This window comes from Pongo abelii, chromosome 1 (genome assembly GCF_028885655.2).
Source record: "Pongo abelii isolate AG06213 chromosome 1, NHGRI_mPonAbe1-v2.0_pri, whole genome shotgun sequence".
In the NCBI taxonomy this organism is placed as follows: domain Eukaryota; kingdom Metazoa; phylum Chordata; class Mammalia; order Primates; family Hominidae; genus Pongo; species Pongo abelii.
In genome coordinates, this window is record NC_071985.2 from 165,623,741 (window position 1) to 165,695,829 (window position 72,089).

The 72,089-nt window shown below is 42.7% G+C and overlaps 1 protein-coding gene and 1 long non-coding RNA gene across 8 annotated transcripts in view; one reads left to right on the forward strand and one right to left on the reverse strand.

Moving 5' to 3' along the window:
* Nucleotides 1–7,878: 7,878 nt before the first annotated feature.
* LOC129060346 (uncharacterized) lies at nt 7,879–36,930 on the reverse strand. 4 transcript variants are annotated; one of them, XR_010138944.1, is made up of 4 exons: nt 36,455–36,930; nt 29,233–30,656; nt 10,843–10,959; nt 7,879–8,204 (listed from the first exon to the last, which is right to left on the reverse strand). It is a non-coding gene; the product is annotated as an uncharacterized LOC129060346 (long non-coding RNA). The 4 variants fall into 4 exon arrangements; XR_008526961.1 differs by having other exon boundaries at nt 8,054–8,204; nt 10,764–10,959; nt 36,455–36,869; XR_008526962.1 differs by lacking the exon at nt 7,879–8,204 and having other exon boundaries at nt 10,239–10,959; nt 30,219–30,656; nt 36,455–36,877.
* A 27,583-nt stretch (nt 36,931–64,513) lies between these two features.
* The window catches only part of SERBP1 (SERPINE1 mRNA binding protein 1), a 19,258-nt gene continuing 11,682 nt past the window's right edge, over nt 64,514–72,089 (forward strand). Inside the window, exons 1-5 of one of the 4 annotated variants that reach the window (XM_024245348.3) lie at nt 64,514–64,988; nt 68,684–68,834; nt 69,728–69,868; nt 69,974–70,063; nt 70,671–70,748. In XM_024245348.3, coding sequence (XP_024101116.1) covers nt 64,676–64,988; nt 68,684–68,834; nt 69,728–69,868; nt 69,974–70,063; nt 70,671–70,748 — 773 coding nt within the window. In that variant the 5' untranslated portion in view covers nt 64,514–64,675. Of the gene's footprint in view, nt 64,989–68,683; nt 68,835–69,727; nt 69,869–69,973; nt 70,064–70,625; nt 70,749–72,089 lie in introns of all 4 variants that reach the window. The other 3 variants (XM_024245350.3, XM_024245342.3, XM_024245346.3) reach the window with 3 other exon arrangements.

A 72,089-nucleotide genomic window follows, 5' to 3' on the forward strand; every position in this document is an offset into this window, starting at 1 on the left:
AATTAACATTTGAGAAGAGACTACCACGTGTCAGACAAGCACTGTGCTGGGCATCCTTCTGTATGTTAGCTCTCTAACCCTCACCAAAACAAACACACAAACCAAAGACGATTCAGTAGTTGATATTTTATCAGCTACATCTCCCAGGGCCTCAGAAAGTTTTAAGTCATTACAGAGCTGGCAGGCAGCATTGCTACTATTTGAACCCAGCTTCTACAAAACCCATGGTTGTTTATTGTTGTTGTTGTTTGTTTGTTTGTTTGTTTGAGATGGAGTCTCACTCTTGCTGCCCAGGCTGGAGTACAAAGGTGCAATCTCAGCTCACTGCAACCTCCGCTTCCCGGATTCAAGCAATTCTCCTGCCTCAGCCTCCCCAAATAGCTGGGATTACAGGCATGCGCCACCACACCTGGCTAATTTTGTATTTTTAGTAGAGATGGGGTTTCTCCATGTTGGTCAGGCTGGTCTCGAACTCTTGACCTCAGGTGACCCGCCCACCTCGGCCTCCCAAAGTGCTGGGATTACAGGCGGGAGCCACTGCACCTGGCCAAACCCATGGTTTTTATATTACAGTTTTCCATTATTGAGAAGTTGCTATATGACAGGCACTTGCAAATGATATTCCACAGAATCTTCCCCACTGCCTATGGGAAGTGATTTCATACAACATTTTTTTTTTTTTTTTTTTTTGACACAGTCCGGAGTGCTGTGGTGCAATCTCTGCTCACTGCAAACTCCACCTTCCCAGTTTAAGTGATTCTCTGCCTCAGGCTCCTAAGTAGGTGGGACTACAGGTGCAGGCCACCATACCTTGCTAATTTTTGTATTTTTAGTAGAGATGGAGTTTCACCATGTTGGCCAGGATTGTCTCAAATGCCTGACCTCAGGTGATCTGCCCAACTCGGCCTCCCAAAGTGCTGGGATTACAGACGTGAGCCACTGCACCTGGCCCATACAACCATTTTATAAGTGAGGAAACCAAGGCTCAGAAAGGTTAGTACCTTGTCCAAGTCTATATTTACAAATCTGAAGATTTCACATCGAAATTTTGAAAAAAATTACAAGATAAGAGAAATAGCTCTAACTATGTTAAGCTATAAACAATGACAGACATATTGCATGTTTGTAAAATTGGTGGAAAGGCTGGAGGAGTGGGCTCTAGGCTGGGCCCCTAGGGATGGCACCAGCACAACATCCAGAGCAGCTGGCCAAGCTGGTATCCCAACTGCTGACTCCAGGCTCCTTCCACCTTAACCACAATCCAGGATCAGGCAGCTGCCATTGTCAGTGCTGGTTCTGCATTGGCCAGACCTACACTAGCAACACAGGTGACCTGGGCGACTCCACCTTTATTCCCATTTAACTTAACTCTAACTTTGACTCTTCTGCAAATACATCTGAATGATGGGTTCTAATCATACCCAGAAACAGTAAAGGAGGCTGAGAAAGGTGGATTTTACCGTCCTAGCCTCTGCAGTTCAGGAAGGCACCAGGAAGAAGGAGGGAGAGATGCTAAGCAAGTCATTCTACTGTATCTGTCATAGTCTGCATTCCCACGGGGCATCCATCTGCTAGAGCTGAGAACCCCTCTTCAGAAGAAGCCAAGGGTCAAGTCTTCCAACTCTCATTAGCACTTTGTATGTTGTTAATCTGTTACTTCTGTCTGCCAGACAGTATCCCATGTGTGAATGTACCACTTTTTACCTATCCACTCCGCCAGCGATGGAACACAAACTGCTCTTTGGGCCTCCTGGGAAAAACATATGCTTGGATTCTATGCGATTTTGAGGTTGCATCATCTGACTTCAGTTGCAGCCACTGTAGAATGGAGATAATAACAGTAAAAAGCAACATGTATGAAGCAGTTACCATCAATTTAGGCTCTCTTTTAAATGCTGTCCGTATACTACTTCATGTAACACACTCTTCATGGAATTATCATGAGTACTAAATTAAGTAAAGTAGTTAGATAATGGTGACTGCCTAATCCTGGATTGTGGTTAAGTTCGTAGGAGTCTGGAGTCAGCAGTTGAGATACCATTTTGGCTAGCTGATCTGGGTGTTGTTCTGGTGCCGTTTATAGGGGCCCAGGCTAGAGCCCGCTCCTCCAGCATTTCCATTAATTTTTTATAAATGTGCAATATCCTGTCATCTTTTATAGCTTATATAGCTAGTATGTTTATAATTTTTTGTTTTGTTTTGTTTTTTGTTTTTTTGAGATGGAGTCTTGCTCTGTCACCCAGGCTGGAGTGCAGTGGCATGATCTCGGCTCACTGCAACCTCCACCTCCTGGTTCAAGCAATTCTCGTGCCTCAGCCTCCCAAGTAGCTGGGATTACAGGCATGCACCACCACGCCTGGCTGATTTTTGCATTTTTAGTAGAGACAAGGTTACATTATGTTGGCCAGGCTGGTTTTGAACTTCTAGCCTCAAGCCATCCACCCTCCCATCCACACCTCAGCCTCCCAAAGTGTTGGGATTACAGGCGTGAGCCACCACACCCAACCTAGAGCTGTTTTACTTATCTTGTAATTGTTTTCAAAATTTCAATGTGAAATCTTCTGATTCATAAATAACAGACTTGGGCATAGTGGTGGTCAATAAGTAACAGTTATTATCATCAAGCAGCAGATCAAGAGCTAGACACCAGAGCCTGGTCTTGGTCTGACAGCCTGGAATGTTCCCCGAGGCAAGGTGCCTTGGTTTGCCTCTGTGCACTCACTCTATGGCCTGTGCAATTTTGATTATAGCCCTTAAAACAAAGATAACACTGATTCATTTATCTTTCTAACGTCCCACAAGGTTAGGATGCCTTTGAGGCTGGGATGGGTCTCATTATTTTCTGTATTATAATCCCAGCACCTGGTACAGTGACTGGCACATGTCAATCAAATATTCAATCTATGCCTGTTGGATGAAGATAGAAGTGTTTAAGGGTGTTTATGACTAGGCCTGAACCTTCTAAGAGAAAGACCTTGGCAGATATAAATTCTACTGGAGTTACAAAGAATATAGACACATTGGCCTCTGAAGGTCAAAAAAGGATTTTTTTTCTTTTTTTTGAGACAGAGTCTTGCTCTGTCACCAAGGCTGGAGTGCAATGGCACCATCTTGGCTCACTGCAACCTCTGCCTGCCCGGTTCAAGTGATTCTCCTGTCTCAGCTTCCGGAGTAGCTGAGATTACAAGCATGCACCACCCCACTTTTGTATTTTTAGTAGAAGCAGGGTTTCACCATGTTGGTCAGGCTGGTCTCGAACTCCTGACCTCAGGCGATCCACCCACCTCAGCCTCCCAAAGTGCTGGGATTACAGATGTGAGCCACTACGCCCTGCAAAAGGGATATTTTTTAATATGCCAGGGAATGTCATCCCCCTTAGGGGATGAAACATTGGGAGAAACCAAAACCCAGGGCTGTTTCCTACATGCCTGGCAGAAGCCTTGTTTGGGGGTTGAGGGTGGAACAGAGGGAGGCTAGCACTTTTCACAATGTGGAAGCAGACCTGCTGTTCTCAAAAATGAGCTTTTCTAAAGGGCTTATTCACAGATCAACTGGCTACTTTATTTATTTATTTATTTATTTATTTATTTATTTTAGATGGAGTCTCACTCTATTGCCCAGGCTGGAGTGCAGTGGCACCATCTCGGCTCACTGTAACCTCCTCCTCCTGGGTTCGAGCGATTCTTCTGCCTCGGCCTCCCTAGTAGCTGGGACTATGGGCACGTGCCATCATGCCCAGCTGATTTTTGTATTTTTAGTGGAGATAGGATTTCACCGTGTGCCAGGTTGGTTGGTCTCAAACTCCTGACCTCAAGTGATCTGCCCACCTCAGCCTCTCAAAGTGCTGGGATTACAGGTGTGAGCCACTGCGCCCGGCAGAAACTGGCTACTTTATATGCTTCAGATCAGCATGCCTCAAGATCTTCAGTCACATTGCCAGGGACTGATGGGTTCAAGATTAATCACATGATTCTATCCAACCAGGATTTATCGTGCCCACCTTGCAGAAGAGTCAATCAACCCCTCTTGAGCTTCTGCTGCCTGTGAGGCACTCGTGGACAGTTCCATCTACAGTGCTAAGCTTAATCCTTCTTAGCCACCCTGTGGGTGCATGCTGTTGCTACCCACTTTTTCAGATGAGGCAACCGAGGCTGGAAGAGCCTGAGAAACTAGCTCTAGGCCTCTCCCCTGAGTGGTAGAAAAACCAGGCTTTGAACCTAGGGCTGTCTGACTGCAGGGCAGTGTGCAAGTCACAGCAGGAGCTAGCACCTTGACTTTGTCCTTTAATAACACCTCTCACAATTGTAATTCATCAATTGTATCATCATGAGTTTATTGTCCGCCTTCCTGGCCACACTGTCTGCTCTAGAAGGACCAGAGCCATGCCTGTGTTGTCCACAGCTATGTCCTCAGCACCAGCAAATAATGGGCCTGGCACAAAATAGAAACCTGCTTTTATTCATTAAAAGAATTTTTAAATGAATGAATGAAATTAACAAACAAAAATGACATAGATATCCTGCTCTGTAACATGTGGTGATGGTCACATTCTCAGCTCCTGGCTAACTCTCACCTGGATTGTTAAAATAATTTCCTTATTGTCTCCACATTTCTGCTAATTTTACCCTCCTGCATAAGGGAATAAGCTTGATCTTTCTTTTTTTTAATCATTAAATTACACTGGAAGGCTTGATCTTTCTTAAAAAGCACACTTGAGCGTGCGTGGTGATTCAGCACTTTGGGAGGCCAAAGTGGGAGGATCCCTTGAGCCCAGGAGTTCAAGACCAGTCTGGACAACATAGCAAGACTCCATCTCTACAAACAACAAAAAACAGTTGGACACAGTGGCACACACTTGTGTTCCCAGCTAATCGGGAGGCTGAAGTAAGAGAATAACTTGAGCCCAGGAGGTCAATGCTGCAGTGAGCCATCATCATGCCACTGCGCTCCAGCCTGTGAGTGACAGAGTGAGACCCTGTCTCAACAGAAAAAGGAAAAAAAAGGCATACTCATAGCACATTGCAGGCCTCCTGAAAAGTTGTTACCAGTGCCCCATTCCCTGCAGGACAGAGTCTGAGCTGCTGGGAAGGGCTTCTAAGGCCATATACTTCCCGTCTGCCTCTGGAACCTTAGTTGGCTGCTCTGAGACCCAGGTCTTGCCCCCAGCAACCTCAAGCACTTTCTAACACCAGCCTTTCTGAGCTACCTCACTGTTTCCCAACCTTGCTTTCTTTACCAGAAATCTCCTCCCCACCTCCTATCAAATCGCAACCCCATGTCTTGCTTTGTGTGCCTGATAGACATTAGCTCACTCTTTTTCCCCAGACGTGGTAAAATTCACAAAACATGGGACGGGTGCAGTGGCTCACACCTGTAATCCCAGCTCAGGAGTTTGAGACCAGCCTGGGCAACATGACAAAACCTTGTCTCTACCAAAAATACAAAGAAATATAGCCGGGTGTGGTGGCATGTGCCTGTCATCCCAGCTACTCCAGAGGCTGAGGTGGGAGGATCACTCGAACCCGGGAGGCGGAGGTTGCAGTGAGCTGTGATCGCACCACTGCACTCCAGCCTGGGTGACAGAGTGGGACCTTGTCTCAAATTTAAAAATAGACAAATAAATAAATAAATCGAAAAGACCCAAGGCTTCTTGGAAGAGGTAGGAATCAAACTGGTCATTGAAAGTCAGGTGGGCATCATTCAAAGAGTGGATTTGAGGAGGCACAGAGAGGACCAAGAAAGCACATTAGAGGCCCAGAGAATGAGGCTTGAGCAAACCCTGTGGGAGAAGGGGTGTTGAGCAGATTCTAGAAGGGTGTGGCTGAAGCAGAGGGCGTGTGGGCACAGTTGGAGATAGGCCTGGAAAAGTAGATTGGGACCAAGTGTGTAATGAACCTGTAGTCAATGAGGAACTATGAAATGTGAAAACTGCGGCTGGGCACGGTGGCTCACACCTGTAATTCTTTCACTCTGGGAGGCCAAGGCAAGAGGATTGCTTGAGGCCAGGAGTTTGAGACCAATCTGGGCAACATAATGAGATCTCGTCTCTCCAAAGAATTAAAAACTTAGCTGGGCATGGTGGCACACACCTGTAGTCCTAGCTACTTGGGAGACTGAAATGGGAGGATCGGGTAAGCCCAGGAGTTTGAGGCTGCAGTGAGCTATGATCACACCACTGCACTCTACCCTGGGACAGAGCAAGATCTTGTCTCTACAAATAAATAAATATGATCTGAAAATTGAGTATGAAATACTCAGAATACTAAGATCATGGTTAGGAAGATAACTGCAGGGTCCACAGGAGGATGGGTTTAAATGGGGAGAGACTAAGTACTAGGTTTGCACACTCAGATGCCTACAGAGGGTAGACAAGGAACAAAGTTGCAATAGGTACCTGGCCAACTGAACCACTCATACCTTCTCATCAGTGGGCAGCTGCTGCTCAGTTCCAGCCAATGCTGCCATGTAGATTATGAGTCCAGTGTTATCAGATTTCTGTATTTTTCAGGAAAAGCCAAAAAATACAGATTTTTCTATTTTTCGGGAAAAGCCAAACAATACAGATTTTCATGAGATGCTAACTTGTTTAAAATTTTTATTTTTAATTAATTTAATTTAATTTTAATGTTTTTAATTAATTTATTTTTTCTTGGGAGACAGGGTCTTGCCCTGTCATCCAGGCTGGAGTACAGTGGTGCGATCACAGCTCACTGCAGCCTCAAACTCCCTTGTTCAAAGGATTTTCCCACCTCAGCCTCCCAAGTAGCTGGGACTACAAGCACGTGCCACCACACCTGGCTGATTTTTGTATTTTCAGTAGAGATGGGGTTTCACTATGTTTCGCAGGCTGTTCTCAAACTCCTGGGCTCAAGCCATCTGCCCGCCTCGACCTCCCAAAGTGCCAGAATTACAGGCATGAGCCACTGTGCCTCACCCAGGACTCTAACTTTTAAATATTAACTTGTAAGTTAAAACGACTCTCAGACCACCTGTGTGGAGTCTCTGAGAAAAGAGTAAACTATTGTAATAGTCCAGGGAGAAGTGATCAAGTCCTTATCTAGGGCAGTGGCAATGGGAAGCAAACATGGAAACAGACAGCTCAAACCTGGTGGAAATAGGATCCACTGAATCTGATGACTAACTGGATGTAGAAAATAAAGAAGAAATGTTGAGAAAGACTCTGATGTTTCCAGTCTATATGCCTTAGAGGAAGCTGATGCCCCAGGCAGCTTCATAAAATGGAACAAGAATAGATGTTGAATCAGAGAGAACTAGCTCAAACTCAGCTCTACCACTTACTAGCTATGTGACCTTGCACATGTTACCTAACATCTCTGAGCCTCAGCTTCTTCATCCATTATATGAGGTTAATCTGAATGCATCCCTCTTGAGCCATTTATACAGATTAAATGGGATCACGCACGTAGTGTGGTTAGCACAGAGTGTGGCACGTAGTAAGAGCTCAAATGTTTGTTGTTGAAATTTATTGGCAACATCCCTTTATTCTACGTTCAGCAAGAGCCTCCAGTGTTTTCTTTTTTTTTTTTTTTGAGATGGAGTCTCGCTCTGTCACCCAGGCTGCAGTGCAGTGGTACAATCTTAGCTCACTGCAACCTCTGCCTCCTGGGTTCAAGTGATTCTCGTGCCTCAGCCTCCCGAGTAGCTGGGATTACAGACACAAGCCACTGTGCCGGCCTCTTTTTTTTTCTTTTTTAAGAAAAACTCTCACTCCATCACCCAGGCTGGAGTACAGTGGCATAATCTCGGCTCACTGCAACCTCTGCCTCCAGGTTCAAGTGATCCTCCCACCTCAGCCTCCAGAGTAGCTGGGACTATAGGCACACACTACCACACCCGGCTGTATTTTTTGGTATTTTTGGTAGAGACGGGGTTTCGCCATGTTGCCCAGGCTGGTCTCGAACTCCTAACCTTAAGTGAGCCACCTACCTCAGCCTCCCAAAATGCTGGTATTACAGGCATGAGCCATTGTGCCCAGCTTAGGTCATGTCATTTTGGGGTTGGATTTTCTGACATGTGTCACCAAAAGATTCCTAACTGATTTGATTACAACTGCTATTACCATGACTTTTCCACTTTGATTCCAAATGATGTCATAGGCTTTGTAGAGTTTAAAGCTGGCAGCTCCTGGGAAGGCTATCTCTAGTGGTGGTCCTTTGAAGACGAGGTCCTGTTCTTGGATACCTCTAAGATGAGAGGATGAACAGAACATGTATTTGTGAAAGGTCCAAGGTACTCTGTGAAGGTGAAGTGAACCTGTCAAAGCTCAGCACACCTTACGTCAGTTCAGCGTACTTTCAGCCCCACTTTGCTTGTTAGAGAATGACTGTATCAAGGAACCAGTGGTGTGAACTGGGTTAGTTCACTTATTAAAAACATGGTTTTATGTTTACATTAACTGCCTTCCTTACTAAACTGTCCACTCATGGACTTACTCATCTTTACAGACTTTGCAGACAGAGAGAGCCTTAGAGATCATCTAGGCCAAAGTTATCCAACATGTAGTAAAGGGGTCACTCTCTTCAGAGTTGAGAAGTGGAGCCAGGCACTCTAGCTCACACCTGTAATCCTAGCACTTTGGGAGGCCGAGGCAGAAGGATTGCTTGAGAAGAGGAGTTTGAGACCAGCCTGGGCAACATAGTGAGAACTCATCTCTGTTTTGTTTGTTTATTTGTTTGTTTTTGAGAGACAGTTTCACTCTGTTGCCCAAGCTGGAGTGCAGTGGCGTGATCTTGGCACGCGGCAACCTCTACCTCCCGGTTCCAAGTGATTCTCCTGCCTCAGCCTCCCAAGTAGCTGGGATTACAGGCACCCACCACCATGCCCAGCTAATTTTTGTACTTTTAGTAGAGATGGGGTTTCACTATGTTGGGCAGGCTGGTCTTGAACTCCTGACCTCAGGTAATCTGCCTACCTTGGCCTCCCAAAGTGCTGGGATTACAGGCATGAGCCACCGTGTCCGGCCCCATCACTATTTTTAAAAAAAGAAAATTAAAAAGAACTTGGAAGCAGGAGGAAGGAGTGATGGGGGGGTGGAAATTGCAATGCAGATTCCTGGGCCTTACATTGACCTACTGGATCAGAATCTCAGGGATGGGCCTAGGAATAGTAGTAGCCTCACTGGGTTGGGTAAGTCAGCTGATCTCTTTAAACCTGAGTTACTACATCTATAAAATGGGGGTAATCATTCTTGCTTCTTAAGTTTGTTGGGAAGATCAAAGGCAATGATGTAAGTAAAGTGTCCAACCAAGCCTGGTATGAAAATGGCTTCTGAATTAAAATATATAATTCAGGCTGTACCTTGACTTCAGGGAGAACCCTGCCCAGGGAGTGTACACTCCCACCTTCACTGCCATCTGAGGTATCAGTGGGGTACAGTAGCTTACATGTGATAATGACAGCAACACTTTTGTTGAATGTTTATGTGATAGGTACTTACCTCTAGCACTTAACTAACATTGACTTATTAAATTCTCATAATAATCCTATGAGGTAGATTTTTTTTTTAAAGGCCTGTTTTACAGATAAAAAACTGAGGTACAGAGCAGTTAAGTAACATGCCCAAAGTTATAGCTTCCAAGTGTCAGAGCTAGGACTCTAACCTAAGCAGTCTGGCTCCAGAAAACCTGAAGAATTTGTAACAGTAAGCTTTACCAAGGCCTGCTTGCCCTAAAATAAAAGGGTAGGGTCCCCAAGTGCCAAAGTGTCCTCCTTTCTTTTTGTTTTGAGACTGAGTCTTGCTCTGTCACCCAGGTTGCTGAGCAGTGGCACCATCTCAGCTCACTGCAATCTCTTCCTCCCGGGTTCGAGCAATTCTCCTGCCTCAGCCTCCCAGTAGCAGGGATTACAGGCGTGTGCCACTATGCCTTGCTAATTTTTGTATTTTTAGTAGAGATGGGTTTCACCATGTAGCCTAGGCTGCTCTCAGACTCCTGACCTCAAGTGATCTGCCTACCTCAGCCTCCCAAAGTGCTGGGATAACAGGCACGAGCCACCACGCCCGGCCATGTCCTCCTTTCTTGATGAACATGTGCTAGCCTGCCTCAGAGATACAGCTGAAGGATGAGACCTAGGATGAATTGCAGATCCCAACAAAATGAGTTCTCAAACTCTCACCAGGGGCATGTTGAGATCAAACAAAGGGAAGCACCAGGAAGAACTGGGCCTGGGGCAGGAGGATTCTTTCTGGGGAAAGCAGTCTAGATAGGGACCTGGAGGCTCCCCCAGAGCACGGTTAGTTTATTTCAGTTTGCCTGGGCTGACTTCAGCTTTACACAATTCATTTTCCTCTGCTTGGAATTCTCCCTTGGCTTGTCTATCCTTACAGTCCAATCCTTCAAGTCCGATCCTTAACATCCTCAGAGAGGCCCTCTCTGATTATTCCAAAGTCAACATCCTGTCCCATCCTCCACTCTTGAGTCTTCTCTGTAATAGCCAATCCTTTATTTCCTATCAGCACTTACCATACTTGTAATTATTTACTGTCTCTCTTTCTTTTCAGTCTTCCCTACTACTCCCAGATGGCAGGCAGGAACCGTGTCTATCTTCTTCACTATTGGAAACTCCAGGGCCTGATTGTAACCAGGGTGTGGCATGTAATTGGTTCAGTCAGTGTTTGTTGAGTGCATGGGCAAATAGTTGAAAAACACAAATGGATTATGCTGGCCTTTCCCTCTCCCGCCCTCTGTGACACCTACACCTCCGCACTTCACCCTATACCTTTCCCTTTGAAGGAAACTGCTGACCTAAGGCAAGAGACGTATCACTGTCTTCAGCAGGGAACTTCTCCCACCTCTCAGCCCCAGCTTTGCCAAAAGCACTCACATCTTTTGGGAGGAAGGCTGCCGCAAGCACAAGAGCGGAAGAGTAGATGAGTGCCTCAAAACACCCACTTACGGGTTTTTAAAATGCACTAGCTTTGGAGCTCTGAAGTCTTCATTCCTAGAAAGGAAAATAGAATGGAATAAGGTGATTCATACTATAGGGAGCAATGGCTTTTTTTCAGGCCAGCACCAGCATCAGTAACTACTGTACACAAAGTCTCTTTAACTCAATCCATTGAATAACACCCAAGGTTCAATTTTTTGTTTTTTGTTTTGTTTTGTTTTTTTGTGACAGAGTTTCACAACTCTGTGATCGCAGTGGTGCGATCTCAGCTCACTGCAACCTCCACCTCCCAGGTTCAAGCAGTTCTCCTGTCTCAGCCTCCCAAGTAGCTGGAATTACAGGCACATGCCACCATGCCAGGCTAATTTTTGTATTTTTAGTAGAGACGGGGTTTCACCATGTCGGCCAGGCTGGTCTTGAACTCCTGACCACAAATGATCCACCCACCTCGGCCTCCCAAAGTGCTGGGATTACAGGCTTGAGCCACTGTGCCTGGCTGGTTCAAACAAATTAATCCACAGCTGAGATTGCAGCTGGAAACAAGAAATGACAAAAAGAAGGCACCAGAGCCTCATCCCACCATCCCAGCTGTAAACAATCCATGCTTCTATTGACCTTGCCAAGAAAAATACTGAAACATGGTTGGGGGCAGGGAGCAACTTTGCTCTTGAATGTGTTCTCCTCCAAAACCCTCCACCCCCGTGGAACCCTGGGAGAGTAAAACTGAAAACTCGGGATGACTTCAAAGTGGCAAATGGTACAATTCAATGAGGAAACCAGGCTTACATGATCATTAAAACCGCAGAGTCTCCCAGAAGGCAATCCCTAGAAATAAAATGCCAAGCACAGTCCAAGCCATCAGAAAGCCTCTGGGGTAGGCATTTGCAGGTTGACAGAAATTATCCACTTAATGTTCACAGAGAAAAGTAGAATATAATCCCAACTCCTTGGACTTATGTTCTTTCGGAGACTTGGAATTAATTAGTCAACAGTTGCTCTGAAATTAATTCAACATTTTTTTAGCTCTGGGACCCCGGGCAAGTTACTTGACCTCAATGAGTTCTATATTATTCTACAGAATGAAAATAATTGTCCTGTCTTTTAGGGATGTGTAAAGATTAAGTAAATTATAATAAATGTAAGTGCTTCGTACTGTCTGACACATAGTCAATGCTATGAAACTGTTGAAAACCAATTTCTTTTGCAAATGTTAATATGGTTATAGCAAATATACTCATAATGAGGCTTGAACATACGTCCATCACATTGTATGCTAATACTAGTTTGCTTTTCATTTCCATGCTAGAATAACCTGAGGGCAAGGACTTAGTCTTTTTCCCTGTGTATCCCAGTGTCAGCAAATTATCTGGCCAATAATAAACATTCAATAAGTATTGGTGATCAATAATAAATGTGTATTACTCTGAGGTTGTAAAATGAATAATATACAGTCTTTGCCTTTAAAGAGCACATAGGCCAATAGGAAAGAAAGATATTAAACAAAACTCTATTAGGTGATTAGAGTTATAAAAGAGGTATAAAAAATTAATCTTAGAATTTGCCTAGGTAGAGGGATAATGAGGAGGGAAAGAGGTGATATTCAAGCCAGCTTTAAAGGATGAGAGCTAGGTGGGCTTGAAGAAGGTGATATCTGAACTGAGTTGAAGTATGAGGAAGAGTTAGCCAGACGAAGGTAGAAAGGACTCTGCTGGCAGATGAAGTTGCATGCCTGCCCTCAGGTTCTTGGGTGGGAAGGGTGTGTATATCTGCATGTGTGTGAGAGAGACATTTCCCCCATTAGACTGTAAATTCCTGTAGCACAGGAGTTGGCAAGCTTTTTCTGTAAAGGGCTGAAAAGTAAATATTTTCAGTTTTGTGAGCCCTCTGGTCTCTGTCACAACTACTCAGTCAGCCATACACAATATATAAACAAATGGCATGGCCAGGTGTGGTCAGTGGAAGGCCATATTTGGCCTATAGGTCTTGCTTTGCCAACAGGACAAGGGAGCTGCTCTTCTGGTTTCCCAACGATTTAGTGTACATGGGTGCTCATACTAAGGAGCTCTTGATATAATCACACTTGCTCTTTGCACTGGTTATCAATTGCTGTGTTATAAATTATATCAACACTTCACAGCTTAAATCAACAGTTTCTATCACAGTTTCGTACAGCAGAAGGAACTTGAGTGGGCAGTTCTAGTTGAGGATCTCTTTTGAGGTCGTAGTCAACGGGTCTTCTAAAGGCTCAATTGGAGCTGGAGAATCTAGTCTCAAGGTGGTTTACTTGCTTAGCTGACAAATTGGTGCTTGCTATTGGCAGGAGGCCTCAGTTCCTCCCGACACAGCCCTCTCCACAGAGCTGCTTGAGTAGACGTCTCTCTCAGTATGGTGGCTGGCTACCCCCAGAGTAAATGACCCAAGAGATCAAGGTGGAAGCTGTGTTCTAGCCTAGTCATACACTGTCACTTTTGCCATATTTTACTGGTCATACAGACAAACATGAATTCAACAGGGCCAGACACTATGCAAGACATGATACCAGGAGGCAAAGATTACTGAAGGCCATTTTGAGGCTGGCTATCTCACCCTTTCTTTATAACCATAGTGAGATGGGCCTCACTCTTGTCCCTATTTCTCTTCTATTTCATTCAAATGTGACTACACAACCCCAGAGAATCTGAATGTCCCAAAACTCTTACAGTAATCACAAAAGACAATAAGCTCACCTGGTTAATATGGAAACATCAAAAAATTAAATGAGGTCTTATTACCTTTGCTCTCCTGAAGAGCACAACAGAGACTAGGGTACAAACACAGTAAACTCATCTCTGGAATTCTCTCTCAAGGAAATAGCTTATTGGATAGAGCCATTAGTTGCTCTCCAGTTACTTTACCTTCCATAAATAAACTCCAGAAATTGCCTTAAAAAACAACACAACAGGCCAGGCGTGGTGGCTCACGCCTGTAATCCCAGCACTTTGGGAGGCTGAGGCAGGTGGATCACGAGATCAGGAGATGGAAACCATCCTGGCTAACATAGTGAAACCCAGTCTCTACTAAAAATACAAAAAATTAGCCGGGCATGGTGGCGGGCACCTGTAGTCCCAGCTACTCAAGAGGCTGAGGCAGGAGAATGGTGTGAACCCGGGAGGCAGAGCTTGCAGCAGTGAGCCGAAATCTTGCCACTGCACTCCAGCCTGGGCAACAGAGCAGGACTCTGTCTCAAAAAAAAAAAAAAAAAAGAATAAAACAAAAAACAAAATCAAAACTTTACCTAGAAACACAGTATACTGTTCCCTACCAACCCAATAGAAGCTATTAAAGCCAACATATCCTAAAGCAAGTCCATTCCTATCAAACTGTTACGAACACAGAGTTCTAACATTTTAGAACTGAATAAACTTTACCATTCTTTCCAGCCTCCAGCCTGATGCAGCACCCGTTTCCCAGCATTCCTGACCAATAGTCTTCCTGTACCTGCTCACAAGAATCACAGGTCTTTTGCGGCTGGGCAGGGGCTAGGGAGATGCTGGGCAACATTTTTACAGAGGGTATCTTTGCCTGGCACATCGAGGCTCTGTGTTTTGTGGATGGGAGAAATGAGGTTTTATAAGTTATTTTGGTTGTCCAGGTAACAGGAAACAGTTGAGAGAGAAATCAAGGTGACAGAGGGGGATACTTTGTCATATGACCCAACTCCAAAGTAAGACTGTCTTTGAAATTCTGTAACCAGGGAGATGAGGACCAGTAGTTGAGACAGACATCTTGTTGTTGAAAAATGGTAGGTCAGGTGCAGTGGCTCATGCCTGTAATCCCAGCATTTTGGGAGGTTGAGGCAGACAGATCACTTGAGCTCAGGAGTTTGAGACCAGCCTGGGAAACATGGCAAAACCCTGTCTGTAAAAAAAAATTTAAAAATTAGCTGAGCTTGGTGGCACATGCCTGTAGTCACAGCTACTTCGGTGGCTGAGGTGGAAGGATCACTTGTGCCCAGGAGATTGAGGCTGCAGTAGCCATAATTGTGTCACTGTACTCCAGCCTGGGCAACAGCGTGAGACCCTATCTCAAAAAAAAAAAAAAAAGAAAGAAAAGAAAGATAGATGGTGGGCTCTGGCCAAAAGCATTGTTATCGGTGGGGGGGATCATTCTCCACAGTTCTGCTTGGAACCCAGCAACACATGGGCATCCTGAGTCCCAGGAACCAAGGGCACATTGCGAGGAAATCCCCTTGGCACAGAGGTTGGGGTCCTCACAATGAGTATAGTTGGCAGAGGCAGCAGTGAGGCTGCTTGAACAGTGCTGACAGCAGACACGTCACTAGGAAGGAAGAAGCCACGGTGCAAGAAAGGAACCCGTACTATACACTACGTTACAGGCATTGAAAAGTGCTCCATGAGGAATCCTGGAAATGACTGTGGCATATCCAAATCAGAGCATAAAGCCCTATAATTTGACATGGAGGGGCCTACAATCATATCTTGGTGTATTAATATAAATATGACTTTACTACAATAGTTAAAAGCATGGATTTTGGAGCCAGACTACCTGGGTTTGAGTCACAGTGTGGCCCTGGGCCACTTACTGAACCTCTTTGAGCCTTTTTTTTTTTTTTTTTTTTAAGAGATGGAATCCTGCTATGTTGCCCAGGCTGACCTCAAACTCCTAGACTCAAGATCCTCCCACCTCAGCTTCCCAAGTAGGTGGGATTACAGGCACATGCCAGCAAACCCAACTGGGTCTTATATTTCCTCATCTGTAAACTGGAGATAATAATATATTTGTTTCAGAAGGTTGTTGTTAGTATTCCAGGAATTGGTAGTATATAAAAAGTACTTAGAACAATGCCTGGCACATAATAAGAACCACATAATTGTTGAAAAATATTTTGTACTCTCGAGTTACTAATGCCTGCCACAGGCTTCTTACATGGTCTTCCTGGGATAGAACTCACCTCCTCAACTATGGAGACTGTTGCATGTTAGAAAATTCTAGCTATTAAAATTTCTTCCTGGCCAAGCTCAGTGGCTCACGCCAGCACTTTGAGAAGCTGAGATGGGAGGATCCCTTGAGCCCAGGAGTTCAAGAACAGCCTTGGCAACATGGCAAAACCATCTCTACAAAAAATTAGCCAGGTGTGGTGGTGAGTGCCTGTAGTCCCAACCACTCAGGAGGCTGAGGTGAGAGGATGTCTTGAGCCCAGGAGGCGGAGGTTGCAGTAAGCTGAGATCGAGCCACCTCACTCTAGCCTGGGTGACAGAATGAGACCGTCTTAAAAAAAAAAAAAATTCTGATGTTAAGGCAGCTTTCTTCCTTGCAACTTCTCCATAGTGGTTCCAGTTTTTCACTGAGACATTCCAAAATAAACCTTTCCATGTTAACAGCTCATTGAGACAACTCTCAGGAGCTCCCTGCGTTTTTTTTTTTTTTTTTTCTCCAAGCTAAGCAGCCCCAGATCCTTCACCATTCCCCCAGAGAGCAGGCTCCAAACCCCTCTCTATCCTGGGTGCGTCTCTGAATGCACTTCAGATGATCAATGTTGGGGATGGATGTGGGCCCCAGGAGAGTGGCCTCAGGGCTGTCTCTAAAAGATCTCTGTCCCCCAGCCCCTCAAATGCACACATGCTCCTCGGAGGGAAAATGTCAGATTAACCCAACTGCTTCAAATTAATTTTGTTTGGAAGAGCAAGGGAAAGAAGATTTCCAAACAGGGCCAAGGACTTTGTCAAAGCTGATCCTCTAAGATAGAGATGGACAACCCGCTGGCCTGGACAGAGGCCAGCTGGGAGGTATAACCCCAGCCAGGGACCTGAGCTCAGCACTGGCTCCTCCTCTTGGGAGGTGAGAAGGAAAAGCTGGTTTTCTCAGTAGAGATAAGTACATGGTGTGTGGTCAAGGAAAAAAATAAAACTTCTCCTTATATCTGGCCCAGGCTATAACTCATAGCTCCAGTGGGGACATGGGCCTCCCTCACTCCACTCTCACTGTTGGAGTCCCGGTGGTAGTGGACTGCCCCTCCGCTCCAGGGTGTGAGGCTGCCAGATGGAAGTACGCGGATTTCCAGGTTTTACTTGCTTAGGACTTTCTGAATCATTTTCTTTTATGGGTCTGAGTGGTGGAGGAACAGGAGGTAAGAGGCAGTGTGGAAAACATCATTTTTTTATCTCAATCAGACTTTGTTTTCTGCAAGATGACAGTTGAAACTCTCTTCAGTTGCTTACTGTTTGGCCATATTTAATGAGTATTATACCCAAGGACTGCTTTGGAAATAGGTCTCCTCATTTGTTTCATTAAAAAACAATTTCCTCCATTATAAAATAAGACCTGCTCAACAAACGAAAAAAACATCAACCCTAGTTCACCACCCAAAAGCAACCTTCATTAACACTTTGGTGGGGTTCTTGTCGGAATTTATGTCAGAGCTTTTCATCTCTTTTCCAAATAAGTATAATCGTAGTTGTACAATACATAATTCCAAATCATGCATACACTTTATGAACATTTCTCCCATTAGTATATACTTTACACAAACATACTTGTAAGTTTTATTAAGATATAATTCCCATATCATATAATTCATGCATTTAAAGTATATAATGTAATGGTTTTTAGTATAAACACAGAATTGTGGGACCATCACCATGATCAATTTTAGAACATTTTGGTAACCCTACAAAGAAACCTCATACCCATTAGCAGCCACATTCCACTCCCATCCTGCCCTACCCCCAGTCCCAGGCAACCACTAATCTATCTTCCATCTCATAGATCTGCCTACTCTAGACATTTCATATCCATGGAATTACAGTCGTGCCACATAACGATGTCTTAGTCAACAACAAACCACATATATGACAATAATCCCATAAGATTCTAAAGGAACTGAAAAATTCCAGAGCTGAATGGAGCTGAAAAATTCATCTAGTGCCATTGTAGCAGTCATAATGTCATATTGCAACACATTACTCAGGTGTTTGTGGTGCTATTGGTGCAAACAAACCTATTGTGCTGCCAGTTCTATAAAAGTATAGCACATACAATTTGTACAGTAAGTAATACCTGGTAATAAGCGATTATATTACTGGTTTATGTATTTACTATACTTTTTTTTTTTTGAGACTGTCTTTTTTTTTTTCTCACTCTGTCACCCAGGCTGCAGTGCAATGGCTCAATCTCAGCTTACTGTAACCTCTGCCTCCTGGGCTCCAACCATCCCCCTGCCTTAGCCTCCCAAGTAGCTGGGACTATAGGCATGTGCCACTATGCAGGGCTAATTTCTTTTTTTTTTGAGATGGAGTCTCTCTCTGTTGCCCAGGCTGGAGTGCAGTGGCGCAATCTCGGCTCACTGCAAGCTCCACCTCCTGGGTTCACGCCATTCTTCCACCTCAGCCTCCCTAGTAGCTAGGACTACAGGCGCCCGCCACCACACACGGCTAATTTTTCGTATTTTTAGTAGAGATGGGGTTTCACCATGTTAGCCATAATGGTCTTGATCTCCTGACCTCATGATCCGCCTGCCTCAACCTCCCAAAATGCTGGGATTACAGGCGTGAACCACCGCGCCCGGCACAGGGCTAATTTTTTTTTGTATTTTTTGTAGAGATAAGGTTTCATGATGTTGGCCAGGCTGGTCTTGAACTCCTCTGGCTCAAGTGATTTGCCCTCTCAGCCTCCCAAAGTGCTGGGATTACAGGTGTGAGCCATGGCAACTGGCCTATGCTATACTTTTTATCATTATTTTAGAGTGTACTCTTTCTACTTATAAATGTATATTTTACACATATATGTAAAATCTGGATACAAGTTCCTTATTAGATAAACAATTTGCAAATATTTTCTCCCATTCTGTAGACTGTCTTTTCATTGTTTTGTGGTATCCTTTGAAGCACAGAAACTTTTAACTTTGATGAAACACAGTTTGTGTACTTTTTTTCTCTTGTTGCTTATGCTTTTGGTGTCATACCCAAAAGGCTTTGCCTAACCCAGGGTCACAAACATTTACTCCTATATTTCTTTTTTTTTTTTTTTTTTTTTTTTTTGAGATGGGGGCTCACTCTGTCACCTAAGCTGGAATGCAGTGGCGTGATCTCAGCTCACCGCAACCTCTGCCTCCCAGGCTTAAGCAATCCTCTCATCTCAGCCTCCCAAGTAGCTGGGACTACAGGCACACGCCACTATGCCCAGCTAACTTTTTGCATTATTTCATAAAGACGGGGTTTATGCCATGTTGCCCAGACTGGTCTCAAACTCCTGAGCTCCTGCCTTGGCCTCCCAGAGTGCTGGGATTACAGGCATGAGCCACTGCCCCCAGTGACTCCTATATTTCTTTTGAGAGGTTTATAGTTTTAGTTCTTACGTTTAGGTCTATGATCCATTTCAAGTTAATCTTTGTGTATGGTGTGAGAAAGGGGTTCAATGTCATTCTTTCACATGTGAATATGGATATGTTTTTTAATGACTGAAAAATATGCCATTGATTTGAAGATATTGTAATCTTTCTAAATTGGGGCTGCTATAATAAATTCCATGAAGACTTTACATCTATAATTAATTTTTTTCTGTTTTTTAAGAGACGGCATCTCCCTCTGTCACTCAGGCTGGAGTGGAGTGATGTGATCATAGCTCACTGTAACCTTGAACTCCTGGGCTCAGGCGATCCTCCTGGCTCAGCCTCCCAAGTAGCTATGACTACAAGCACACATCACCACATCTGTCTAATTTTTTATTTTTTTTTTGCAGAGATGGTGTCTCACTATGTTGCCCAGGCTGATCTCAAACTCCTGGCCTCAAGTGATCCTTCTCCCTTGACCTCCTAAAGTGCTGGGATTATAGGCATGAGACAACACACCTGGCCAATTTTTTCAAATAAATCAATAAAACCTAGAAAAACCAATAAATTAGTATATAACAATCTAGAAATGGAACTGTCAAGGAAAGGGAATAAGCACTTTAAAGGTGCTTAATATGTGCCAGCAAATTGCTTTCTCAAAGGGTTTTATTGATTTACAATGCCTGTGGCAATATAGGTAAAAGCTCTTTTTTTCCTTTTTGCCGTAATTGCAAGGGATTTAGTATCGTTTTTAAGTCCTTGCTAACTTGATTAGCAAACACTTCCCTCACTAGTTTGTTTTCCAGTTTCTTACTCTGTGAATTATCTGATTCTGTCCTCCCCCACATCTATGTTTTGCTTGCCCCTTTGTTTGAACTCCTTACCTGACCCATCTCATTTTTGGCTCCCTAGGCTTCATCACCCTGCAGCGTACTAATGGAAAGTTTCTCCACTGTGAAAACCTGCAAAGGCTTAAGTTGGGTTTTTTCCAAAACATGTTTCAGTTTATTTTTTTTTAAACAACTGTTGCCACTGTTCAACTTGCAGTATTTCATTTAGGCTCAGCTCAAATAACACCTCTTCAGACCATTCACACTAAAATAGGAGGCCCTTCTTTCCCCAGTTTATTCTGATTACACGGCTTGGCTTTCCAATCTTCTCACCACTTCTCCCTGTCTAAACTTCTCTTGCTTCTTTATTGGTTGACTTGTGTATTGTCTGTCTCTCCCCCTAGAATTGCAGTTCTATAAGAGTCAGAACACTATCTTTCATGCCCACTTCTATGTCCCCAGTGCCTGGCACATAGGAAGAAAGGCTAATAAATATTTTTCTGAATGAATGATGAAATGACTAAATGAAAAATATAATCACAGATGTGTGTTCCTGATTTTATGTAATATAAATGATCTTAGAAATATGAGTTTAAGTCAATTTTATAAAAATTAAACTGTAAGAGAAAAACTACATTGTATTATACCTATTTTATACCTATTACACCAAATTAAACCATATTAAGAGGCTGGGTGTGGTGGCTCACGCCTGTAATCCTAGCATTTTGGGAGGCTGAGGCGGGTGGATCATTTGAGGTCAGGAGTTCGAGATCAGCCTGGCCAACATGGTGAAATCCCGTCTCTACTAATAAAAACACAAAAATTAGCCAGGCTTGGTGGTACACACCTGTAATCCCAGCTACTTGGGAGGCTGAGGCAGGAGAATTGCTTGAACCCGGGAGGTGGAGGTTGCAGTGAGCCGAGATTGCGCCACTGCACTCCAGCCTGGGTGACAGAGCAAGACTCTGTCTCAAGAAAAAAATAAAAAATAAACAAAGTCAGTTAAACCTAGAGCATCTTAATGCTTTAGGGCTGCACTGCCCAATGTGGTACCCACTACCCACCTGTTGCTATTGAGCATTTGAAATGTGGCCAGCCCAAATTGCCAAGTTCTGTAAGTGTAAAATATATACCAGATTTTGAAGACTTCACAGCAAAAAGAATGTAAAATATCTCAATAATCTTTTTATATTGGAATGATATTTTGGATATACTGTGTTAACATATATTATTAAAATTAATTTTACCTTTTTTTACATTTTAAAATGTCTACTATAAAATTTTAAATTACATATGTGGCTATGTGGCTCACTTAATATTTCTTTTTCTTTTTTTTTTTTTCCTTTGAGGCAGAGTCTTGCTCTGTCATCCAGGTTGGAGTGCAGAGGCACCATCTTGCCTCACTGCAACCTCTGCCTCCTGGGTTCAAGCGATTCTCCTGCTTCAGCCTCCTGTGTAGCTGGGACTACAAGCGCAAACCACCATGCCCAGCTAATTTTTTTATTTTTAGTAGAGACGGGGTTTCACCATATGGGCCAACCTGATCTCGAACTCCTGACCTCAAGCGATCCACTTGAGGTCTTCCTCAAGCTTCCCAAAGTGCTAGGATTACCGGTGTGAGCCACAGTGCCCGGCCATTCACTTGATATTTCTAATGGGCAGCTCTGCTCTAGGACAACTGACCATTTAAAAGAGATTTTAGGCCAGGAGTGGTGGTTTACAACTGTATCTCAACACTTTGGGAGGCCAAGGTGGAAGGATGGCTTGAGGCCAGGAATTCATAGACCAGCCTGGGCAACAAAGCAAGACTGTGTCTCTACTGAAGATAAAATAATTAGCCAGATGTGATGGTGCACACCTGCAGTCCCAGCTCCAAGGGAGGCTGAGGCAGGAGGATTGCTTGAGCCCAGGAGTTCAAAGCTACAGTGAGCTATGATCACACCACTGTACTCTAGCCTGGGTAACAGAGTGAGACCCTATCTCTACCCAAATAAATAAATAAGTAAAAGAAGGCCAGGCACTGTGGCTCACGCCTGTAATCCAAACCTTTGGGAGGGTGAGGGGGGCGGATAACTTGAGTCCAGGAGTTCAAGACCAGCCTGGCCAACATGGTGAAACCCTGCCTCTACTAAAAACACAAAAATTAGCCGGGTATGGTGGCAGTCACCTATAATCTTAGCTACTTGGGAGGCTGAGGCAGGAAAATCACTTGAACCTGGGAGGCAGAGGTTGCAGTGAGCCAAGATTGCACCATTGCACTCCAGCCTGGATGACAGAGCGAGACTCCGTCTCTAAATAAATAAATAATAAAATAAATTTTTATTGTGACTTTTTTTGACTAGCAAATCTCTACCTATTAATTTATCTTTTAGGCAGAGGCAGAAAGGGAGGATGGAACTTACAGTGGTTTAGGAAATAAGGCAGCTGGGTTTGGTCCCTGCTGTGTCATTAACTATCAGTGTGACCATGAGCAAATCTTTTAATCTCTCTGGGGCAGAAAGGTCCTCATCTGCTCAATGAGGGGGTTGAACTGATGAGTTCTATAGGCCCTCTTAGCATCAGTTATTCTATCCTAGCCTTTCATCAGATTGTCTTAAAGCAAGGTAGAGCTACAGAGCACAGATGGAGTCCATCTTCCTTCAGAGAATCAGAGGCCTTATACCACACCCAGGTGCCTAACTACGAAGACACTATTTTGACAGAAACGATTTCTGGCAAAATTGAGAAGCAGACTGAACATGCCTTTATAACCCTTCCAGCATCCTTTCTGTCTCTGTCCCTTTGCCCTAGATTTAAAGGCTTTTCCGGCCGGGTGCGGTGGCTCACGCCTGTAATCCCAGCACTTTGGGAGGCCGACGCGGGTGGATCACTTGAGTCCAGGAGTTCAAGACCAGCCTGGCCAACATGGCAAAACCCCATCTCTACTAAAAATACAAAAAATTAGCTGGGAATGGTGGCAGGTGCCTATAATCCCAGCTACTCGGGAGGCTGAGGCAGGAGAATTGCTTGAACACGGGGAACGGAGGTTGCAGTGAGCTGAGATTATGCCACTTCACTCCAGTATGAGCAAAAGAGCAAAACTCCATCTAAAAAATAAAGAAAGAAAGAGAGAGAGAGAGAAAGAAAGGAAGGAAGGAAGGAACAAAGAAAGGAAGAAAAGAAAGGCTTTCCCTTCCTCTCCAAGGTACTTATGGCTTCTACTTGGCACCTGCCTTTTTCTGTGCACCATAATATTTTTGGCCTTTTGCTTTCTTTTAGAAACTTATCAGTCCTGTGATCTGTGCTTCAAAGTTCTTATTGTTGACTCATTAATTAACTCAACTTTACCAATAACGTTTATGCCTGATAAAGAACTTACATGCATTGTCTCGCTTTAGCTCACATAAACCCTGAGAGATAGTTACCACTCTCATCTCTAAGGTACAAGTGGAAAACTTGAAGCACAGAGAGGTTAAATACCTTACCCAAAGCCACACAGCTAGTTAGTGGTTGAGCCAGACTTTGACCCTAGGCCATCAGACTCCAGAGCCATTGGGGTGGCTAGTTAATATGATCCATGAAATCACTTCAAGGTAAAAGTGGTGGAATAGGGCCTGATGTTACTATTCTAGATAATGACCTCAGCCCAAAGTTGTGACTAGTTCTGGGTACCATGACAAAATTGATACAGTAGAGGAGCTATTTTGGGGTCAGCTGCCATTGTTTTCCCTCCCTCAAATTGTATTGTTTTGATCTATATTGTATCTACACTAAATAGGTACAAGCCTGGCACAGAGTGAGTGCTCAAGAAATGTTGGTTTTTCTCTCCTCATTTCCTTGACCCCCAGGGAGATGCTCTATTAACATCAATGCAGAACTTTACTGAGGGTCTATCAGCTTCATTAACAGCCTAATCATAAGAGCTACCTCTTGAGTGCAGTCCACTGCCAGGAACTGGCCCAAGGACTTCATATGCCCTGCCTCATAAACTCTTGCCAATCTCATCACACACCTGAGAAGTCAGTCTTTAAACACATTGTCGAATCACATATTAAAACAACCTGGAAAGCAGATCCTGTTCCACATATACTAGATCATGTTATTACTCTTCTGCTCAAACCCTCCAGTGGCTTCTCAGCTCCTTTAGAGTAAAATCTAAAGGCTTTACATGGGCTAAAATGTTCCAGCCACCTCGGACTTCTCACTCTTCCTCAAACATTCACTACAAGCATACCACCCACCTTGGAGTCCTTGTACCTGCTGTCTTCCCTACCTGGACTCTACACTTAGAGATGGTGCCACTGCACTCCAGCCTGGGCAACAGAGCGAGACTCCGTCTCAAAAACAAAACAAAAAAAAAAAAAGAAAAAAGAAAAAGAATTTTGGCTGTCTTTGTTCACTGCAGTATTTATTTCCAGAGCCTTCAGTTGCACATTGCCCAAAAAGTATTTGTTGAAGGAAAGGAAGGAGTAAGAGAGGAAGGTGGGGAGGAAAGAGTGAACGATTAATATCTTCATTTCTTTGATAAAGAGTCAGATTGTTGGCCGGGGCGCGGTGGTTTACGCCTCTAATCCCAGCACTTTAGGAGGCCAAGGTTGGCAGATCACGAGGTCAGGAGATAGAGACCATCCTGGCCAACAAAGTGAAACCCTGTCTCTACTAAAAATACAAAAATTAGCTGGACATGGCAGCGTGTGCCTGTAATCCCAGCTACTTGGGAGGCTGAGGCAGGAGAATCGCTTGAACCTGGGAGGCAGAGGTTGCAGTGAGCCAAGATTGCGCCACTGAACTCCAGTCTGGTGACAGAGCTAGAATCCATGTTAAAAAAAAAAAAGAGTCAGAGAGTTAAGCAACTTGCTCAACTTTACATAGCTAGTTACATGGCAAAGCAGATATCTAAGACTTCTCCTCTCAACTACTATCTTACTCTGCAATTAAATACCACCTTATACATACTTGAGCATTAGAGAGTTTATTTGCAAAGTTAAATGACTTTTAAAATAAAGGAGGCCTAAGTAAATGTCATTTACAGATTATTTGCTTTAAAAATAATAATAATTGGCCAGGCGCAATGGCTCACGCCTGTAATCCTGGCACTTTGGGAAGCTGAGGCAGTAGAATTCCTTGCTCCCAGGAGTTTGAGACCAGCCTGAGCAACACAGCAAAACCTCATGTCTACAAAAAATACTCTAAAATTAGCCAAGTCTGGTATCATCCACCTGTAGTTTCAGCTACTTGGGAGGCTGAGGTGGGAGACTGACCTCCCAGAGGTCAAGGCTGCAGTGAGCTAGGATCATGCTGCTGCTCTCCAGCTTGGGGGACGGAGTATGATCCTGTCTCAAATAAGTAAATTAATTAAACACACACTAAACAAACACAAAAAACAACACACACATTCTGGGTGAAAACACAGAACTGCTTGAATGCCATAGTTGGTCTTGGTTTAGTGCCTTATTTTCATTCCCTTTTTTTTTTTTTTTTTTTTTGAGATGTAGTCTCGCTCTGTTACCCAGGCTGGAGTGCAATGGTGGGATCTCAGCTCACTGCAACCTCCCCAACCTGGGTTCAAGCATTCTCCTCCCTCAGCCTCCTGAGTAGCTGGGATTACAGGTGCCCACCACCATGCCTGGCTGATTTTTGTATTTTTAGTAGAGACGGTGTTTCACCGTGTTGACCAGGCTGGTCTCTAACTCCTGACCTCAGGTTATCCACTTACCTCGGCCTCCCAAAGTGCTGGGATTACAGGCGTGAGCCACCGCGCCTGGCCCATTCCTTTTTTTTTTGAGATGGAATCTTGCTCTGCCGTACAGGCTGGAGTGCAATGGCATGATCTCAGCTCACTGCAACCTCCGAACCCCGAGTTCAAACGATTCTCCTGCCTCAACCTCCTTAGTAGCTGGGATTACAGGTGCATGCCACCACGCCTGGCTAATTTTTGTATTTTTAGTAGATACGGGGTTTCACCATGTTGGTCAGGCTGGTTTCCAACTCCTGACTTTGTGATGCGCCCGCCTCAGCCTCCCAAAGTTCTGGGATTACAGGTGTGAGCCACCACACCTGGCCTTCATTCCTTTTTATACACACTTAAAAGGCATGGAATAATCCTTTTTTCTGTGAGATGGGGCATTTGTTACAAACGCCTGGGCTTGGGACTTATCTGAAGGCCACAATCCAGGCATCTTCTCAGAATGCTCATCTATTCTTTTTATTTGGTCCAAGGTAATAAAAGCCTTTAGATATCCAATTTGTAGGTCTGTAACATGATTGGGAATTGGAGGCTGGATATTATCCTTTTTCACTCTTTTCAGTTTGTAGTAAACAAAAAGTGAAATGCAATGCCCAAAATACACAAACCAAAGAACAGAAATGCTAGAAAACCCTTTAGGGAGCATCTGGTCCACCCCCTCATTTTCCAGATGAGGAACATAAGTCCCTGGGAGGTGAATTTCCACATATATAATAATCGTGTTTGACATTTACTTTTAAATTTAGCATGGAGTTATGCCAAATGAGCCAAAAAGCTGAGAATATATGGCCAAAAAATTCCATGTGTTTCCTCAGGAACTGCACTGAATCATAACATCAGTTTTCTTCTTCAGTCTCTAAAATCTCAGTCCCACTAAAAATGATCTCACACCTCAGAAGGGAATAAACCTGTGGGACTCTTAACCTCATGTTATACAAACTGGCCAGATATTGGCACTCCTTATATATCCTGGATCACTTCATTCAACCACCAATCTTTGTTGAGCTCCGTCTCTGTTCAGGCGTGTTGACCACACTGCAGATATGAGGGTTTTGTCCTTCAGCCAGATCTGAATTCGAGTCTAGACGTAGTCTACGTAACTGCAGTGAAATCCTCTGCACAGGAAGCTTATTAGCGTGGGTGGCCAGAGACAAATCTAAACAATTTATTTTCCTTTGTTTTCTCCCATCCCATCATTCTCATATTCTCCACTTTTCCTCTTTTACCCTTCCTTTCTTTCTTCCTAATAGAAAAATAAATACATATTAGATGTAAAATAATCTGGAAAGAACAGTTAAGGACTGACAACATTATGTCTATAATTCCAAACTTTCACACTTTCATGTGTGGCACTTAAAAGTTCATTAATTGGGAAAACAAGGCAGTTTGGGAATAATTCAGAACCTTGGATTTGATGTCATTAAACAGAACCTCCTCCACACGTTCCCAGGTCCCACACTGAGAAAGAATCTTCGCATGGATAGTTGAGTCTAGGATGAGACATTGTAATGGTCATACTGAAAATACACTACATCAGGTTATGTTGAGATTGCACTCATGGTAGGGAAGATAGAAAGGTTTAAGGCCAAGTGCACGATTAAGCCCCTTGGGGTTTTGGGCCCTGACTGCCAGGGTTAGAATCTCATCTCTATTACTTTAAACAGGCGGGTTACAAAACCCCACAGAGCCTCCTCTAATGAAGACAACAATCCCTTCTCCGTAGTAAGATTGGAAGCATCCCATGGAATGGATGGGCCTGCAGATCCGAGTGCAGAGCCAGGTACATAGTGTGTCCTCACTCTGCATGAACCATTTTTGTACAGTGGCCTTTGGTGCAGTCTCATGGCAACCAGAACTGAAGGAAGAGTCAGGAAAGACTGGTTTCCTGCTCTGAATCATCCACATTTTCTGCTGGCAACTTCATGGCAGTTTATTTATGGAACCCTGGCTGGAATCAGGCACAGCCTACCCACTGCCCCAGGCTTGGGAAGCCAGGGCAGCGGCTGCCTGGGGTGCAAAGACATCTCCGTGGGCTGCCCTGGCCCAGTTGTCCCTTCCCTCACCCCTACATGCTGTCCAGATGAAATCTGGTGAAAATGAGTCAGGACACCAAGGAGCAGGGGGAACAGAGGCCCCAGAGGGACATTCGGCAGCCTGGGGAGAGGGTGGTGTGGAGCCAGGAAAGGGCCTCCCACCTCCATGGCTCTAGCAATGGAGCAAGAAAGGAAAACGAAGTCAGTCTACTGGTTCCTATGACAGGAAAGGGGCCTCCCAAGTTAGAGCCCTCAGGAAATCAGCTTAGAAAAATAGGCATGGCTTAATTTGTTAAATTATTGGAAGGATAAAGATACCAGGCAAGGGTCTTCAGGTATCTTGGGAGAGGGGGTGGCCAGTGGCACACCCTCTGCAGAGAGAGATTCAAATAAACACGTTCCTTCTTCTGTTGTCTGTTTTTCAGTGGAAAGGAAAAACACATACGTACCCTGCACTCCATAATAAGAGGTTTGGTGTGTGCCTCTCTGACTTCCTCAAAAACAGCCACAGGGAGCAGACAGACTCCTTAGATTACTCTTTTTTTTTTTTTTTTTTTTTTTTTTTTGAGGCAGAGTCTCACTCTGTCGCCCAGGCTAGAGTGCAGTGGCGTGATCTCGGCCCACTGCAACCTCTGCCTCCCAGGTGCAAGCGATTATCCTGCCTCAGACTCCTGAGTAGCTGGGATTAAAGGCACCCACCAACATGCCTGGTTAATTTTTGTATTTTTAGTAGAGATAGGGTTTCACCATGTTGGCCAGTCTGGTCTCGAACTCCTGACCTCAGGCAATCCGCCCACCTCGGCCTCCCAAAGTGCTGGGATTACAGGCGTGAGCCACTGCACTCGGCCTCTGATTACTCTTGACCTTGGGAATTGACCCTTGGAAATGCATTCTACTTCAAGATCTGAGAAAATAAAACCCAACTCAACCCAACAATGGCTTGTGAAAGACAGTTTGTTTCTTCTGGGGACCCTATTTCTCTTCTCTAATCCATTGTCACTCCACAGTTAAGATAACTTTTATAAACACACACACACACACACGTACCCCAGATCATCCCTCCTCCAGGGAAAACTCTTTACAGCTTCCCACTGTCCCTAGATTAAAATCCACACAACAAACTCTGGACACTAAGGTCTTAAATGATCCAGTCCTTGCCCACCTCTCAGACCTCATCCCATACCACTCCCTGGCTATTCATTACATTCCAACTACCCTGGCCTTGTTCTTCTTCCTGCCAGACTTGTTCCCACTTAGGGCCTTTGTACCAGATGTTTTCTGGGTTTGAAATGCTCTTCCCCCTGATTTTTGTATGGCTAACTTCTTCTTGCCTTTGGTATCCCACTTAAATGTCACCTTCTCAAGGAGGTCTTCCTGAACCACTCAATCTGCAGTGTCCACTCTGTCACTTACCGGCACTTAATGCTATGTGGCATCTTTCTTGCATACTTGTTTGCTGATGATTGTCACTCTCACAAAACATAAGCTCTATGATCACAGGGCCCTATTTGTCCTGTCCACCTCTGTATCCACAGAGTCTAGTGTATTGCCTATCACACAGCAGAGCTCAAACTGACAAGAAGAATGAAACTCTGCTGGAGTGCAGTGGTGTGATCTTGGCTCACTGCAGCCTTTGCCTTCTGGGTTCAAGCAATTCTCCTGCTTCAGTCTCCTGAGTAGCTAGGATTACAGGTGTGTGCCACAACACCTGGCTAATTTTTTATATTTTTGTAGAGACTGAGTTTCGCCATGTTGTCCTGGCCGGTCTTGAACTTCTGGCCTCAAGTGATCCACATGCCTCGGCTTCCCAAAATGCTGGGATTACAGGCATATGCCACCATTCCCAGCCAAGAAGAATGAAATTTTTATCCTCTTATTCTCCCCACCAACCCAACCATCTTTGATGGCTTCATCTTCTACTTCAGTGACATTTGATCACTTCCCATCTTCCTTCTACACAGCACAGCGTAGCCATCCAGGTGCAGCATAGTCATATTCCAGCCTCCATCATCGTAATCTGGGTCTCTCATTCAACCATCTCCAGCTTGGAATTTCTCTGTTCTTCAAAACCTCCATCTTTTCCAAGCCTCCTTTACCCCATCTCCATGAAAGCAGACAATCCAATTGCTCCATTTTCCTCACATCTCCAAGCCATTAGCTTTCTCTTGACTTGATTCCCTGCACAGATTTTGGCATCATGGCTAAGAACACATGGTTGTATCCACAGCAGTGATCAGAGTTTGAGATCTCTTGGTAAGGGCTGAATGTAAGGCACAATGCTTGGCACATTGTAAGTGCTCACTAACTGTTAGCCAATCTTACTACTACCACTATTATGATTTAGGTTTCTTCTTGCCCCTGCCTCCTACCCTTTCTTCTCCCTCTCCCCTTTCACTCACATTTGGTTAGTTTTACTCTCCTTGGTTCACTTATATGAAGTGAAGCTGGGATCTCACCAGGTCTTCTTGGTGATGATACAGAGTTCTGATGCGTAAAACCAGTTCTGTGCAGGTTGGAGAAGAGCTGAGGAATTTCCACGCTCCCTGGGAATCATGCACACTAACCTCACTATAGTCCCAGGGCTCTGGCTGTCTGGTGTCCACAGGTGGGCCTCTAAAGCTGTTGGTGGGGATAGAGGCTCCCGGAGCAGGGTGGGTTGGGATGATGTACGCCTGTGTTTTCCCTTATTGGCTGCTCAAGAAGCCAGTGTTTGCCTGTTTTCATCATCAACTCAGGGCTTACTATAATCCCTTCAATTTTTTAGTCATTCTTGTTCAAGGTCTCAAGCATCCGGAGAGGCAGTCCTTGGAAATGATTGTCATTCCTGGCCTGGTTCCCTGTAAGGAAGAAGAGTAAGGTGAGCACAAACAGGAAGCTGCCTAGGTCTTTGGCTGTGGTTCTGTGACCAAGGCAAACTGAAATTGTGAGATCCTTTCCTTGCCTCACCTCAGATATATCTCAGATCCCAATTGTGAAGAATTTTTAACTTGAAAAAGTCCAATTTTATTTTGAAATGATTAGTACCTATAATATACCAGATTCTCAAATTTTTTAAGAGAATGTACAGATGAGTGAATAAAGGAACTCAGAAATGGATATGACTAGAGACCTTGCTACTACAAAGGACTGGCAAGTCTGGAGTAACCAGGGTCACTCTATAAAACTAACTAGTGATTTCCATAAACACTGTGAGCACACACTATGTGCCAGACACTGTGCTAGATGCTGGGGGTTCAGGGGGAAGCAAGGTAGGCCCAGCCCTGCTCTCATAGAGTTTCAAGTCCAGCCGAGCATTCAGGCAAGGATGGTATAGGATGACAGGTGCTACTGCCAGCAGGCAAAGTGCAGAGCAATCTCTCTGGAAGCACATGTGGGAGGCACCTAACCCAGACCAGGAGCGCCAGGCTGGTAGAGGGCTTCTTGGAGGACAATGTGATGCCCCAGATGAGGCTTGACGGATGAATGAGTCAGCCAGGTGGCAGGAGGGGAAGCGAGGTCAAGGGAAAGTATCTCAGTCAAAGCCAAGAGTGTGTGCAAAGGATAAAAGATGAGAGAGTGGGTGTTGCTCTGCCAGAAGTCAGAAGCAGCCTGTTAGGGCTCCACAGCCAGAGGTTCTTGTTTCATTGGTCTTGGATAGAGCCCAGCCTTGGGTATGTTTTAAAAGCTTCCCAGGTGACTTTAATGTGCAGCCAGGTTGAGATGAGAGCCACTGGACCAGAACATGGATGAAAGGGAGGGAGTGATGAAAAGTGAGGCTGGAGAAGTAAGCTTGGCACATCACGCTGGGCCTGGAAGGCCATGTCAAGGAGCTTGAGTTTTCTTCCCTAAGGACTGGAAAGCTATTTAAACATTTGAGCAAGGAAATCCGTGGCATGATCAGACTTGCAAACTTCAGAACATCCCTGTTGTGGAACATGGATTGGTGGGGGAAGGGCTGGAGTAGGAGTGAGAAAACCAGTTGGAAGGCTCTTGCAATAATTCAGGTAAAAGATAATCACACCCTGAGTTTAGCTAGTGGCAGTGGGGATGGAGAGAAGTAGATAAATTCTAGAGATATTCAGGAAGTACAATTGCTAAGGCTTGATGAAAGATGGGCTGTAGGAGGGAGATTTCAAGGGCCATCCCTTTGTTTAGACTACTGGGTGGATGAAGTGTCATTTACTAAGATAGAGATCACTGGAAAGAAAGTACCAGAAGGAGGGCAGAAGCTGGTTTGTGGATATGTGGATGAGGACATCCACCTGGAACCTGTTGAGTTAGAGGTGACAGTGGGACATCCAGGTAAGACAAGCGGTGGACAGATGATAGTTTAGACCAGAGATGAGACATTTAGATTCAGGATAGAGATGTAGAAGTCATCAGAAAAGGTTGGGAATAAATGAGATCACTCAGGTGAGAGAGTGTGGAGTGGGAAGAGGAAAATAGGTTCATAGAATCTCGTAAGTTGTTCTCTTCCTCCAGGTAGACAGCCCTAAACCCATTAAAGGTAATTATGCTAAGTGGTGAAGTGACTTGTCCTAGCTAGTCCTCTTCAAGTATATGAGCTGGCTTACATTCAGCCAGTATGAACCCCTGCTGCTGGCCTACATTCAGCCTGTCGCTGTCAGTGCAATTGGATCAAGCTGATTTGCAATGAAAAGCAGCTGGCAGTTGTGTCGTGTACCTATGGAGCTTGGCTGCGGGAAGCAGTTCCAGATTCCGTGGCTCTGCTCAGAGGTTTCTAAATACAGTGGTAGTTACGTGTTAGACATATGAGGCATTTTAAAGAAAGCAGGTCTGAATCATCTGAGAATAAGAATATTCAGCAAGTAGCTCAATGCAAAGGTCCTGGGAAAAATTTACTGTGGAGAGGGAAGGATGGGTAGGCAGCTAGTAATGCTTTTATTCTAGGCTCTGTGCAATGGTGATTCTATTTTTGGTTTTTAGTCTGCATAGATCTAAGTTCCCAGTTATGCCCTCAGATGCCAGAATCAACCTCTGTTGTATTGCAAATAAAGACGACAAAGTGCTTTTACATTATGTTTCATTTACTCCTAACAACAAGCCTATAAAGTAAATAAGGCAGATGTGAGCCCCATTTTAAAGATGAGGAAACCAAGATTCAAGCTAATTAGCTAGCCCAAAATTGCAAAAATATATATATAAATGGGCTAAGGATCTAATCCAGTTTCACAATCCAAATCTACTCCAACTTCCCAACTGTGGCTTTTACCTCTTTAAAAAGGGGCTTTCTCTTTTTAATCCACTCTAGAGAAAGCTTCAGAAGGGGATGGGAGGCTGGGTGCAGTAGCTCAGGCCTGTAATCCCAGCACTTTGGGAGGCCGAGGTGGGTGGATCATGAGGTCAGGAGTTCAAGACCAGCCTGGCCAACATGGTGAAACCCCCCTCTCTACTAAAAATACAAAAATTAGCTGGGCATGGTGGCTTGTGCCTGTAATCCCAGCTACTGAGGAGTCTGAGGCAGGAGAATCACTTGAACCCAGGAGGCGGAGGTTGCAGTGAGCCACTGCATTCCCACCTGGGTGACACAGTGAGACTCCATCTCCAAAAAAAAAAAAAAAAGTGGGGGGGCGGGATGGGAAGATTTGGAGAGAAGCTTAGCTTAGCAGACACCTTCTGTTATTACTGTGTTTGTGACTTTTTCTTTTGCACTGAATCTTACCCCAGCACAAATTACACATGCCTACTACCAAAAAGATTGAAGAAAGTTGTCTGGGCCAGGCATGGTAGCTCACATCTGTAATCTCAGCACTTTGGGAGGCCAAGGTGGGAGAACTGCTTAAGCCCAGGAGTTTGAGATCAGCCTGAGCAACATAGAAAGGTCCTGTCTCTACCAAAAAAAGAAAAAAAAAAGAAGTTGTTCAGAGTGCGTTGATGGGTTAGAGAACCCACTTCTAAAAGAATTATAGACCCATAGGACCGAAAAAGACCAATGGGTAATTTACTTTAATCCCTGTCTTGCAGATGGGAGAAAGTAAAGACGTAAAGAGAATGTAACTCATGCATGCTTATATAGTCAACCGTTGCAAAACAGAGACCAGAACCCTCACCTGCTGATGTATGCCCAGAAGACAAAGTGAAGATGAGCTCAGTCTCAGAGCACTGAGACAAACAAAGTGAAAAATATGTGGGGGAATAAACAGCTGACCTAAAAGAAACAGTAAACACTCTGCTACACATTCCTCTTGTCTTTGGGACACATCTTCATGGGACTCTGATTGAGAAAGTTAATTAGGAAAATTATTATGGTACTCTCTTTCTCTTGTCATTTATTTAAGTCATAGGAGGAAGTAGGTGGAAGTGCCTAGAAGGTAGAGTGGGTGGAACTGTAAAATTGCTCTGTAAGATTTAGGTTGGTGGCAATGGGATTGTTGGTTCCACCAGTTTATTATTCACTAGTCACTAGAATTATCCATAATAATAGCTTGCATTTGTATAGGATATTCTAACTTATAAAAGGCTTTTATGACATTGTCTCATTTGATCTCACTGACAACCTTGTAAGGTAGACAAGGCGGGTATAATTATCCCACTTTATGAATGAGAAAACTGAGACTTAGAGAAGTTCAACGACTTGCGTACTCAGTCATTAAACTAGAGTCTGAACAAGAAACCAGGTGTTCTTACTTAGAAAGCTTCAACTTTACCAAGGTCATACGGCTAAGCAGGACTTGAACCCCAGTGAGGCCATCTCCAGAGCCTATGCTCTTAACCACTGTGTTCTGCTAGTCATTTAACAGACATCTATTGAGTGTGTCTTATTTTCTTAGTTCTTTGCTCTTTATAAATACAATCCAGGTGCTCTCGCTGAGGCAGGTATTCATTAATGAAGGCATGTTTGGTAAATGCTTCTAGTACCTTCTCCCATGCCTCAGCAACTCATTTGACCACAGAAGCAAACACAAGCTGTGGCCTAATCCCAGAGTCCCCACAAGCAGTAATTGCAGGGAAGTTGAGCCAAGAGGAGACTGACTCGCAGCCCAAAGACTACCCGCTCAGGTCCTCTGAGCCTGCAGGCTTTGGGCTCATGAGAAGTGGGTGTGGTCCATTTCCAGCCTGGATCCAATAGGAAGTGAGAAGGCTAGATGAAAACTTTTTTTCACAGGAGTTTCTGTGTTGTCCTCCCCCTTACCCTGTTAGCATTTTTTCTTAAAACCCAGTAGCAGCTGTTGGCTAGTTTTGAAAATTGTCCAACCTTAGTAGAGCCTGTCCCCAAGCACACAGGGCCTCCTTGGGGCTGGACCCTGGGGCCAGGCAGCTTGCCCAGGCAGCTCCATAAATAGCACCTGTGATACGTGCAAAAAGAGGTGAATCAGGGAGGGCTGCTGGTACTCCTCAGTGATGGTAAGCCAGTGAGTCTCAACAGCGAGTCTCGGACAAAGGCAGTTCCTATTACACATGTCTAACACTGAGGATCTAAAAATCAGTTCATATTAGGAATGGTTTAAGACTTTCTCTTTCCCTCATTCCTTCACTCCTCTTTCTCCCAGCCCTCTAGTAACATGCCTTTTCCATCGCGTCTGTCAGATGATATTGTATAAGAATCCAGACTGAGTTTTTCTGACTATTTATAGAAGACAGTTGTGCTGCGTTAGCCACTACAGGAACTAAAGTTTGGTTCTGGGTTATATGACATGTGAAAAACTTACAGAAATGTGTTTGTTCTCAAATGTGCCTATCCCGTCCTTGTCCTATCATATCAAACAGTCCTCTTGGAATAACACATTGCTCTACTATGTCCTTTTATAATTAAATTTTTTTCTGATTCTCAAAGCATGTTTATACTAGTTAAAAGTTTCAAAGACTATAATGTATATAGTCTTTTACATTTTGGGGTTTGTTTGTTTGTTTGTTTTGAGATGGTGTCTTACTCTGTCGCCCAGGCTGGAGTGCAGTGGCGCCATCTCAGCCCACTGAAACCTCCACCTCCCAGGTTCAAGCGATTCTCATGCCTCAGCCTCCCAAGTAGCTGGAATAACAGACACATGCCACCATGCCTGGCTAATTTGTGTATTTTTAGTAGAGATTGGGTTTCACCATGTTGGCCAGGCAGGTCTCGAACTCAAGTGATCCACCCACCTTGGCCTCCCAAAGTTCTGGGATTATAGGCATGAGCCACCATGCTGGCCTATCTTTTACATTTTTAGCTATATAATGTATAGCTTGTTAATCTTTCACCCAGAGGTAACAACTGCTAATAGTCAATGTGTTTTTTAGTTTAGGGGCTCCTGAACTGATGAGAAAGGTAAAGAGCACTGACAGTGGTTATAGAAAGGAGGTGGCAAATGCAAATATGCTTCTAAATAGAACCAATGGGATGTTAGGGGAAGAGGAAGGTGAAGAAAATTAGCCCCAATCTTTTAGCCTGGGCGACTGGGAAGGTGTCTCGTGAAATAACCCAGAGGCCACACGCCAAAAGATAGAACTAGGAAAGATATCTAGTCTGTTAGGCTTGTTGGTTATTTTGTATCAATTATTATCATCCAGGAGTCACAATTACAAATGATTAAAAGCCTACAGCTGGCCTCACAGATGTGCTGTTTAATATTTCAAACTCAGACCACTTCAGCATCTCAACAGGATTTAGAAGCTGAGACGCAAGAAGAAAGTTCAAATGTAGAAGTGACTGACTCACCTGTTGGAGGAAATGAAAGTTTTCAGTCATCGCCTCCAATCAGCTGCTTGGAACATTTTAGCTCTGGAGTCCACATTTTCTATGAAGTCACCCATCACCATCTCAAGGTTTAAACACTCTTTAAAAAATTCAAAATCAGCTTCAAGAAAATGCTCAGAGCTCTAACTTAAGCGAAATGTACACCTTAAAGCTACAGTAAGAGGTAGACTGTTTCTAGGTTAGAAATATGACTGTCAGTCTACTTGGGGGCTACATCATCTAATAATGACAGCTGATCACGAGTCAAACTTTTGATCCCATCACTCTTGCCACTATTTAATGTTGCTGACACTCATTTTGTGGTGTGTATAACCAGGAAAATTCTAGTTTTAGGGCCTGACAAACAGGTCCCACTAGTCTTTCCTTTTCTTAATGTACAATCCTGGCAGGTAGCACACACTATTAAGTAGACTGTAATAATGCTGGTTGCTATGCACCTTGAGTGATACTGGTAAGGCTAAGTCAGCCATGGGTCCTGCTGACTTCACAGTGGGAGGGTAATTGCCGCTGACTCGCAGCTCTGGCTCCCCCAGGCTTTGAATCTCTCTGGTGAGGTTTTTGATGGGGGTGATGATTGCTGTATCTGTACTTTCCTTGCTTTTTAATTATCAAAAAAGAAAAATAAAAGCGCAGAGATAATGCTATTGTTGCTGCTACATGGTTCTTTATTTCATTTAGTTTGTCATTTTAGGTTTTTAACATTGTCTTAACTAAAGCTCAAATTTTCTCACCATAGCTCCAAGGAGTAGAATGAGGATCAATGAGAAAAAAAGGAAATGGCAAGTTTTAGCATTTCTAAAGGCACCAGCCAAAGACTGAAAGTAATCTCATGAATACTGAGTTCTCTCTTTCTAACAGGAGCCAGGTATAAGCAGTGTGACCTATTGTTAGGATGCGGTCATCTGAATAGAGAGGCCTGGGATAAAGTTGTATGTTACTTGGGCAAGGCAAACTGGCTGACCATCTAGCAAGTTTACCAAAGGGTGGCATCACTTGAACATAGTCACCAGATTTCCTGGAAGGGTTATCCTCTTTGTGGGCTCACACATTAAATTACAAGTACACTAAGAGACAAAAAACACTAAGATACTAATTTACCAAACTCACGAGAGACACGTGTATAAAAACAAGAGAGCCATTTACTTACTCCCATTGAGAAATATAATTATGTAGGATATTGGATATATCAGCCAATTGACTGCATTATCAATTGTGAAGGAAAAGAACAAGATGTAAACACATCTACAGAATCTTGGAAATATATTGTCAAGACTGTGTATAGTTAGGGATTTTATTGTACTTTAGGAATAAAATCAGCCTTATGTAAGACTATTGACAGATTTTCTCATGCTGGCATTTAGAAATGTGTTTTCAACTTTTGACTATACCTATGTTTCCAAAAATATATTTGCCTTTATGTGTTTAGTAGAAACGCTTGTTTTGGGGGATTCACAGATTCTTAGTTCACCTCCTCAGTTACTAAACTTAGCCTTAAATTTTGATTCATACTAATGCTCTTCTCAGAGGATTTTGAGTCCATTCTTTGTTTGTTTGTTAGGTTTTGGTTTTGTCTTTGAGATAGGGTCTTGTTTGAGATAGGCTGGAGTGCAGTGGTGTGATCGTGGCTCACTGCAGCCTTGACCCCCTGGGCTCAAGCAATCCTCCTGCCTCTCAGCTTCTCGAGTAGCTGGGACTACAGGTGTGCACCACCACACCTGGCTAATTTTTTATTTTTTGTAGAGAGAAGGTCTCACTATGTTGCCCACACTGGTCTTGTACTCCTCCAGGCCCACCTCAGCCTCCCAAAGTGCTGGGATTACAGGCATGAACCTACTGCACCTGGTCAAGTTGAGTTGGTTCTGAGAAAAACTTATAGCTCAACCCCATGCTGACTATAGGGTATTCAGGTTTTAAGTGGGAAGCCACACTGGATGACCTTTATTGTCCTTCTGAATTGAGGTTTTATGGTTCTATGAATAGAGCAGGGGAAAGAGAGATGCATGGGAAAAGTTGGAGAGTTGAGACAGGGGAATAAGAGGAGGCCAGAGGCCAGATCTGATTTAATTAACTAAAGAAGTTATCTTTACCAAACTGGATAGAGATATGGAATTGTGTATGTTGAATTTTCTCTACTTTCATTGTTTATTGGCAAATGCTACTTTTGGCAGCTGTGTATCCAGGGAGGCTCTTCTGTGAGACAAACTAGGCAGTTGCTCAGAATTGTGCCTGTGCAGTGGTCCCCATTGTGTAACGGCCCAGGTACCTTGCATAAGATCACTAAAAACACTTCCCAACTCCATGCAGGAACTGGTTTGACCTCAATTCCATTTAGCTAAGTAGCTTGTTCTGTCCAGTAATTCATTTATTCAAATAACTTTTACTGAGCACTGAGCCAGATGCTAGCATAGAAAAATAAGGAAGATTGTTTCCACCCACAATCTAAGGAAGAAGAAAGATGTACAAACAATGGTTTTAAAATAGAAATTTTAGTGTTTTGCAAAAGGAACATGAAAAATGCTGGGGGATTCAGAGGACAGAGATATACCTCCAAGTACTGCTTTAGTTGTATCCTGCAAAGTTTGATATGTTGCACTTTCATTTATTTCAATGAATTTTTTAAAAGTTCTCTTAAGACTTCATTTTTGACCCAGGAATTATTTATATGGACGTAGTTTTGCTTTCAAGTGTTTGGAGATGTTTCTGTTATCTTTTTGTTATTCTAATTATATTTCATTGTGATTAGATAACACATTCTGTATGTTTTCATTTCTTTTAAATTTGTTAAAGTTTTATGGCCCAACGGATCACGAGGTCAGGAGATCGAGGCCATCCTGGCTAACACAGTGAAACCCCGTCTCTACTAAAAATACAAAAAATTAGCCGGGCATGGTGGCGGGTGCCTGTAGTCCCAGCTTCTTGGGAGGCTGAGGCAGGAGAATGGCGTGAACCCGGGAGGTGGAGCTTGCATTGAGCCGAGATCGCGCCATTGCACTCCAGCCTGGGAGACAGCGAGACTCCATCTCAAAAAAAAAAAAAAAAAAGTCTTATGGCCCAGGATATCTTCTGTCTGTATATATGATCCATGGACAATTGAAAAGTTTGTTTACTCTGTTGTTATGGGGTGGGACAGTCTATAAACATCAGTTAGATTCTGTTGATAGATGAGATTGTTGAGTCCTTGTTAATTTTTTGTCTACTTATTATATTGGTTGTTGAAAGAGGTGTACTGAAGTCTCCAATTATAATTGCTAATTTGTCTGTTTCTCTTCTCAATTTTGTCAGTTTTCGCTTCACATATCTTATAGCTCTGTTGTTTGGTGCACACACATTTAGGATTGTTATGTCTTCTTGATGTAATCCTCTTGGTGTAGTGTTCCTTTTATCATTATACATTACCCCTCTCTCTCTCTCCCTCTGTCTTTAATAACTTTTCTTGTGCTGCAGTCTACTTTATCTGATATTATTATGGCCCACTCTTTCTTTGGATTAATATTTACATGATAACATTTTTTCTGTCTTTTTACTTTCAACCTGTCTCTGTCATTATATTTGAAGTAAGTTTTGTTTTTGTTTTGTGCTAACATGCCCAGCTAATTTGTTTTGTTGTTGTTGTTGTTGTTTTTCTTTTTTGGTAGAGATGAGGTCTCACTATGTTGCCCAGGTTTGAAGTAAGTTGTTTATAGACAACACTTAGTTGAATCACGATTTTTAATTCAGTTTTCCACTCTCTGTTATTTGATTGGTGTATGTAGATCATTTACACTTAACGTAATCAGTAACATGTTAGGTCTTAAGTTTGTCATTTTATCTTTGTTTTCTGTTCTGTCTGTTGTCATTTCTGTTTTCTCTGTTTTCTTTTTTATACCTTCCCATGAGCTACTTGAACATTTTTGATAATTCCATTTTGATTAATCTATAGTGCTTTTGAGTATAACTCTTTGTATAAGCTTTTTAGTGCTTGCTTTTGGTAGCAATATTAAATATACATAACGTATCTACTGGTATCATCTTTTTACTAGTTTGAGTGATATAAGTGATTGAATCAGGTGAAGTTCTTTCCAAAGTCTTCAGTATTTAACAATAACATGTCACTTGAGAAGGTCTTGATGTCATAGAGGCCCAGATTTCTAACCTTCCTCAGGTCTTCAGAGGTGGCTGTCTATGAAATCCAGGCTGTCAACTCCATAGGAAAAGGAAATGTACTGAAATGTTTACCTAAAAAGCTATCAGTTATCCATGCTGGTGAGCAAAGGGAAGACTAAATAATTAAAATTCAAATGGAGCTTCCCAAATTCCAAATGTTAGCTGCATATGCCAATTTGTTAAAGTTTTAAGAGGAAGATTTAAAAATAGCAAAATTGAATTACTCAAAAATTTCACCTGATTATTTTATTCTCTTTCTTTTTTTTTTTTTTTTTTTTTTTTTGAGACAGAGTCTTGCCCTGTTGCCCAGGCTGGAGTGCAATGGTGTGATCTCGGCTCACTGCAACGCCTCCTAGGTTCAAGCAATCCTCTGCCTCTGCCTCCCGAGTAGCTGGGATTACAGGCACCCGCCACCACGCCCTGCTAATTTTTGTATTTTTATAGAGACGGGGTTTCACCATCTTGACCAGGCTGGTCTTGAACTCCTGACCTCGTGATCCACCCGCTTCGGCCTCCCAAAGTGCTGGGATTACAGGAGTGAGCCACCATGCTCAGCCTCTTGCTAATATTTTATGTAAAAAAGGAAATGGATCATAAACGACTTACACTGTATCAACAGACTGCATGTACTTTGAGTAAAGCTGTATGAATTGGCTATTTGGACTTCTGGAAGATGTTGAAACTTAAATGTCAGAGAGCTGTAAGGTTGAATCTCAGCTTTGCCACTTGCTATCTATGTGGCATTAGATAAATTACTTAACTTTTTGGATACCTTGTTTCCTAATTTGCAAAGGTTAATCACTTTTCCTGCATATAAATTATGAACAAAGCCTAGCCGAGAGAAGGTGATCAGCAAAAATGAGTTCCCTTGCTATGCTCCTGTTGACTTTTCACAGAGAAAAAGCAAATATCTCTGTTTCCCAACTCCATGCAGGAATCGGTTTCAGTGTATGTGTATTTCCAAATTAGACCTCTCTCACCAGCCAAGGTTTGTATTTATTTATAGCATCTTGATGCACAGGCATGAGGTAGCTATCAGAGAGCAGAAAGGTATGCTAAATAGTTAATATTTTGGTAGCAGTAAAGAAGGCCCCTCTTGGCCAGGCGTGGTGGCTTATGCCTGTAATCCCAGCACTTTGGGAGGCTGAGGTGGGCAGATTACTTGATCCTAGGAGTTCGAGACCAGCCTAGGCAACATGGTGAAATCCCGTCTCTATCTTAAAAAACAATTTTTTTAAGTTAAAAAAATAAGGAAGGCCCTTCTTAAAGAGCTTTTTTTTTATTTTTTTATTTTTTAAAAAAATTTATTTCTGAGACAGAGTCTCACTCTGTCGCCCAGGCTGGAGTGCAGTGGCATGATCTCAGCTCACTGCAAGCTCCGCCTCCTGGGTTCACACCATTCTCCTGCCTCAGCCTCCCGAGTAGCTGGGACTACAGGTGCCCACCACCACACCTGCCTAATTTTTTTGTGTTTTTAGTAGAGACGGGGTTTCACCGTGTTAGCCAGGATGGTCTCGATCTCCTGACCTCGTGATCCACCCGTCTCGGCCTCCCAAAGTGCTGGGATTACAGGCGTGAGCCACCGTGCCTGGCCCAAGAGCTTCTTTTTTTAAAACCAGCATTTACTGATCACTGACTACGCGATTAGCAGGGAGTGGGCACTTTGACATCTGACATCATGGGTGTCTTTTCTTGCATCCATCTTGTCATCTCTGAGATCCAGAGAGACAAAGAGGCAGGCAGAAAAGGAGATGACCTGAAAATTAAAGTCTGGGATCCAGACCGAAGCTGTTTAGGTAATCGTTTGACCTTAAAGGAGTTACTTAGCTTCTTTACACCTCAGTTTCCTCATTTAGTAAATGAGGCTAGACCTGTCTTTGAGCAAGTTGTAAGGGAGAATTAGGTCATGTCCATATAATACTTGAGGTCTTTGGAAGAAAAGCATTTACAAACCTGTAAACAGCATAATTAATGTCATCATCAGCATTATTATTGTTGATGATGGGGAATAGTTCAATGCACATGCCAACTTCAGAGTTGGGAATATTTGTTACAGAGAATGTGAACCTAAAGACTACTATGGATCATCTGTTTCCCACTGCATTTTCTACTGGATTAAAATGTCCCACTCCCACAGAAGTATTCTTGTTCCCAGAATTGGTATTTTATAGCTGGCAACAAAATATGTGCCTACAAAGTCTCCTGACCCATTACCCTTCTTTTTCAAAATGATTCAGAGTCCCTTAGGAGTATCTTAGATGGAACCAGAAAGATTTTCACCTACTTAAAGCCTTATCTGTAATGCCATGCTTTCTATGTTAATATTAACTAACACTGATAGAGCACCCAGTGTATTCCAGGTACTGTGCTAAGAATTTACCTGTGTTATCTCATTTAAATCTCATAACAACCTGGAACAGTCGCCACTCTCTCACTTTTGTTAGTCTCTACTCAAAGGGGAGGCTTTTCAGATCACTCTATAAAAAAGTAACCTACCCCCTCACTTCCTTTCCTTTTTCCTGGCTTCCCCCCTCCCCCCATAGCAATAGTCACCATCTGACATATTTGCATTTCTTGGCTTATTCTCTGTCTCTGCCATTGAAATGCGAGGTCTATACAGGTAGAATTTTGTCTGGTTAACTGGCTATCCCCATCATATAACACAGTGCCTGGCGTATACTGGGTGCTCAAAAAATACATATATTTGTGAGTGAATTATTGGCCCTGTGAATTAGGTATGATTATACCATTTATTGATGATCAAAAGAGGCTTCAAGATGTGCCCATGGTCACGGGATAAGTGGCAAAGCCGGGAATGGAACGTTTCTGATTATGGCCTGATCACCAACCACTGATCTCATGCCCCACTGCCTTCAGGGAAGAACACAAAGGTGATAATTTATTGCTGTGGGATGTTTCTAACAGAAGAGTGATGAAAGCAATAGAAATGAAATAAAGGCAAGTGTTGTGTCTAAAGCATCAGATAAACTGGAGGAAATAATTAGATTCTAGTAAATGGCACTTTTCTCTCCTTCTAACATCTTTCACATCTAGAAAAGGTATCTCGGTCAATTTTCTTTTCAGGTTTAGCTAAGAAGACCTGTAATTTCAAGAGCCTCAGGTGTCTCCCCTCTCTTGTCTAACTTCTATAACCTCTCCATCAGTTTGCTGGTGCCACAAGTTCCTATACGGAGAAAGAGGGAAATCACATTAATTATTTAATACACATCTCCACTGCATTAGGCATGCTACATTCTTTATCTGTACTACTCATCGATTTACTAGTAGCAGCTATTTTAAATTTTGTAAATGAGAAAACAAAGTCTCAAAGAGATTAAATATCTATTCCAAAGTGTCTCAGCCTGACTTCAAACCTCATGCTCTTTACCCATGTAGATTACAGAAGACAGTAAAAGAGACTACTGGATTTGCCTATTGGGTAAACCCACTGGAATTTTCCTACTGGGATTCTGTTTGTTCTACTAGGATATTGCTGACAAATGCCAGGTCTTAAATACGATGATAGTCAACATTGCAGGATTGCAACACCAGAGCAAAATGACAAGATTACTATCTCCATACATGAGTGAGCTATGTCACCACCGTCTTCCACACCTTGTCCTCAGATGCTCTCATACATACAAAAAGACCAGGGTCCAGGACTGGGCATTCTCTGTTCCTGAGGCTTTATTCTCTCCAGGTAGAGAGCCTATGCTTAGAGAAGATCTTGATTAAAATAAGTTATCCTAGGACTATAGCAGAGTTGGGCCCTGAGAAAATGGATCTGACTCTGGAAAACAAAAGCGCAGGAGTATTGAGAGAAGGCAGCCTAAGACAGGAAAGGTGGTTAGGCTCCCCGGGAAGGACAGGAATTAGACCTGACACTTCCTCCTAATTCTCCACCTTCTTCCCCAACTCCTTTCCTAATTCCTCCCACCCACACCCCCCCCCACCACTACACATATTCACTTTCTGTCCACCCTCCACTACTTCCCATTCTCTCTATCCCACCCCATCATCCTGCATTCTTAAAGGACTCCCTCTAACAGAAATAGGCTTAGAGAGAAATACAAATACCTAATCAAGATAAGAAAAGCTGCCAAACCTCTCTGGAAACCTAGGAAATGGAGATTTAAAACAAAGCTAACAAACCTTAGAAGAGCTCTTAAACAGGGAAGGGATGTGGTCAGAACATTTTTTTAAAATACACCTTTGTTCAACTTTAGATTTTAATGCAGCATGTAATTCCTTGAATACATTTCAAAAAATGAATGATTCCATTTCCCGTTTAAAAAAAAATACACCAACAAATACACTGATGTTTTGGTATTTAAACATACTGTGGTATTCTTGTATATGGAAAACTAGTTTTGCAATTACTTGTTCTTTCTTTTTCCCTATCTGAAGAACTTCTCTTACCTTGGGACTTATAGGACAAACAAAGAAACAAAATGGTCACTAATGAAGAAGCAAACAAGAACAATTTACACTTCATAAATATTAATTGAAATATGACAATTGAGTATCCCTTGTCTGAAATGCTTGAGACCAGAAGAAGTGTTTTGGATTTCTGGTATTTTCAGATTTTGGAATATTTGGATATACATAATGAGGTATTTTGGAGATGGGACCCAAGTCTAAACATGAAATAAATTTATTTATTTATTTACTTATTTATTTGTTTACTTATTTATTTATTTTGAGACGGAGTTTCTCATTTTCACCCATGCTGGAGTGCAGTGGCACGATCTCGGTTCACTGCAACCGCCGCCTTCCAGTTTCAAGCGATTCTCCTGCCTCAGTCCCTGGAGTAGCTGGGATTACAGGTGTCCACCACCACGGCTGGTGAATTTTTGTATTTTTATTAGAGACTGGGTTTCACCATGTTGGCTAAGCTGATCTCGAACTCCTGACCTCATGATCCACCTGCCTCTGCCTCCCAAAGTGCTGGGATTACAGGCGTGAGCCACCACGCCCGGCCTGAAATTTATTTATATTTCATATATACCTTATACATATTGCCTGAAGGTAATTTCATACAATATTTTTAATAATTTTGTATGAGACAAAGTTTGTATATATTGAACCATCAGAAAGCAAAGGTGTCACTGTATCAGCGACCGCATGGTATTATGTGCCTAATGAATCCATGTGGGATCCTAGTGATAAATTCTTCCTCTTTAGTAATTCCTCTTTAGTAATTCAGCACTCAAAAAGTTTCAGATTTTGGGACCCTTTAGCTTTTGGATTTTCGAATTAGAAGTGCTTAACCTGTGTGTAGATATGCATGAATTTTTTTTTTTTTTAGTTTTTTCTTGAGATGGAGTCTAACTCTGCCACCCAGGCTGGAGTGCGGTGGTGCTATCTTGGCTCACCGCAACCTCCACCTCCCAGGTTCAAGCGATTCTCCTGCCTCAGCCTCCCGAGCACCTGGGATTACAGGCACAAGCCACCACACTCTGTTAATTTTTGTATTTTTAGTAGAGACTGGGTTTCGCCATGTTGGCCAGCCTAGTAGCAAACTCCTGATCTTAGGTGATCCACCTGCCTCGGCCTCCCAAAGTGCTGGGATTACAGGCATGTGCCACTGCACCTGGCCTCATAAATGTTATTTAATAGAAAGTACACATTTAGAGTGGTACTAGGGTTAACTGCATAACTCAGAAATCTTTGAAAAGTTTTAAAAATTGAAAATTGGTGGTTTTTTGCTTCGTTTTGTTTTGTAACTCATTCTGTGGCAAGACCTAACATAACCTGAATTCATTTAGTAGCAAAACCTGAACTGAGCTCACGTGTCATGTGGCTATATATATTCTTTATTCACCACTTACTATGAGTATTCTAAATTTCACTGCAGAAATTACATTTGATTATGATTACAAGTCTGCTTTATTGGAGTGTTACATAATATACTTTACATGCACATATTATCTTTCCTAAATCTGAAAAATTCTGAATTCTGATAACCTCTGCCTCCAAAGTTTTTAGATAAGGAATTGAGGATCACCTTTCTCTCACCTCAGGTATTAACAGCTGCATTAAAATGTCAAAGATAGAAACTATCTTAGAGCAGTAAGTCCAACATTGTCCCCTGTTTAAAGGGAGAAAACTAATGTCAATAGAGAAGGAACGTACACAAATGGTTACTCATAAGGCTGGGGCCAGCATCCCCATGTCACATATCTGATTCTGGAGAAACTCAGTCAGGGAGTAGCACCTGTGGTGTCTTGGCCTAAATCACCTATTTTCATTGTCATGATTCTGAGCCTGGCTTTCCCCTACCTTGTCTTAGAGGCTGAGAGAAGCCCAGGCCATGTATGGGTTTTGAAAATCTTGGTGGCCGGGTGCGGTGGCTCATGCCTATAATCCCAGCACTTTGGGAGGCCAAGGCAGATGGATCACTTGAGGTCAGGAGTTCGAGACCAGCCTGGGCAACGTGGTGAAACCCCATCTCTGCTAAGAATACAAAAATTAGCCAGGTGTGGTGGAGTATGTCTGTACTCTCAGCTACTCGGGGGGCCGAAGCAGGAGAATCGCTTGAACCCAGGAGGTGGAGGTTACAGGGAGCCGAGATCACACCACTGCACTCCAGCCTGGGTGACAGAGCGAGACTCTGGCTTAAAAAAGAGAGAAAGTAAAATAAAATGTTAATTGATAACACATTACAGTGGTGGGGTCCAGGAATGAAACACAAGTTTAAAATTGCATAATGAACATGATTTTCTTTCAATTCTGTAAGTATATCTCTAGGACAAATATATAACCTCATTTGAAAATAACACCAAGAAAACCCAAGAATTACCCCCTTTGACTGCCATGGGATGCATGGAGATGGCTGAGAGTCTGTGTTTTATAAAGTGGGAGAAGGAAGATTGTACAAGGGAAAGTGGAGACTGAGAATCCCTATCACCTCATTTATCAGTGGGTTCTTAGTTAAAATAATTTTAGCAAAGAATACAAATGGAGCATACAAACTGGAATTAGATTCCCTAAAGTCATCCATGCCTAAGAGCCCTTGGAAAGTCCATAAGTGGGTGGGCACAGTGGTTCATGCCTGTAATCCCAGCACTTTGGAAAGCCAAGGGGCAGATCATTTGAGCACAAGAGTACGAGACCAGCCTGGCCAACATGGCGAAACCCCATCTCTACTGAAAATCCAAAAATTAGCTGGGCATGGTGTGCATGCCTGTAATCCCAGCTACTTGGGAGGCTGAGGCAGGAGAATCGCTTGAACCCCGGGAGAAAGAGGTTGCAGTGAGGTGAGATCTTGCCACAGCACTCCAGCCTGGGTGGCAGAGTGAGACTCCAGCTCAAAAAAAAAGTCCATAGGTATTCTCAAGATTATCTGTACTTTATTTTTAAGACTCACCAAGTGATGTGCTAGTTTTTTTCTCCAGAATATTTGCCTTCCCAATATATGGACTATAATCCTTTTGTTTACCGTTTACGGTTTCACAATGTTACCCTTAAATCTCCTATGGTGCCTACACATTATCTTTGCACATAAGAGGTTCTCTGCGAATATTAGTTGCAGTGGAAGAATGAATTGTATCACTTTAGGTGAGAAAAGACAATTAAAAGGGCTGGGCACGGAGGCTCATGCCTGTAATCCCAACACTTTGGGAAGCTGAGGCAGGTGGACCACCTGAGGTCAGGAATTCGAGACCAGCCTGACCAACATGGCCAAACCCCATCTCTACTAAAAATACAAAATTAGCGGGGCATGGTGGCACATGCCTGTAATCCCAGCTACTTGGGAGGCTGAGGCAGGAGAGTCACTTGAACCCAGGAGGTGGAGGTTGCAGTGAGCCGAGATCACGCCATTGCACTCCAGCCCAGGCAACAAGAGCGAAACTCCATCTCAAAAAAAAAAAAAAAAAGGAAAGAAAGAAAGAAAACACAATTAAAGATAGCAAGCATTGTGTACCATAAGAAAAAAAACAAGTGTACATGGGAGGGCTTTGGATGGGAAGCCCAGGCCACAGGGCTCTCCTGACAGTCCTGTGTCAAGCCTCCTGGCTATCCCTGGATTGTTCACTTTCCTGTTTTAATGCTGATCTGCCAACTGCACAGAACTCTCATTTTCTGAGGGTACTAGGTTTGGTCCTTCAAGCATGGGCTTCCCCTGTATGACATATTTCTGTTGCTGAATTTATATTATTCTTATGTTTTGGGTCTGGACCTAATAATAATAAATCAGACCCACATGTATCAGGAGCCAGGATTCTCCCTCCAGTGAAAATCCTTTCAAAGGCTCTACAAGTCAGTGGCTCTTCTCTGCCCTCAGGATCAGGCTGTTAGGACCTCAGTGCCCAGAGTCTATTGAAAAAAAAGGCTATCGCCTGTGCCAAGTGCTGCCCGGAAGACTCTCCTCTTACTCAAAAACCTTTTCCTCTGGTTATTTCCTGCCTTTCACTGTAATTGTCTCCCTGGCAGAGAAACCACCTGCCCTAATTCTCTGGGGGCTGAACATAGCCAAATGACCTCAGGTTTTCCATTTAACTACTTCATGCCTACCCTATATGATTTGTGGTAGAGAGAGGTTATGTAACTTGCCCAAGTTCTTACTCCTAGCAAATAGCAAAGCAATGACATCAAAATCCATACTCTAGTCCATTATGCTAGATAGACCGGGTAGTATATTTCTTCTGACTTACAAAGCATTGGCAACTGACCGTTGAATCAATTACAAATCACCTAACTTTACTATCCTGTGACCTATATCTCTCTCTTTTTCTCAAGGAATTCATGAAATGCTATGCTAAATGCCATTAATTCTTTATGAAATATGTGGCGACTCCATCAAAGAAAAAAATACGTTTAATTTGTGGAGCAAGTATTTCTTGAATACCTACTTTGTCTGCCATGATTTTTTCCTAATGAATCCATGTGGGATCCTAGTAATAAATTCTTCCTCTTTTAGTAATTCGAAAATTATTCCCTCAACATGTTCCAGAATCTAGCCCAAGATGTACATTGAAGTAACTAAGCTGTAGTTTGTAGATACCAACATCTTCACCTTTTAGAGAATCAGACTATTTATGCATGCACAGGATGGCCTCCTTGATGCCTCAGAGAGATAACCAAAGTAGTTTACTCCGTCATTTTTTTGTCCTGTTTTTTTAGATATGGGGTCTCACTATGTTGCCCAGACTGGAATACAGTGGCTATTCACAGGGGTGATCGTAGTGCACTACAGCTTCAAACTCTGGGTTCAAGCCATCCTCCTGCCTCAGCCTCTTGAGTAGCTGGGGCTATAAGCACACTCAACCATGCTCAGCTGTTCACTTCCCCCTTTTTTTTTTTTTTTTGAGCCAGAGTTTTACTCTGTCGCCCAGGCTGGAATGCTGTGGCACAATCTCGGCTCACTGCAACCTCCGCCTCCCAGGTTCAAGCAATTCTCCTGCCTCAGCCTCCCAAGTAGCTGGGACCACAGGCATGCGCCACCAAGCCTGGCTAATTTTTTTGTGTGTTTTTAGTAGAGATGGGGTTTTCACCATGTCAGCCAGCCTGGTCTCGAACTCCTGACCTCATGTGATCTGCCTGCCTCGACCTCCCAAAGTGCTGGGGTTACAGGTGTGAACCACCGCACCTGGCGCACTCCCAATTGTTTTTTGTTTGTTTGTTTGTTTTGAGCCAGAGTTTCACACTTTCGCCTAGGCTGGAGTGAAGTGGCGCAATCTCGGCTCACTGCAACCTCCATCCCCCGGGGTTCAAGTGATTCTCCTGCCTCAGCCTCCCGAGTAGCTGGGATTATAGGCGCCTACCACCATGCCTAGCTAATTTTTGTATTTTCAGTAGAAATAGGGTTTCGCCATGTTGGCCAGGCTGGTCTCGATCTCCTGACCTTGTGATCTGCCCTCCTCGGCCTCCCAAAGTGCTGGGATTACAGGCGTGAGCCACAGTGCCCAGCCCAGAACTTCTTATTTAGGGTCTTTTGACTTGTTGCAGTCAACGTCTACTAGAGCCAGGGTTGCTCTGTGACATGTAACCTGTGCAGTCACATAGGGCCCCATGCTTAGAAGGGGCCTCATGCTTGGTTTAATGCTGTGCTGTTGCTGTCTTGAATCCTTAATACTTTTAGTTATTTCGTTGTTGTTGTTTGGTTTTGTTTTTAATTTAAATGTTTAAAAATAATTATTACCTGGGAGCAGGGACATGGGCATGGCCTGCAGCGGCCTCACCCACTCCCACCCAATCTTATTTTTTGAACATGGAGCCCCAAATTTTCTTTTCTTTTTCTTTTTTTTTTTTTTTTTGAGCCCCAAATTTTTGTTTTGCACTGGGACCTGCAAGTTATGGAGCTAGTTCTTGCTGAGGCTGTGGTCATCTGAAGGCTTGGCTAGACTGGACATCCAAGATGCCTCACTCACAGGCTGGCACTTGATGCTGGCTGTTGATGCAGAGTTACACTAAGGCTGTCACCTGGAGTCCTCACATCTAACTTCTCTGTTTGGTCTGAGCTTCTCAAAGAGAGTATCTCAAAAGCAAGTGTCCCAAGAGATCCAAGCATGGACATACTTCCTATTAATCTACTTCAGGAGACCCAGAGCATCACTTGCAACACATTCTATTGGTCAAGCAAGAGATTAAGAGCAGCATAGATTCAAGGGTAAGGGAATTAGACTTCACCTCTTTTATTTATTTATTTATTATTTTTTATTTTTTATTTTTTTGAGATGGAGTCTTGCTCTGTCACCCAGGCTGGAGTGCAGTGGCGTGATCTCAGCTCACTGCAACCTCTGCCTCCCGGGTTCAAGCGATTCTCCTGCCTCAGCCTCCTGAGCAGCTGGGATTATAGGTGCCTTCCACCGTGCAAGGCTAATTTTTGTGTTTTTAGTAGAGACAGGGTTTCACCACATTGGCCAAGCTGGTCTCGAACTCCTGATCTCAGGTGATCCACCCACCCCGGCCTCCCAAAGTGCTGAGATTACAGGCGTGAGCCACTGCACCCAGCCTCTTTCTTTTTATTTAATTGACAAATAAAAGCTATATGTTTTAATCATATACAAACATGCTGTTTTGAAATAGGTATACACTGTGGTATGGTTAAATTGAGCTAATTAATATATGCATTGCCTCACATACCTATAGACTCCACCTCTGAATAGGGGAGTTGCAAGACCACATTGCAGAAGAGGATGTGGGCTGAGACACATCTGTGCTCATCTTTGGAAAATACATTCTGCTGCAGGGATATTTGGGGCACATCATTGCTTTGATTGGGTGCTCTGCCTCTTTCAGATTTCCCTGCAAGCCCTACCCTATTGGTAAGCGTTCATTACCATGTGTGGATGAATAAGACAGTTTCAGTGTATCAACCCTATCTTTTGGCTTATTTCTAGTAGGATTAAAGATAGGTCTTCAAAACAAGTATGTGCCTATGAGAAGTGTGCTTAAGGAGGACTCTGATCTCAACACAGTGTCAGGGGATACTGAAACAAATGACTTTTTGAGCCCTTGTTACAGATTCATGTTCAGTAAAAATATTGAGATTTTCTAGATTACACTGCTAAATCTTCAAGATTTCAGCTCTAAGACCTTATAGTGGAGATAAAAGAAAAGAAAGCTTGGAGTTTGATAATCCTAGAGATAAATCTCAGTTTTACCATTTACTAGGTAGGTAAGCCTCTGAGAGCCTCCTTTTCCTTATTTATAAAGTAGGATTAATGATACTCCCATATGGGCCATTGTGATAATTAAGTGGGAATAGTGGGCTGGACACGGTGTCTCACGCCTGTAATCCCAGCATCTTAGGAGGCCGAGGAAGACGGATTACTTGAGGTCAGGAGTTTGAGATCAGCCTGGCCAATGTGGTGAAACCCCATCCCTACTAAAAACACAAAAATTAGCCGGGAGTGGTTGCACATGCCTGTAATCCCAGCTACTCAGGATGCTGAGGCAGGAAAATCCCTTGAACCCGAAGGTGGAGGTTTCAGTGAGCCAAGATTGCGCCATTTTACTCCAGCCTGGACAACAAGAGTGAAACTCAGTCTCAAAAAAAAAAAAAAAAGTGGAATAATGTATCAGGTGCTCGAAAGATAATAGGTGCTATGATATTAATAAGTATTCCACTTGTTCTTGATTCTTGATTTCTAGGGCAAAAGAAACATGGGAAGTATAAGTGAAGGGAAGGAAAGAGAACTGTACAAGGGAAGTACAGTTCATTTTAGGTTTCTTTTGCCCTGGAAATTCATGGTCGAGTTATCAAACACACCCAGATTCTCTGGGGTGACTTATGAGCATAGACATAATGAAAATAAACTCAGACCGACAAAGTCTAAAAGCCTGTATACTAGGAGCGATAATATGAGGCATTGGTTTCCACCTACAAATGTTGAGAGTTAGTGAAACTAGTAGTAGTGGTAACTAACATACACTGAGCAGGGTACTTAAATGTGTTGGTAATTTTGATTTGATTCTCACCACAAGTCTGTGAGGTGGGTACTGTTTTACTCTTAATTTTAAAGTTGAAGAAATAGTAGTTTGGTGAGGATAAGCAATTTGTACAAAATCGCCAAGGTGGTTTAAGTAGTGGGCCAGGATCCAAACTGAGGTCTCTCTGGCCCCTGGGCCTGTGCTTTCTTCATCCTGAGATATGGCTTTCCAAACTCTGAAGGCTTCTCCATCCTGAGATATGGCCTTCAGATTTTTGAATCCTCTGCACGTAACTTGAAATCCTGGGCTCTTGCTTAGTGACTGATTTAGGCGCTTAAGGCCCCAATATTTTACCATCAACTTTGGCTGTAGGATCTCGCTGGGACAGAGTTCCTGAAACCATCTGATTTTCAGGCTGTTGGTGTAAATTTCCCTGGAGAGTTACCTAGTGGTAACTCCAGTCCCTCCAGCATATGTCTGGGTAGCTTTCAGTAAGGCCTCTGACATTTGGCATTTTTCCTGGCAGGCAGCCAAGGGACTGAGTATTTCTCTGTTTTCTTTTACTTTCATCCTTAACCGTTTTCTTCTCAAACAAAAAGGAACTCAAGGATTTTACCAGCGCATTTTAAAAAGTTGTTTGTGAGGGAAAGTTTGTAGCTGGAGGGGAAAGTAGGGAAAAAGATGATTGAGAGAAAGGTGAAAACAGGATCTTGAAATTGTTCACAGAATTTAGAATGCTCTTGAGCTAGGAAGGTTCTGTCTAATTTAAAACGTTACTTAGATTCCTCAAAAGAGAGGTGTTCTCTAAGTATAAATATATGATCAGACACTCTTCAGGAGCTGTGGAGAATCCCTAAAGTTATTGTTTATTTGTGTTGTCCCCAACATTTCCTTTTAGCAAATATTTACAATGGCCTTGTCTTTCCTAATGTTAAATTCCCAAACTTGTGGAAAAGTAGTAGAAGTGATTTAAATTTGGATACTTTCTCTTCTTGCTTCTACTCATTTGGAAAAGGTGCTGGCAGCTATTCATAAACCACTGATATGATCATTTGGATCTGGTCCCCCTTTCCAAGGGGAAAAACTTTTTCTCCTTATTTTTTGAGCACTTAACTGCATGCCCTGCCCTGTTTTAAGTGTTGTACATGTGTTAACTCATTGAATCCTCAGTCCTAAGAGATCCCTAATAACTATATTCCCATTTAACAGTTAAGAAAACTGAGGCTTATAGAGGCTAACAAATGTGCCCTAGGTCCCATGGCTATGAAGTAAGGTGATGGTTTGATGGGAGAGCCTTTATTCTATAGCAACACATAGAAACATAGAAGCAAAACAAAGAAACATCATACAGCCCCCAGATCAAAGCCAGGCTCTGCCACCTCCCAGAATGACCAGCCAACTCACATTTTGAACCATTGCCAAGAATATCCATGACATTACTCCTATGAGAAATGAAGTGTATTCCAATTCCTAATACATCTTCTTTCCTCCTCCTATAAATGGTCTCACAACTTCTACTTCTGTCAAAGTAGGAAAGGATTCTATTTATTCATTTCTTCATTTGACAAGCACTTACAGACACACAGGCAATAGCGTGTAATGATAGGAGAACAGGTACTGGAACCAGACTGCTTCCTTTGAATGGTGGTTTTGCCAATTACTTGCTCAAGTTCATACAGCTTGTTGTTTAACCTTTCTGTGCCTCAGATCCCATGTGTAACATGGATTAATGATGACACTAACCTCACATAGGTATTATTATTTTAAATGAGTTAATCCATACGAAACACTTAAAACACTGCCTAGCATATAGTAAATGCTCAATAAGCATGGGGTATCATCAAACAGATATTTAGGAAATAGAAGTAAACTAAGCATGGGGAAACAAAAGGACTCATAATCCAGTAGGAAGTACTGGATATTCACTCCTTCAATAGATATTTTTATGAGCTAAGCACTAGGCCCTAGGAGTATGACAGCTAAACAAAATACCCCACTACAAATATTTACAAACTACTAGAAGAGGTAAATAGAGGAACAAACAATGACAACGCAGTGTGATAAATTCTGCAACTAGGGTAGAAGTAGGTAATGTTAGAGCACATGTGGGCCATGAGGTTTAGGAATCAGGAGGCGGCATCTCAGAAGAAGGGAGCCCAAGGTGAGACCTGATGGATGAGAAGAAATTTGCAACATGAATCACTAGAACAGAATGTGAATTATAATGTATGTAAAGGGCACGGAGCATGTGCCTGTGCATGGGGCACATGCAGAAGCAGGAAGAGGTAGAGCAAGTAGTCCTGTATGGCTTGAGGGTTAGGGTACATGGGGCAATGGTAGGAAGAGAATGAGGAGGCTGGAAGGAAAATGGCAGCAGCTTGTTAAAGGCCTGCGGTGCTTTGTAGAGGAGTTTGGACTTGATCCTTATGTAATGGGAGCCATGGAATGCTTTACCTCTAGCAAAGATATGATCAGATAATCCAGACCAGAGGAATGCTGCAGTCAGGGCTCCAGTTACAGTAACCCCTGGTGAGAAATAAAGGCCTGCAGTGGTTTGCTGGCCATTGGAATGGAGAAGTTTGAGAGATAAGAGGAAGAAGAATTATTAGAATGTGATGACTGATTAGAGCAGAGTGGAAGCGCAGTAATATGTTACACTGCTTTCACAGGTTGTATCCTTCTAGCCATTATGGGTATTTTGTTGGAAAATTCTGAGAAGTACTGATAGCATAATGGAAAGCGCATGAGCTTTTGGAGCTTGTTGCAATTGAATTCAAATCCAGTCTCTACTATTTGTTGGTTTCAGGATTAGTATGGCGAATAAACCTTCATTATAGTTTGTTAGGATTCATAATATATTAATAATACATGTAGAGTGCCTAGTATAGTGCCTAGCACATAGTAAACACTCAGTACCTGATAGTTGTGAGTGTTGTGGGATTAGAAAATAGAAAATGGACCAGGCACAGTGGCTCACGCCTCTAATCCTAGTATTTTGGGAGGCCAAGGCAGGTGGATCACTTGAGGCCAGGAGTTCAAGAGCCGCCTGGCCAACATGGCAAAACCCATCTCTACTAAAAATACAAACATTAGCCGGGTGTTTTGGCGGGCACCTGTAATCCCAGCTACTTGGGAGGCTGAGGCAGGAGAATCGCTTGAACCTGGGAGGCGGAGGTTGCAGTGAGCCAAGATCACGCCATTGCACTCCAGCCTGGGGGAAAGAGCGAGATTCTGTCTCAAAAAAAAAAAAAAGAAAAGAAAAGAAAACAGAACATGGTCAGAGGTTAATGCTAAACAGCAGTGGTTCTTAGTCTTTTGAATGTCTTACACGCTTTTGTTTAAAAGAAAACCTTTATTGAGATATAATTCACATATCATACAATTTACCCACTTAAACTTTACAATTCAATGCTTTTTAATATATTCACAATGTTGTGCAACCATCACTACAATCTAATTTTAGAACATTTTCATCAACCCTAAAAGAAACCATTAGCAATCACTAGCTGTTCTTCCCCATGGCCCCTCCACAGCCCTAGATAACCCCTATCTAATTTCTATCTCTGTCGATTTGCTCTTAGATCCTTTTCATGATCTGATGAAAGTAACTTCTACTCTGGAAATATGAACAAATTTTGCATGCAATTTCTAGGAAGTCAGAGATCCCAGATTCAAATATACAAAGGAATATCCTTCATTAACTCAAACCCATTCTCTACAAAGCTGGCACTAAAGGGAGAATCTCCTAGTGGTGGTGCTGGACAGCAGGACCTTGTGACCCTCACTCCTGTATCTCTGTTTGACCTACGATCTCTGCGTACACACACAATTTACTCCAAAATTTCTACAGATAATCTTCACTGTGAATGCCAGTCCTGGAGGCTCCATCTCTATTAAGCTTACCATTTGTTTCCTCTGGAAGCAGTAAAAACCTAAGAGATTCAAGCCAGCAATCAAGGGCAATATCTCTGGGGATTAGTCAAAGCTACTGAGATAATGGCTACCATTTATTAGGTGCTTACTATGGCTGAGTATTGTGCTTAGAATTACCTCTTTCAATTTTTCAGTTCTAGGGACACCACCTGGACATGTTTTGTCCCAGCTCTGTGGTAGCTCCTAGAAAATAATGTCATCACCATGAAGAAGGCTTCTGTCAGCACGATTTGTTATTCCTTCTAATCCACTTCACAGAAGCCAAAAAACAGAGTATGGAGAGGAAACTATTTTCTTAGTAAAAAAAGCAATGTTTGAAGTCAGAAGGCTAAGGCAGGAGGATCACTTAAGCCCAGGACTTTGAGACCAGCCTGGGCAACATAGCAAGACTTTTTCTCTATAAAAAGGAAAAAAAGCAATGTTTGAGCTCCCATTGGATAAAACAGAAATGCCTTTGCCCTCTCAGTACCTAAGGTATCAGGTTAGAGCTTCAAGAATGGGTTGATCTGGCCTCTCAGAATAACATGAGAATTTTGCTTACAGAATAGTTCATTGGTTGAAATGAAATTTTAAACTTTATTACTGTGTTAGTTGAAGGATTCTTCTTTATTATTTATTTATTGAGATGGAGTTTCGCTCTTGTTGCCCAGGCTGGAGTGCAATGGCACGATCTTGGCTAACTGCAACCTCTGCCTCCTGGGTTCAAGCAATTCTCCTGCCTCAGCCTCCCAAGTAGCTGGGATTATAGCGGCCCTCCACCAGGCCCGGCTTTTTTGTATTTAGTACAGAGGAGGTTTCACTGCATTAGTTGGGGTGGTCTCGAACTCCTGACCTCAGGTGATGCACCTGCCTCAGCCTCCCAAAGTGCTGGGATTACAGGCGTGCGCCACCATGCCCAGCCAGGATCCTTCTTTAGAAGGAAAACCAGAAGCAATTCGAAAGCACACACAGACTTAATTACTTTTGCATTCACCACAGGTTCTGTTTTCCAGCCCACTCCCCTACTTCATGCTCATTTGGCTAAGGACATACAGAGATCTTTGGATTTGGTTTGGTTTTTTGTCTTGGAACCTGTAAGCAACTTCCTACCTCATGCTCTCTTGCTTACTGTTTCTTCAGATCTTTGCAAGGCTAGTTCCTTGTCATGATTCACGCCTCACTCACCTCTAAGGGTTTCTGACCATACAATATAAAAAAGTTGTTCCCTATTCACAGCACATTCTCTAGTACTTATGACTCTGAAAATGATCTTGTTTACTTATATTTATTTACTTCCTTTTTCTTTGCTTCTCTCTGCCAGCTTGTAAACTCCATGAAAATAGAGGGGTTGCTTGTTTTGTTTACCACAGAATCCTCAGGGCTCTCAGAACAGTGCTCGACACACTGGCGGATATTCAATAAATAGATATTGAACTACATGTTTATTATCAACGTGGGTAAATAGCAGTAAGTGTGAAATATATTTTCTACATTCAGAATGTCATTGGATGTATTTAAATTTAAAAACTTGAGCTCTGTCGTAATGTCTAAAATAAAATATTTTAAAAAGAAGCATAAGATGAACAACAGTATCTCTTTTATTTCTTCTGAAGTTTTTCTTTTTGGTTTTACTATTCAAAATTAAATTAAAAAGAAGGGGAATATACTGAACACAAAATTTCTTTCTTTTTTTTTTTTTGAGACAGAGTCTCACTCTGTCGCCCAGGCTGGAGTGCAGTGGTGCCATCACGGCTCACTGCAAGCTCCACTTCCTGAGTTCATGCCATTCTCCTGCCTCAGCCTCCCCAGTAGCTGGGACTACAGGTGCCTGCAACCACGCCCAGCTAATTTTTTTGTATTTTTAGTAGAGACGGGGTTTCACCATGTTAGCCAGGATGGTCTCGATCTCCTGACCTCGTGATCCACCCGCCTCGGCCTCCCAAAGTGCTGGGATTATAGGCGTGAGCCACCGCACCTGGCCCATAAAATTAACTTTTAATAGATTAAGCCCTAGCTGTAAGGCCTAAAGCTATTTTTTAAAAATCTATAAAACTTTTTTTTTTTGAGACGGAATCTTGCTCTGTTGCCCAGGCTGGAGTGCAGTGGCGAGATCTCGGCTCACCGCAAGCTCTACCTCCCAGTTCACACCATTCTCCTGCCTCAGCCTCCCGAGGAGCTGGGACTACAGGTGCCCGCCACCACGCCCGGCTAATTTTTTTTGTATATTTAATAGAGATGGGGTTTCACCGTGTTAGCCAGGATGGTCTCCATCTCCTGACCTCGTGATCCACCCGCCTCGGCCTCCCAAAGTGCTGGGATTACAGGCGTGAGCCACCGCGCCTGGCGTAAAAATCTATAAAACTTTTAGAAGAAAACATAGAAGTAAATCTTTGTGACCTTAGATGAGGCAAAAGCTTGTTAGATATGACAATAGAGGTCTGGGTGCAGTGGCTCATGGCTGTAATCCCAACACTTTGGTAGGCTGAGGTGGACGAATCGCTTGAGCTCAGGAGTTTGAAACCAGCCTGGGCAACATGGTGAAACCCCATCTCTACAAAAAACACACAAAAATTAGGTGGGTGTACTAGCGTGCACCTGTCGTCCCAGCTACTTGGGAGACTGAGGAGGGAGGGTCATTTGATCCCAGGAGTTCAAGGCTACAGCGAGCCTTCATCAGCCCACTGCACTCCAGCCTGGGCGACAGAGTGGGACCCTATCTCAAAAACAAACAAACAAAAAAACAAAACAAAAAAAGACAATAGAAGCACAAGTGACCAAAAAAAATAGATAAATTGGATTTTATCATAAAGATCACATCAAATTAAAAATTTTTATGACCCAAAGGATACTATCAACAAAGTAAAAAGTCTTATGATGTTGGCTATGGGGGAAAAACAAAAGAATAAAATAATTAAAAAGAGAAAAACAAAAAAAGAAAGTGAAAAGTCGATCCCCAGAATGGGAAAAAAAAATATTTGCAAATCATATATCTGATAAGAAACTTGCATCTAGAATATATGAAGAACTCTTAAAATGTGATGATAAAAAAGAGAGGTATAACAGTTTTTAAAAAGGTAAAGGATCTGAATAGACACTTCTCCAAAGAAGATACAAAAATGGCTAATAAACATGTAAAAAGATGCCCAACATCATTAGCCATTAGGGGAACACAATAAAAAACCACAGGGAGAACCACTTCACACCCAGTAGAATGGTTATAATAAAAAAGACAGACAATAACAAACATTAGTGAGGATGTGGAGAACTTGGAACTCACATAATTGTTGGTGGGACTGTTAAATTGTGCAGTCTTTTTGGAAAATAGTTTGGCAGTTCCTCAAAATGTTAAATGTAGAGTTACCATATGACCCCAGCAATTCCATTCCAAAAGAATCAAAAACATATGTCCATCCAAACCTTGCAAACAAATATTCCTAACAGTATTATCCATAATAGACAAAAGGTGGAAACAACCCAAATTTCCATCAACTGATGAATGGATAAATAAAATTTAGTCTATTTGTACCGTGGAATATTATTCAGTTACAAAAAAAAGGAAGTAGTGATAAATGGTACAACATGCATGAACGTTGAAAACATTGTGATAAAGGAAAGAAGCCAGTTACAAAAGACCACACATTGTAAGATTCCATTTATGTGAAATGTCCAGAATAGGCAAATCTATGAGACAGAAAGTAAATTAGTGATTGCCTAGGGCTGGGGGTAGAAGGAATAAGGAATGACTGCTAATGGGTATAGTTTTCTTTCAGGGGTGATAAAAATGTTCTAAAATTAGATAGTGGTGATGGCTGCACAACTCTGTGAATATACTAAAAACCATTAACTGGTATCCTTTAGGTGGATATTCATGTGAATTATATAGCACATGAATTATATCTCTATATAGCTATTTTCTCCTTATGTTTTTTTTTTTTTTTGAAGAGCATAACACAGAAAAAAAAAAGGAAGTTTAAAACTAAGAAGCTCAACTTTCAAAGTGAGTTTGAGGTGGAAAAAAGAGCGTAATATTTCTATTTTTAGCTCTGATATTCTAACTTTAGCACAAGCCTAGACTTGCAATATTATACTTAGCATTCCATTGTCAGACATAGGGGATCTGTCCTTTTCTTCACAAGGACCACCTTTAGTGGTTTTGTTTTAAAAATACATTATATATTGAATACGCTAAAAATTAGTCTATTTATATTGATGTGATGACTATATCCAGTGTCCCCAAACTGTTAGAATAGTTTGATTTTGCTACATATGGTAGCGATGTAAAGATGAAGGACTTTTTCCTCTTCCATGTTACCACTGGGTGCCCAGGCTGTAAGGTCAGACTGCCAGACTCTTTCAGTCAATGTGAATTTGGAAGGGGCACTTAACCTCAGGTTCCCTATCTATAAAAGGGGGATAGAGGTAGTAATACTTTTTACTTTATAATGTCATTCTGAAAATTAAAGGAAATAATGCATGTAAAGTATTTAATACTTAGCAGTGTCTAGTGCATAACAAATGCTCAAACTGTAGTACAGTAGGCCCGGTGCAGTGGCTCACCCCTGTAATTCCAACACTTTGGGAGGCCAAGACGGGTGGATCACTTGAGGTCAGGCGTTCAAGACCAACCTGGCCAACATGGTGAAACCCTGTCTAAATACAAAATTTTAGCTAAATACAAAAATTAAGCCGGGTGTGGTGGCACAGGCCCATAATCCCAGCTACTCCGGAGGCTAAGGCAGGAGAATCACCTGAACATGGGTACAAAAAAATGTAGTACAGTAATTGTTAGTCATTACTACTATTTATAGCAACAACAACAGGGGGTTAAGATTATCAAGAAATGGATGAAAGCAAATTGTAAGGTGGCTGAGAATTGAGTACTATATTAGCATCCTGAAAGTAAATGAAGGCAGGAAGGAAGGAGATATAATATTGTTTCTCCATTTTGTTAACATTAGGCAACTCTATCAGATATTTAATCATGGTTTTCAGCATTTATTGCTAGAAAACCCTTGTAGATAAGACTGTGAAGTTTCATGAGTATTTTTCAGAGAAGATGTGATTCAAATATTGCTACAGAGAGATGACATTTTAGGCCACATGTCTAATCAGTGATATCGTCTGACACTTTCTTTAATTTGAATAATAGTGTCTTCCAGGAAATTTCTCTTCCTTTGAGGTTTATTTGGCTGATGTTCTCCTATTGAGAGTAGCAAGAACTTTTAGATATTTTAATATTTAATGTTAAGAAAGTAATATTTCAACTTTGTAGAATAAAGGAAACATTAGTGAAAATAACTAGTTATAAAATAACGATTGAGAGATGTAAAAGACCATCTTGAGCTTTATTTGTATACTATAAAAATGGGCTTTAAAACTTTTTGGAAATATAGAAGATTCTCCCCTTTTCTCCAAATGCTTATTCATAACATTTTTATGTAATCTTAATAGGTAAACTCTCTGAAGAGCATAAATGAACCTCATAAATTCATAGCCAGAAAATTCCTCTATGTGTAGCTTATTTTCAAATATTCTTATTGTAATAATGCTTGGTGGTCACGAGGATCTGTTTAAGCAAACCAGAAATCTGTAATGGAGGAGAAAAATGAATACAACAGGCCTGCCCCACCCCCCAGATTGTGGCAGGAGTAGTTAACTTACTTAAGCTCTTTGTTTTCATTTTCTTAATCTTAAAACAGGAGTAATAACTTTTTTTTTGCGGGGGGGCGGTATGGAGTAATAACTTTCTTATAGAGTTGATGTAAGGTTTAAAGGAGATCACATACGTAAAGTGCAGCAAGCACACACTAAAACATCGCGTTTTAGTATGAATATTGTTACTGTGGCCGTGGCCAGAAAGAGGTAAGAAGAGGAGCTGTCACAGATGTCTCAAAGATGCAGGTAGTCTCAGAGATGCAACAGCCCGTGAAGACAGAATCTGTCAAAATGTGGAGATCTTCTACATGGCACTTGAGCTATTTCAAAAAGGTGGGAAGAGTGTGGTCAAAAGCTCCTTGTCTTGGTAGGTGCCACAGAACTAGAGCCTGTGGAAGAGGGGATGAGATAGGGGGTGTGTTTGAGGTTGGGCGTGGGGGGGAGGGTGTAGGACTGAGGCAGCAGGGAAAGAAGTGACTCTGAGGAATAGGGGAGGATTGAGAAACAAGAAAACCAGGAGGCTTGCTGCCACATGTATGTAATATGACTCATGTCTTCTATTTTCCCTGCTAAGGAATTGATTTAAAATCAGATCGGAAATTGATGATTACATTCCGCCATGTTACATACCCTGACACGCAACAATGTTTAAATTATATCGGAAATCTAAAAATTGGACTGCTTTCTATCAGGGCAGAGTCTGAATTAAAGAGCTGACGTCCAGTCTCCTAGTGGAGGTAGAATACTGGGCTAATGCCTGTCACTAGCACTTACAGAGGTGTGAATTTGGTAAATCATTTCATCTCTGAAGTGGTTTCAGCAATTTGTGAAAAAAGGCAAACTATTTACCTAACAAAATGTTGAGTTCAAGGTTATTCATAGCTCCTGCCAAATAAGCGATGCATTTGCTATTTTGTGTTAATGGAAAAGGACTTAAAAATTATGATATATTTAAACACGGTGCTACCACATGTGCTTAAATACGCATTCAAATTGTATTCTTTTAATGAATTTTAATATTCTCAACTAGTATCAATGCTTTGTCATTATTAAGTATTGACTTCAATATTTCCCTCCCCTCACCGCAACTCCCAGCACACATGCACTGGAAATGTTCTAAAATGGTATGTATGGAGCGCATGTGACTAACAACACAGCCACCTAAGCCCTGACTTGCCGGACACGAACGGACAATTAATTGGAATAATTGTAACAGGGTTTCTATAAACAGTGCTTCCTGGAGGCTTGCCGCGCGTCTAGCGCTGCACAGTCAGGAGTTAACCACTCCTACGACACCGGCCGCCACACGATGAGAAGCCCGGGAAAGACGCGCCACGCTCCCATGTGATAGTTTCACTTGTCTTTTTGGTTAGTTCTGCTACCCTAGTTCATGTCCCCGCGAGAGGAAACGTATTCCCCCTCACATGAGACAGGAGAGCCTCGATTCACCGTGGAGGCTGACGGAGGGCCACTCCAGCAACTGAGCAGCTCGGACTTGGCACAGGCAGGGTCCAGCCTACCCGCGGCCGGCGCGGCGCCTCAGCAACACCCCCCTCCCCCGGAAGTTTGTGCGCCTCAGATGTAAGGTCTGGGAGTCACCTTGACCCTCCTGGAGCGGTGGGGAAAGTTAGCCCTGAGCCCGAGGGGGCGTGAGTGAAACCAAAGAGCACTTTTGCGAGTCAGTTACGCCGTCACTTTTTTTGGTTTCAGGGTAGCTGAAAACCTAGAGAGATTAAGGGTGGCCAGAGCAGGTGGCGGGACTCCGCCCACCACCACGCTTCCCTTCCATCAGCTCGCACGCTTCACTCCCTTCGTGGGGTCCCGCCTCTCAGGCGCGCGCGAAGAGTTGTCGCGCGGTGCGTCCTGGGAATTGTAGTCCCGACGCAGAGAGTCGCCTCAGGAGAAATGACTCTGGCCTACATACCCCACAGTGCCTTGCGGCGCTGGCCGCTCCCGGATGTGTGCCTGGCGCCGGAAGAGAAGACGGCCCCCCTCTCTCGGCCCGGCCATCTTGTGGGAAGAGCTGAAGCAGGCGCTCTTGGCTCGGCGCGGCCCGCTGCAATCCGTGGAGGAACGCGCCGCCGAGCCACCATCATGCCTGGGCACTTACAGGAAGGCTTCGGCTGCGTGGTCACCAACCGATTCGACCAGTTATTTGATGACGAATCGGACCCCTTCGAGGTGCTGAAGGCAGCGGAGAACAAGAAAAAAGAAGCCGGCGGGGGCGGCGTTGGGGGCCCTGGGGCCAAGAGCGCAGCTCAGGCCGCGGCCCAGACCAACTCCAACGCGGCAGGCAAACAGCTGCGCAAGGAGTCCCAGAAAGACCGCAAGAACCCGCTGCCCCCCAGCGTTGGCGTGGTTGACAAGAAAGAGGAGACGCAGCCGCCCGTGGCGCTTAAGAAAGAAGGTAAAGCAGGGGCAGAATGTGGGGGAGACTGGGATGGAGGGAAGGAGCGAGGGGGCTGCCGGCTGCCACTTGTTTCTGGAGCTTCGAGGGTCCGCGGGAGACTTTGCCGCCTGTTTCCTCACGTTTCTTCACGCGACAAAAGCCAGGTCCTGCGAAGGTGCCAGGAGCGTGGTAGCCCCAAGTTCAAGCCACCGCCGGCGAGGTTCTCGGAGCCACCCCCTTCCCGTCTCAGGTTGTGAGCAGAGGAGCGTGGTCGGAGATGAGCTGCTCCTCGAGCGCGCTCGAGGTCCTGGGAGGCTATTGCCTTCCCGCCGGATTCCTTGGCGGGCGAGCGCATGGACTGAGGTGCGGGGAAGCCGGCCGCTCACCGAAGCTTTCCGTAGTTACGGAGGAGCTTGAGGTCCACCGCTGCTTACTGCGCAGAGCTGCTCCTTTGAGGTGCTGCTGTTTTCAGGTTCCTGTCCTGCCGTCTTGTCCCACGACGGCGCGGAGTATCCCCGCTGAAAAGCAGGGGGTCGTTCCAGGCCATCAGACGTGTGGAGTAAGCTGCAGGTTGGGGTGCCGCATGTCCTTTATTGTTTCTTCTCCACCTCTCAACTGTTAGGACTTTCTCATAACTTGCTGGGGTGAGTTGAGCCGTTGGGAAATGGAGGAGTTTGGCCACACTTGATTAAGCAGGAGCGGGAATTATGAATGAAGACTGGTGATTGCAGGACATCCCGAGGAACGTCCTCGAGTCACGATCCTCTCTCTCGACTCCCCAAACTGAATCTTTCACGTGGTGGGGTCTGGGCCTCGTGGGTGAAGTGAGTGCAGAGGCTGTCACAGCGTTAGTCGCAGCAGAGGTCTTTAGAGTTTGCAGCTTTTTTTCCCCCACATGTGCGTGAAGCATGGTCAGAGTTTCACTGGCGGTTAATAGTTGCTTCCAGGGCAGTGTGAGTTTCACAGGATTGTCTTGATTTTTGCATTCGCATTACCAGTTTGTTACGGATGAAAAAGAAAAGGAGCAAGTAGTTTGGAGATAAGAACGTGCATGATCGATAGCAAGCAGGTGTCGGACCTAAGGTCTGAATCTTTAAAGCTGCATTTATATGTTGAAAGTTGAAATTACCCCTTCCTGCCACGTGCTTCTCTGAAAGGAGTTGTTTCTCGTTAGCTTTAGTTGAATTCTGTAACAGTCAACTAATTTTAAAAATCAGAACAATTTTCTCGTGGTAGGATTTGTTTTAGGAGGGTTTTTTTTTTTTTTTTTGAGGACTTTTGTGAGGCTTGGAATGAAGAACCTCGGTCCTAGGTGGTGAATAAAAGAAAATAATTCTTGTGGTAAAATTATAGGTTGAGGAAAAATACAGTTAGAGTATTAGAAAGCATGTACGTCACTTAGGCCAAGTATCTCTTCAGCCAGTTAAGCTTTATGGCAATCTAGCACAATTAAATAAATCATTTAATTCGTGTGTTAAGTAACGCTGACTTGTGTAATTATTTAAACTATGTTTAAGCTTAAGAAAGTACACGAAAAAGTTGAATCTGACGAATAATGTGTACCAGGTAGATGTGTTCACTCATTTTGAATGTTCAAAACATGAAGCATGGTTTAAATGCTTGAGTTATTTTGATCATGAAGCCCATCTATGAAATAAGCTCTTAGCTGAAAAGTAGTGTTTTTAGTTACAAATGTGGGGAATGATTTCATGAAGTTAGAACCAAGACTTAAGTTCACCATTCAATAAGTCTTTCCATGGGAAAACTATTCCATGTTAGCAATCAGCATTTTCCTTAGGTCAGTATTTCAGAACACTCCTATTAAGTTGCATAAAATACAAGCATGTAAAATACAGGAAAAGTGTTGAATGGACAATACCCGTTTTGAGATTCTACTGTCCTGTTTACTGGGAATAAATCTGTAAACAAAGTCGCTGCATGTAGTAGGAAGGTTAACCTGATTGTGTTCTGTGATTTTGATAACACATTGTGCCATAATGCTTGACATAATTTAGACAGATATTTAATGTTTATGTTTTATGAATTAACTTTGTAGATTCTCTTGCCCATTTGAAAAACTTGAGAATTGACAGCAGAATGTAATTGAGAGTGTAGACCAGGGATTTTCTAAAAAAAGGAATGCCTTGAAACTAGTGCAGTTAGTGAGCTTGCAAGTTATAGATAAGTATATCAAAAGAAGCTTTCATTTTTAAATGTCAGTCTTTTTCATTAGGTGAGTTTAATACCTTTTTAAGATTCTGTAAACTTAATATTGATATTGGGTGGGGACGCCAACTATTGTTCACTTGGGTGTGTTTGGCTTGGATATTATTGCAAGGACTGGCTCCATAACTCCACCCCAGTACACTTTATTACTGATGACATTTATTTAAATACCTTCGTGTAAGGTCTAACATTTGTAGTCTATCGTGAGTATTTGCAGGGAATGAACTTCAAAATTCTATTGAAGAGATTGATAGTTACTGTTTGGCTCCCGTTACAGGCAGTAGAACAACTGGGTGTGTCCTGATGTTCTACTTTCTTAGAAAGAACCAAAGTGAAGCAGCTTAAAATCTTATAAAACCAATTCCTCAGCTGGTTTATGACTTTGTCAGAAATTGGGAATTAGAGCATACCAACAATCTTAAAGTCATTAATTTAACCATCAATCTATTGATCCTTATGGGCACCAATAATTTAAATTGGTTGCCTTTGTGGGGTTTCAGACATTACAGGAAAAAAGTAGTAAAGGGGGAAATTAGTAAATGCTTCAGCTATCACTTAGTGTCACAAGTTTCTTATTTCTTACGTATTGCTTAAAAGGGGTCTTACGTGTGTGTATTTGGTTTTTAAAGATTCTTTGAAAATGAAGATAGTTGTTAGGGCAAATTTTTTAGAGGACTCTCTCCATGCATAATAAGTAACTGTTTTCTAACTTGGAAGTACTTAGGGATGTGGGAGTGTGTACAAACATATATACACTTATATGCTATAAATTTTTAAACTTTAATAGGGGAAGATGGCCCTTTTTGTGTGCCTGTAGCTAAGAAGACCAAAAGATGACACTTTTTCTGGTTAAATGGCTGTTTTAAACTGAAGTGATGTTCTCTGATAATCCTAAATGCCATATTTTCCTTTCAGATTTGTAATTTCATAGAATTATGAGTCTCAATTGCATTTTTTTTTTCAGATTAGATAGAATAACATAGTGTGGCCCTCACTTTTGTGAGGGGCCATATCTAGTGAGTGTGATTTGCTTGGTTATTTATGAATGGCTGCTGGTATTTTCTTTGGTATTTTAAAAGCCAAAATGTATTGCTTGCCTAAAATTTTTTAAATTTAAAACTTTTTATTAAGAGACTGATATCTTGGAAAGTGATGGGAATAATGGTTGCCCAAATGATTTCCAAATCAGTTATAGAAAATGTTTTTGAGGGGGAGAACTTGGCAAACTAAATAGAAGTTTAAAACAAGTGTATTATTTTTATTTTATTTATTTATGTATTTAGTCGGTGGTATGGATTGGAAGGTTTATTGTCTTTAAATGGCGGTTTTCCTAAGGTACTTTGTTACACATTAGAGTTGCCCAGTGTTTGCTTTTTTCCAACAGGAAATGGTAGTGGATTGGAAGAGAAGCAGCTTTTGACAGTCCAGGCCTAAACTTTTTGGATTGCAAAAATAGTTTGCTTATGCAGGTTATCTTATCGTTTTAGGAATAAGACGAGTTGGAAGAAGACCTGATCAACAACTTCAGGGTGAAGGGAAAATAATTGATAGAAGACCAGAAAGGCGACCACCTCGTGAACGAAGATTCGAAAAGCCACTTGAAGAAAAGGGTGAAGGAGGCGAATTTTCAGTTGATAGGTAAGTTGTTTTTTGTTTTTGAGCCAGGGTCTTGGTCTAACGTGTAGGCTGGAGTGCAGTGGTGCAAGCTTAGCTCACTACAGCCTCTGCTTCTTGGGCTCAAGCGATCCTCTCATCTCAGTCTCCTCTTGAGTAGCTCGGACTACAAGGTCACGCCATCACACTCTGCTAATTTTTTTGTAGAGCTGAGGTCTCACTATATATATTGCATTGGTTGGTCTTGAGCTCCTGTGCTCAAGCTATCCTCCTGCAATATTGGGATTACAGGCGTAAACCAAAAAAGTCTTCGTATTTTGTTACTTTATGGAGTCACATTTTAATGTTAAGCTATAAATTGGGCATAATTGCCAGGTAGCAGTCTGGCTAATTGTTTCTATTAGTTTTTCACAGAAACATCTGTATGTGTGCATTGTTAAGCTTTAGATCTTTGGGTAACGGTTCAAACTTAGGTCTCTTGTAATGGAAACACTTTGTTGAATTGATAACCAATTTCTTTTTCTTGCTGTCTCCAGATACAGAGTTAAAAGGAAAATACTGTTGGTTTATTGTTTATAGCAAAATAAATTATTTATGCAAGTTAGATGTGTTTAATTTTTAAGTGTATTGGTAAATAGTGATGGATTGGATTATATGTGCAATGAATAGCAGTGGAAAAGTATATGCATTGGTAGTAATGCTTTAGAGTGCTAAAATAGTTTTCTTGTTCTGGGAGGCTGTCTTGTTCTGGTTTCCTTTGTGTTTAGAAATAGACTATCTTGAATTTTCTGAAGTGTATGTGTTTAACTATTGGTTTTTGAGCCAGTAAACATGTTCTATATTTTTGATCTTTTGGACGCATTTTCCTCATTTCTTCTGGAAACCATGGAAGTATAATTTATTTGTTTATATTATAGACCGATTATTGACCGACCTATTCGAGGTCGTGGTGGTCTTGGAAGAGGTCGAGGGGGCCGTGGACGTGGAATGGGCCGAGGAGATGGATTTGATTCTCGTGGCAAACGTGAATTTGATAGGCATAGTGGAAGTGATAGATCGTAAGTCTTACTGGTTTTTATTTTACTTTAATATTTTAATCTATTTAATAAACAAACTTTGAATTTCTAGAACTAAAGAGTATTATGTTAACTCAGTTTTGTTAGTTCTTTTTCACATTACAGTGGCCTGAAGCACGAGGACAAACGTGGAGGTAGCGGATCTCACAACTGGGGAACTGTCAAAGACGAATTAACGTTGGTATTCTGATTTTCTAAAAAATTCTGTACCTAACTCTAGAGGTTAATCCATACCTCTGTCAAATTTTACTTGTCTCTGAGATAAGAATGCTCTCCTCTGAGAGTTACTATATTACAAGATAATGTCTTATGGGATGGGTTTGGGTTATAGTATATTGAATGACCGGTTTTTTTATACTTCGATATATTTGTTACTCATTTTTTTCCCCCATATGTATTTGTAGCTTTTCCTGAAACCCCACAATAAGGTTATTTGGGTATTCTGATTATCTTAGTGTCCTTAGTGGTTCCTATTCTAGCTTTTGACTTTGTTGTCATTACAAAATTTGATAAGCTAGTAAAGCTTCATTTTATAATTAACTGCCTTGTTCTGTTACTTTTTAAGTATGAAGTATATGAACTAACTAGTTTATATTGTTTACTTTTGGACGTCTTCTGGGGAGTACATTTAGTAAGAAAGGAGTTAGAGAATGTGAGGGCTTATGGTATTTTTGTGTGAAGAACTTTTCAGCTACATGTAAATGGACCTAGATGCCTTTCTTTTTCTTTCTTTCCTTAGAGAGTCCCCCAAATACATTCAGAAACAAATATCTTATAATTACAGTGACTTGGATCAATCAAATGTGACTGAGGAAACACCTGAAGGTGAAGAACATCATCCAGTGGCAGACACTGAAAATAAGTAAGTGGTTTTGCCTGTAATAGTAATGACCCAGAATTGAAAGCACTGGAGTTTTACCAATAAGATAACCCATAGATTTAATGCTGTTATTTGATGGCTTTTTGTTTTTGACAAGGGAGACTTACTGTACCCTCATCCCTCAAAGAGTATTTAAAAGAATGCTTTTTTTTTTCTTTTTTTTAAATAGAGACAGAGTCTCACCATATTGCCTAGGCAGGTCTCGAATTCCTGGACTCAAGTGTTCCTCCTGCCTTGGCCTCCCAAAGTGCTGGGATTACAGGCATGAGCCACTGCACCCAGCCCTTGAAAGAGTGCTTTATGTGTATATATTTGACTTTAATGCTTTGAAAAATAGAATATTTTAATGTGGTTATTTCTGTTTGATTAGTCATTTTACCGTTGTCACAACTGTACAAATTTTACTTTGAGATAGTTAAAACTAGAAAATGTGGCCATTTTAAGATTAATTCTATCTTGAAGTTATTTCCAATGTAGAATTCGGAACATAGCATTACTGGCCTGTCTTTAAATGTATGAAGAGAGCAAAGATCAGAGTATGTTATTCACTGTCATTTTTTTTTTTTTTTCTTTTTTTGAGACAAGATTTCATTCTGTTGCCCAGGCTGGAGTGCAGTGGAGTGATCTTGGCTCACTGCACCCTCTGCCTCGTGGGCTTAAATGATCCTTCCACGTCAGCCTCCTAAGTAGCTGGGACTGTAGGTGCCTGTCACCAGGTCTGGCTAATTTTTGTATTTTTAGTAGAGACAGGGTTTCACCATTTTGCCCAGGCTGGTCTTCAACTCCTGAGCTCAGGCAAGCCACCCACCTTGGCCTCCCAGAGTGCTGGGATTACAGGAGTGAGCCACCTTGCCCAGCCCTTCACTAACTTTTTTTTTTTTTTTTTTTTTTTTTTTTTTTTTTTGGTGAGATGGAGTTCGCTCTTGTTGCTTAGGCTGGAGTGTAGTGGCGCTATCGGCTCACTGCAACCTCCGCCTCCCGGGTTCACGCGATTCTTCTGCCTCAGCCTCCGGAGTAGCTGGGATTACAGGCACCCGCCACCATGTCTGGCTAATCTTTTATATTTTTTAGACCAGCTGGCCAGGCTGGTCTCGAACTCCTGACCTCGGTGATCCACCCTCCTTGGCCTCCCAAAGTGCTGGGATTACAGGCGTGAGCCACCACACCCGGCCCTTCACTAGCTTTTAAAATTACATGGTTTTTTGTTTTGTTTTGTTTTGGTTTTTTTGAGACATTCTCGCTCTGTTGCCCAGGCTGAAGTACAGTGGCGCTATCTCGGCTCACTGCAACCTCCGCCCCCTGGGTTCAAACGATTCTCCTGCC